The sequence below is a fragment of the Canis lupus genome, chromosome 18 (assembly GCF_011100685.1).
Source record: "Canis lupus familiaris isolate Mischka breed German Shepherd chromosome 18, alternate assembly UU_Cfam_GSD_1.0, whole genome shotgun sequence".
In the NCBI taxonomy this organism is placed as follows: Eukaryota; Metazoa; Chordata; class Mammalia; order Carnivora; family Canidae; genus Canis; species Canis lupus.
This window is the reverse complement of record NC_049239.1, coordinates 48,900,913-48,956,930: the sequence shown is the minus strand read 5'-3', so window position 1 is coordinate 48,956,930 and position 56,018 is coordinate 48,900,913. Positions and strand designations below refer to the sequence as shown.

At 54.5% G+C, this 56,018-nt stretch overlaps 2 protein-coding genes and 1 long non-coding RNA gene across 6 annotated transcripts; 1 reads left to right on the top strand and 2 right to left on the bottom strand.

Moving 5' to 3' along the window:
* Nucleotides 1–10,131: 10,131 nt before the first annotated feature.
* Nucleotides 10,132–18,595, bottom strand: LTO1 (LTO1 maturation factor of ABCE1). 2 transcript variants are annotated; one of them, XM_038563654.1, is made up of 6 exons: nt 18,446–18,595; nt 17,224–17,329; nt 15,131–15,201; nt 12,060–12,177; nt 11,680–11,792; nt 10,132–11,188 (listed from the first exon to the last, which is right to left on the bottom strand). In XM_038563654.1, the coding sequence occupies exons 1-5, from the start codon at nt 18,493–18,495 to the stop codon at nt 11,724–11,726; spliced, it is 414 nt and encodes a 137-aa protein (XP_038419582.1). In that variant the 5' UTR covers nt 18,496–18,595; the 3' UTR covers nt 10,132–11,188; nt 11,680–11,723. The 2 variants fall into 2 exon arrangements, with proteins under 2 accessions (XP_038419582.1, XP_038419583.1); XM_038563655.1 differs by lacking the exons at nt 10,132–11,188; nt 11,680–11,792 and adding an exon at nt 13,323–13,442 and having other exon boundaries at nt 12,057–12,177.
* A 236-nt stretch (nt 18,596–18,831) lies between these two features.
* Nucleotides 18,832–29,243, top strand: LOC102157232. Of its 3 annotated transcripts, XR_005373560.1 has the most exons (5): nt 18,832–19,178; nt 22,730–22,778; nt 27,199–27,326; nt 27,549–27,727; nt 28,057–29,243. It is a non-coding gene; the product is annotated as an uncharacterized LOC102157232 (long non-coding RNA). The 3 variants fall into 3 exon arrangements; XR_005373559.1 differs by lacking the exon at nt 22,730–22,778 and having other exon boundaries at nt 18,834–19,178; XR_005373561.1 differs by lacking the exons at nt 18,832–19,178; nt 22,730–22,778 and adding an exon at nt 26,626–26,900.
* A 1,641-nt stretch (nt 29,244–30,884) lies between these two features.
* Nucleotides 30,885–35,967, bottom strand: FGF19 (fibroblast growth factor 19). The gene is made up of 3 exons (XM_038564492.1): nt 35,727–35,967; nt 35,245–35,348; nt 30,885–32,339 (listed from the first exon to the last, which is right to left on the bottom strand). Exons 1-3 carry the CDS (start codon nt 35,965–35,967, stop codon nt 32,025–32,027), a joined length of 660 nt encoding a protein of 219 aa, XP_038420420.1. The 3' UTR covers nt 30,885–32,024.
* Between the last annotated feature and the right edge of the window lie 20,051 nt (nt 35,968–56,018).

Genomic DNA, 56,018 nt, shown 5'->3' with positions numbered 1-56,018 from the left:
GGAAGTAGGGGCCTTTAAAGGCTTACCTAGAGAACGCGTAGTGTAAGGGTTAGGAAGGTTTTTAAACACTAAAATATATAATTTATAGTTAAGGCTAAAAAGAATATTTATTGCAGAGGATGTTCGTAAGGCCAGTATGATTTATAAAGTAATGCAATTTCCCCTTGATTTACACCCACACACACACACACACACATACACATACACTTTTCTGCCTTTGACGTTGCAGGTTTCATACAGTTTATAAAAGTTCGGTCCTTTTTCGTAGGAGAGAGAAAAAGATCCTGAGGAAAAACACGGCATGGATTCGGGCTGATTCAGCCTGTCTGGCATTGCCCCAAGCGGGAACCCCACCTGAGAGGCCTCAGAGTTCCACAGAAAATTAGGGTACTCGAAACAAGTTCAGCCCCGACATATTCTTGTCCCCTTTTGAAAAAAAGTTTAGCGACGAATAGACAATTTGCACATCTTGGCTATGTACCTTTTTGTAATGACTACGTAGGATGAGTCGAAGGCAGGGAGAGCACAGGGCTGGTGCTTGGTGAGGGTGCGGGGGGCGTGCAGAGGGCCGACGGCGGGACCACGCGGCAGGCGGGCTGCGGCTCGGTTTCCTGATTCGCTGCTACCGATGACTTCCCAGCACAGTTTGGAAACAGATTCACATCGCTTTTCTGTATCTCTTTCACATTGTTTTGCTGCTATTGGAAGATCAGTTGTTTTGTTTTGTTTTGTTTTGTTTTGTTTTACAATGTCATATACTGCCATGTTCTAGTTTTAATTTTCTCATAGAAAAATGTATTAAGGGCGCCTTTTTTTTTTGTAGATTTTTTTTTTATGTGATCAATTTTGACTTAATGTGATTACTGCTCTATTCCAAAAAGGTTCCTGTTTCACGATACCTCATGCTTCTCTTAGCCATGTGTAGACCAGGCGGTCAGGCTCCATCTGACCCGCAGGCCCCCTGCTTCGGCAGACATGAGGACGGGATCCCGGAAACGGGCCTGGCGGGGTGGGCTCCAGGCCGCGATTGTGCGCCCAGCCCGGCGTCCCCGGGGCCGCGACCGCTTCCTTCTCCCTGCGCTTGTAACGCTGGGCTGTCCACCTGACCCGGGACGTGCTACCATCATAGTTTTTTACAGCCGTATTGTTCTTTACGTGTAGCTATGAAAGTTGCATTATTATATTATTATTATTGTAACAAGTGTGTTGTCACGTGCCACCGTGGTGCTGTGCTGCAGGACCCAGAAACTCGGGATGATCAGAATAGCTTCTGGACTTGGTTAAAGTTCCGGGTGTTGCATCTGTTATTATGTACCAGCGTTGTTTGTTCTCTTCATTACAGCGTCATGCTAATTTAAAAAAAAGACTCCAGATCTCAGCGAAGCCAGCTAACAGTGCTGTGTGCCCGAGTCGCCTAGCACGCTGCCGAACCAAAAGGATTTGCACCGCTGGCAGCCCCTGCCCCAGCAGGGTCAGCCTGGGTGCTCCCGGGCCATTGGCAGGCCCGGGCCCCGCCCCACCCCGCCCCGCCCCTGCAGGAACACTGCTTCCGCTTACCTCAACCGTTCTGGCTGCGGCATCTCTGTGTCTGAACCAAACGGGGTCCTTGAGGGACGGTCTGTCCTCATGGGGGGTGAACGTTGTGTGTGCTCAAAGGCCAAAGGCCGGTGGCAGGTCTGGGGAGCACAGCGGAGTCTGTCCTGTGACCAGCAAGTCTGTGAGGGTCTCTGGTGGGGGGGCACTTTTGGTCTGTGTGTGTTTTGGTGGCACACTGTGGCACAGACATGTAACCGGCACGTTTCCAGCAGAAAAAAAGACAAACGTGAAAAGCCTAGAAATAAAATTGGTAAAACCCCAGTGCGGTGCCTGTTTGTTTCCTGGGGTGGGCAGGGAGCCAGGGGCACGGGGCCCAAGGCCAAGGAACAGGGTCCGACCGCCCGTGCCTGGGCACTGCCGACGCTCAGGGCCACGTCCTCTATCGTGGGGCGCTGTCCTGTGCCCTGTAGGGTGTTGAGCTGCATCCCTGGCCTCTACCCGCTAGATGACAGGACTGCCTCTGGTTGTCACAGCCCAAAATGACTCCTGATGTTGCTAGAGGTCCCTGATGGTCCAGCGGGAGTATGCAATGCTCTGGGCTGGGAGAAAATTGGTAGGGGGCAGGCATGGGTGGGAGGGGCCGCTTGGACCCCCCAGGCGGGTGAGGAAACTCTGGAAAGAGGTGGGGAAACCTCTGCAGGCGCTCCTGCCACCTGAGGGGAGCTTGTGGCCCTAGGGGTGAGGCCCAGCTTCCTGGCCAGGACTAGCTCCCAAGCGCACCTCCCACCAGCAACCCCCCAACGCTATTTGCAGATAGGAAAATAAACAAGCCAGCATTCACTCACCCTCCTGTGGTGCAAACTGCTATTTGCTCTTGGTGAATCACGGTCCCGAGGCCCCCCCCAGCTCAGGGAGGAGAGCAAAGCGCGTGTTCGGGCTTCAGTCCGGTGGCCTTTCACACGGACCCGGTGCCCTGGGAGGCCTAGTGGACACCTGTGACGTCCGACTTGGCTTCAGATGCACGTGGCCGGCCTCGTTTCCAGCCCCAGGTGGAGGCAGGGATTGGACTAGGACACCCCACGGGGGCCTGGGCCTCGTCCCAGAGTCTGGGGCCCCAGCATGTCCTCACCTCCCAGGTGGTCGGGTTCAATGAATGCTTAGGAGGGAAGCTGGGTCTCATGCCAAGGGTATCACTCCTTGTCAGGGCATTTTGCCGTGGCCTTTATGAGGCTCCCGCTGTATATCAGCCCACCCCGGAGGGTGCCCCTCTCGGCGGGAAGCCTCCAGATGGGCAATGTTGGCTCCCCACATGCATCAGACCGTCTGGGAGCCAGCGGGGTGCGGCGGGATGGGGACTGCTGCTTTCCCCATGGTGGCCCCACACAGCAGGTGCACGGCTCAGAGCTCCAGCAGACTGAGGGACAGTGAGAGCCAGGGAGGCACCCACCCAACCCCAGGGACAGGCCAGGGGTGTCCTGAGGAGCAGTTTCAGGGAAGCAGGGGTAACAATCTCACTGCATCAGGTTTCAGCAGAAATTGGGCCCAGCAAGTGGGGCAGCCAGGCCTGCAGAGCCATTCTGTGGGTTCAGTAGAAAGGCCATGAGGCATGGACAGCAGGTGCAGGGGGCATCAGGGAGGCCTCTGGAGTTCCCCCTGCCCTAACTGGTCTCAGAACCCCGGGAAAGGACTCTAGGCCTTACCTGGCAAGCCACCATGGCTCCTCAGGGGACAGCAGGGCAGGCCCTGCCCCTTGCCCCCTGCCCCTTGCTGGGAGGTCTGGCTGCCCCAAGCATCTGTCCCAGGTCACAACTGGCCTTTGAGGGACTTCTGAGACTGCTGCCCCTCTCCCAAGCCCAAAGCCTGTTCTGCCGGCCCCACCACCTCACCTGGGGCTTGCCCTGTCTCACAGCCACCTGTGCCCGAACCCTCTGGGGCTTCTAGCTCCTTCCAGCTCCATCCAAGGTCCTAGGACTTGAGCCAGCTCTCCCCCCTCACCCCTGTCTACCCCCCACCCACTTCTCTCACACCCACCTCTCCCCCTCACCTCACCTCTCTTCACCCCACCTCTCCCCCTCACCTCACCTCTCCCCCTTCACCCCGTCTCTCACCTCTCTCCCTCACCTCACCTCTCCCCCCCTCACCCCCATCTCTCTCCCTCACTTATGTTCCCCCAGCCTCAGGTGCTCCAGCCCCGAGCCTCCACCCGTGGGACTACAGACACACAAGTACTTCCTGCCTCCGGTTCTGTGCCTGAAGTGCCCCCCGACCTCCCCTCCAGGTCCCCTGCAGGCGGTCGCACCCCCGGCCCTGGCAGGTGGCTCTGGGAGGCCCAGAAATGATGTTACCTGGGCGTCACCCATTCTGGGCCCTGAGCGCTTGAGGACAGGTGCCTCGCTGACCCCTCTGTCACCCTGTCCCCAGCCTGGCAAACAGCAGGTGCTCAGAATGGAAAGGGCAGAAGCCACAGCCCACGGGCCAGGCCCAGCCGGCTTTGAGTCGCAGAGGGGCGACCCTGCCTACCCTGGGGTGTGGAGGGCAGACCCCCAAGTCCTGAAAAGTGGCCCCGGGGACCCAGGATGTGGCGCTGAGCTGGAAGGCCAGCAGGTCTGCAGGGGTGGGTGCTGCGGGGCCCCAAGGGGCCACGGCCACAGCCCCCACGTCAGGCTCCAGGAACTCCTCGGAGCCCGTGCCCCTCAGGTCCCCCGGGAGCCTGCAGCCCGCACACCTGGGCTGTGTTTGGTGGGGGACGACTGTCCCGCCGCAGGCCACTCCCGGCAGCGGGCGCCGCAGCGGGGGCTCGAGAGGGCGCTTGGTGCCGGGCCCGGCCGCGGGAAGCGTGTCCCTCGCACGCTGGACGGGCCCCTGCAACACACGGGGCTTGTCAGCCCAGGAATGCCTTTGATCAGGAGTTCATGCAGAGGGGGCTGCGGCCGGCCGCTAATCCGTTCCCACAGCCCCCCGGCCGGCCGCCCCCAGCCCTGAGCCGCACAGAGCCCCGGCAGACAATAGCCGGCGGACAGTGGGCGGGCAGCGCCAGCCAGGGCCTTGGGGCCCACATCCGGGGCATTGTCACCGCCACTCTGGGGGGCGCACGGGGGGGCGCACAGAGCCCTCCTGGAGGGGCTGCAGTTGGCCTCCGGCCTCTCCGAGGAGGCTGGGGCCGCCACTCCTTTCCATTTGTGGCTGCGGGCAGTGGAGACGGTGGCTGTCTCCACCCGCCTCCCTAGGGACGTCCGGCCTGGAGGGTCACCGCACGTCCCGGCCCCTGGAGCGCGGCCCGCCTGGCGCTCCTCGCCCCCGTCCGGCACGGCAGAGTCACAGCTCCCTGTCCCCGAGCACAAACGGAGAACCAGGCATTGTCCTCAGGGCGGACACACGGTCTCTCCAGAGATCTTGAAACAACCCAGTGAGCGGGCCCGATGTCCTCGCGGCCACCATCTCCACCTTCCAGGCCAAGGGCGAGTGGCTGAGGCTCTGCTGGCCACAAGGCCTCCGCCTGCTCGACTGTGCCCCGGGCAAACCGGCCCCAGCGATGGTGGATGAATGAGCGCCCCTGCGGCCCAGTGGGGCTTGTGTCCCCACACGGCCAGTGGGTGTCCGGGGGCTGAGAGTGAGTTTTCAGCCTCCAGTTGTAGAGGAGGAAACCAGGGCCCCGAGAGGGCAGTAGCTGGGCCAGGGTCACACAGCCAGGAGCTGAGCAAGCCAGGCCAGAGGCCAGATTTGTGTCTCTGGAGCCTCTCCTATCCGTCGGCTTGGCTGCCTGGCGCACAAGGGCACAGTCTTCAAAACAGGACTTGAATAAAATGCATGCCGGGGCGTCTGGGGGGCTCAGTCGGTGAAGAGTCTGCCTTCAGCTCAGGTCATGATTTCAGGGTCCTGGGGTCGAGTTCTGCCATCAGGCGTCCACTAAGAGGGGAATTTGCTTCTCCCTCTCCCTCTGCCCCTCACCCCCCACCCTGGCTCATGCTCTTTTTCTCAAATAAATACAATCTTTAAACAAAATTTTTAAATAAATAAATATGCGCAAAACCTTCATGTGGCTACTTTCACTCAAAGGTCAGGGCATGCACATGGGGCCCAGCTTTGTTCGGAGGTCCACCAACGTCCAAGTCTTCCAGTCAGCAGTCCCTGAGGTCAGGGCAGTGTCTGGGTTGGTGGGCATGGGGAGGGACGGCCAGACCTACGGGCGGAGGGGTGTGAGGTAACCAATGGTTGTTGAGAGAGGAAGCTCACACACACATACATGCACACAGTTCACATACGTGTTTAGGAGTAAAAGACTCCGGGGTTGGACCTCAGCTCTGTAACCTTCCAGCTGTGGGGCTTTACCTCTCTGAGCCTTGATGTTCTCATCTGAAAAGTGGGGATAATTGTGTCTACAAGAATGGAGGCTCAGAGGTGCCTTGTCTGCACCTCGCTCGGACTCTCTGGTGTGCCCCAGCCCAGAAGAGAGGCTCAGGAACCTCAGTTCAATGAGTGCTGTGCGGGGTGAGGGCTGCACGGCCCAAGCGTGTACAGCACTTAGCAAAGCACCTGACGCACAGTCACTACTCAACAAAGGCCATCATCACCCCATGTGTCATCCAGGTGTGACAGGAGAGGTCCCAACACCCAACAGTGGCTCATGAAGTGGACAGTTCTCTTTCTTTGTGCCAGCACCAATCCCCCTGCCTGGTGTTGACCATTCAGCTCTGAGGCTTGGGTGAGCATGACCCCATCCCCAGTTCCAGGACAGGTGCTGATGGGCTCAAACCCAATAAGAGCACGACCCCCCAGGGGCAGCAATGTTGGAGGGTGGCAGGCTCAAGGGTGAATGTGAAATCTAACAGAGGCAAAGAGACGTGGAGAGACATTTTCTGGGGCTCCTGAAAAAGAGAGCCCTCCCCTCTCCTCCTCAGGACTCCGGGGACTGGTGTGGCTCTTCCACCACCCCAAGGGGGCTGCTGCGTGCCATGGGATGGACTGTAAGCTTGAGGCCAGTCCTGTGGGAGAGCAAAAAGAAGGTAATGGCTCTCTGGACAAGCTGCTGGATCAAGCCTCTCCTGAAGCTCATGAGATTCCTTTTATTCCAGGAGACAAATACTATACAGCCTTCTGTATAAGTCCATTGGTATGGGCTTCCTGTCATTTGGTTTTCAAAAATTCTTAACTAGGGGCAGCCCAGGTGGCTCAGCGGTTTAGCACTGCCTTCGGCCCAGGGGCTGGTCCTAGAGACCCAAGATCGAGTCCCATGTCGGGCTCCCTGCGTGGAGCCTGCTTCTCCCTCCGCCTGTGTCTCCCATGATTAAATAAAATCTTTAAAAAAAAAATTCTTAACTATCACAGTGTACATACGTTTTCTACATTTTCCAGATTTAATGATATAATCCCCAGTACAAATGATGGGGCTCAGTTCTGGAGGCTGGAAGTCTGAAATCAAGAGGTGGGCAGGGCTGCACTCTCCCAGGCTCCAGTGGCTGCATGGCTCCGATCCTGCCCCTGCCTGCACTTCTGCTGTGCATGGCATCCCCTCCCTGCATGTGTCTCCTCTCCTTGTGAGGACAGTCATGCTGCAGGAAGGGCCTCCCCGACTCAAGTGTGACCCATCTTAACTTACACCTGAGTCACATCCGCAAGGACTCTACTTCTGAACAAGGTTGCATTCACAGGTACCAGGGGCTAGCACTGCAGCACAACTCTTTTCAGGGGCCGGGGGGTGGGGAGTACAATTCAACCTGAAACAGGTAAATCTTAGCTCTCAAGCTGGGGGGCGGGTTCAGTGCACACCTCGCCATTTCAGGGGCACTCCCCCACTGCAAACAGTAGCTGCTCAGTGAATCCTTGCAGAAAGGATGGAGCCAAGCAGTCACTAAGACTTTGGGAGCATTTCCAGGGCGCCTGCTGTCTACAGCACATCACTCTTGAGCAGCAGAAACAGGGTAATACTTGGGTATCGCCCGAGACAGAACCTCTAGCCCCGCCACCCAAAGCCCAGCTGATCTGCTTCAGGCCCCAGAGAGATGTGGCCAAAGCGCTGTCACCACAGGGGCCCCCGAGGGACAGACCAGCAAGGGCTGTGATGCCAGGGGAGGTTTAAATCAACCATGAAGAAAAGAGAAGTCCCTGAAGTTAGGAGTGACTTTCTTCTCACACTATGAATCTGCAAAGCCCCTGCTGAGCCACTTAGTCACTTGGACCAGCCACCAAACCCTCTATGGCAGGGCCCTCAACTGTAGGACTCGTGTCCTGTAGGAACTGGACACCGCACCCACCTGTCTCTGGTCAACCATCCCTGCTTAGTGAATTTGGCTTCCTGAGTCAAAGACCAGCTCCCCAGTTCATTCATTCAGGACTGGGATCACTGAAGGAATTAGGATGACCTCACGGGGTAATTACAGTTTTCGATCTCTCCAAATTACATGCTATTCTCAGGTAGGGTGGGAAACTGTGGTGTTGAGGTCAAATGAAAGCTCACAAAGCAGGAGGGTGAAAGGCACCTCCTCCAGGAAGCTTTCCACTTTCCCATTCCCTTACTCTGAACACCCCCACCCCACTTACAGGCTCCCCAGTGCCTCCAAATTCTTTTCTCAGTCTGCATGGAAAAAAAGCGAGGTGAATACGAAATATAAAGTAAAATGCCCTGTCTTGGGACAGTCTGGCCTGTACACAGGCATTGCCCTTAGTTCCAATGACTCACATTCCAGAATTCAATGAAGCAGCTCCAGGTGGAAGGTCTTCTCCTCTCCCAAGTCCTAAGTCAACATTCTTCCCAGTTCTGGGTGGCGGCTACAGGCTGAATTGTGTCCCCAAATTCCAATGTTGAAACCCTGATGCCAGCACCTCAGAGTGTGGCTGAACCTGGAAATACGGTCTTTTTTTTTTTTTTTTTTTTTTTTTTTTTAGATTTTATTTATTTGAGAGAGAATGAGCAGGGGAGAGGCAGAGGGAAAGGGGGAAAGGGAGCAGTAGGCTCCCCACTGAGCAGGAAGGATCCCGGGATCATGATCTGAGTTCCGTGACTGAGCCACCCTGGCACCCCCGGAGATGCGGTCTTTAGAGATGGAGGTAACATCAGGTCACTGGGGTGGCCCTGATCCTATACAACCAGGGTCCCTACAGGAGGAGGACACCAGGACACAGACACACATGGGACAACCTAGGAGGACCCAGGGAGAGCACGGCCATCCACATACACAGAGGCCTCAGGAGGACCCCCCCCCCCACCCGGCCTGTGCCTGGACCTCGGGCTTTGTCCTCCAGGATGGGGGACAGTACTTGTCTGTGGTGAGCCTCAGTCTGTGGTGTGTAACGGTGAGCCAGGTGCATCAGCAGTGGCACAAAATATGCTGGGAGTTTCCAACAGGAAGGAGGGAGCAGGCCAAAGCCTTGGGAAATGTTTCTGTTCCATCAGAAAGGAACAACACCCAAGCCGGAGAGCTCCCAAACTCAAGGCCAATCCGGACAAAGGTCAACATCCAGGAGAACGAGATGCACAGGACAGGACCGGAGAGGATGGGGGAGAGCAAGGATACCCCACCTGGGAACAATGGACACCCACCCCAAACAGCCATGAACAGTAGGACCTTCATCAGCTCATTTAACATGAAGCCCAAAGCAAAGCAGCGCAGGGGCTGGCTGTGAGCTGCTCGATGTCCCAGGGCCAGGTTCTGTCCTGCCCTCTGCTCTATGTGACCAGGTGTGGCTTCACCCAAAGGCGGTACAGTTGCCTGTAGTAATCCAGGTGTCACTTCCATGGAACAAGGAATTCCAAAATAGATATGGTCTCTCATTAGAGTTGTAAAACCTTTCCCAGAGGCCCCCAGAACCTTCCACTACCATGTCTCCAGCCAGGAGGAGCCATGCGCATGCCTGAGCCCATCACCGCAGATGGTGTCACCTGGGACAGAGCAAAGTAAGGGTTAAGGTGGCCTGTTTGTGCCGCAATCAGGGTCTGTCAGAGGGGACTAAGTGTTCCTGGAAACTGAGACTAGGTAGGCACAGGTCAAGCCCAGCGTCCAGGGCCCCTGACAGAGATCAGTGAGGTAGCTCCACCTCATATGATGGAGAGTAAAGCGGCGGTGGCCGCCTGTGGCTCACACGAACATGCAGAACAGGAAAGGCTGAGACCATGGGGGACAGGGAAGGAGGGGGCTCTGGGCAAGAGGGGTTAGTAACAACTGCCAACAGGTGGCCAGGCAGGGTCTGCAGGAACTGACCCTCCCTGAACATCTCAGGGCACCACTCTCCGCAGGAATTATGTCCACAACACATTTTAACAAGATGCATGGACAGAAATGCAACAGGAAGCAGCACCCTGGCCCACTCAACGCAGGACTGCCCTTGGACCTATATCCCATGTACCTTGGAGTAAGGAATGAATGTGCTAGATGTCACGTTAGAAGTGGTCCCAAACAGCCTTCTGCTTTAAAATGTGCCATTTAGGGCAGCCCGGGTGACTCAGCAGTTTAGCGCTGCCTTCAATCCAGGGCCTGATCCTGGAGACCCCGGATTCAAGTCCCACGTTGGGCTCTCTGCATGGAGCCTGCTTCTCCCTCTGCCTGCCTCTCTCTGTGTGTGTCTCTCATGAATAAATAAAATCTTTAAAAAATAAAAAGATAAATAAAATAAAACGTGCCATTTATTTTTCTCCCCACTTGTAAAAGCAATACATTACCAGAACAGAGAACTTAAAAAACATAACAATCCACCAAGGAAAACAGCAATGGGAGCCCCACCCCCACCCCCACCCCATCTGTCCCACCAGGCACTGCCTGCTGGTCTCCGCGGCCACAAGATCCACCTGGGAGGCAGGTGCACAAGCTCCCGGAGAGCGTGGGGCCAGGACGAGGACCGTGCGCAGGGATGAAGCCCACATCTCGTCCTACACCAGCTGAAGCCACATCATTCCTCAGTGCACCAGCCAGGGCAACCAGATGAGAGGGAAGCAAACACCCCGCCCGGCTCCGGCGGGGCCCCCAGCCGCCTCTCAGGACCACAGGATGGCTCAGCACAGCAGCAATCGCTAAGACGTTCCACAATGATTTTCAAAACTAGAACAGTTTTGAACAGTTACCCCTTGAGTCGTCTCATGTGTGACTCTCAGAGACATGGCCTCGGACCTGCCGGCCGTGCGGGGGGGGGGGGGGGGGGGGGCGGTGGGCAGAGGGATGCCGGACAACCAGGAGAAGCCCCTGCCCCACCAATCCGCACCTCCCCATGGAGACAGGGGCCTGCTCAGTGCGGCCAGAACACAAGAGAACTCATGTTATAGGAAGAATGCGGTGTCCTCAACACAAGGCTCTGAAACTCTCTGCATGTAGAACAGCAGCCCAACATTTAGCCTTTAGCCTAAAATATTTGCTCCCTTAACCATTTTTAACGCTGCAAAGCCCCCACGCCCATCTGGAGACAGTGTGAGGAGCATGTCCTGGCTCCCTCTGAACCCCCTCTCAGCCAGATACCCACGTCCACTGGCCGCAGTGGGCTCCCCACGGCTCCGAGAGCACAGCGGGGGCCCGTGCGCTCTGAGCTGAGAGCAGTGGCAACTCCATGGCGGTGACTGCACATTTCAGAGGAGGCAGCACGAGACAGCGGTGACAGGCGGGCGCAGGAGACGAGTCCTTGCTCTGCTGCCGGTGCCCCTGGACCAGGCGGTCCCCGTGGGTTTCCTCATCTGTAAAGTGGGAACACTAGAGGGATTAAACAGAACAGGGGAAGCCCACCACCCAGCGCTGGCACGTCCTAAGGGTGAGTGAGTATCAGTCCCGGCACATCTGCCTGTCAAGTCACATCAAGTCAACCGTGGTACTCTCAGTTTTCAAAAAACCATTCCTCAAAGTGCTGAGTCCAGGCTCGGGGGCAGGGTGATCCTATCCAGAGCCACCCCCAGTCAGGAATGAGCCAGGCGGGCCCAGCTGGAGAGGGCCACCAGACCAGCGACTCTGGACCGGGAGTGAGCGGCCTCACGAGGGCTCCAGCAGGACGCACTCAGACTGCAGAGCAGAGGGCCCAACAAAGGCCAGGCCTGTGTGGAGGGACCGTTGTACAGGCAGCCCCCAGGGAGATGCAAGCCCTTTCACCGGCCACACTGGAACCCTCCCCACAGAACAATGAATACCCCATCATTGTTTTGCCTTGAATCACATTTTTAAACACTTAACATACAGACATCTGTTCCTTGATGTTTCGTCTTTGTTCATCTGTCATCCTCAAAATGAAAGTCCAGAACCTTCTGCGCTAATTTTAAAGTCCGGCTGAACATTTAGTAATGAACAAAGCTGCAAACACAAAAGAAAAAAGATGTATTTTTTTTTAACTCTTGTGTATTTCTACTCATAACGTACAACAAACCTTCTTTCTACCTGCCGCCAACCCCTGAAGAAGTTCTAACAAGTGTTCATTCTCTATACCGTCTTCCGTTTTCTCACACAGAGACACAATGATGTACTTCTGTGGACCACAAGCGACGTGAGCCCTCGGGGCTGCACGCGCTTACCTCTGAAAAAACGGCACTCCTATCAAAGAGAAACGTACAATGAACAAACCTGTTTAAATTTCCCTCTAATTTTGTCTAAGTCCTCGTGAAGTTTATCATAAGTAGGGTCATCGTAAGGGAACTTCTGAATCATTTCAATCAACGATTCTAAGGCCTTCATCTTTTTGCTGTAAAGCACAGAAATAAACACTTTTAGTCCTCAGTCGCAGTGGGCTCCTCTTACGTACAACTACGCTGATCAATAACTTGGAAGCAGTGGGCATGCTAAGCAGTCTGCGTTCAGAAGCTGGATGAGTAACTTTCTCATTTCACTCAATAATATTTATCTACCTAGCAACACGCTCTCGCCCACACCCCATGCTCAACATTCGGGTGCTATCAGGCTTACGGATATACCTGTATTCCAGCCAGAGAGCAAGCGACTGAAGCAACCCACAAGTCTGCCTAAGTCTCAGACGTGGGAACAGACCAAACCAGACAGGAGGAGAGTGCTGGGGCATGATCCAGCCTGCGCTGGGCCTGGAGTTTGCCAGAACCCAGAAACGTCACGCTCACAGCCTTGGGGAGTTCAGCGGCAGGTACACTAGCAAGCCTGTCCCTCCAAAGGGCAGGAACTGGTGTCTGGCATCTGCATCCAGTTCCCTCTCCTAGGAAGGCAAAGCTTTGCTGGGAGGCGAGGTGATTCCCAGGCACTCAGTTGTTTAACTTGTCTATAACATGCAGACTCAACAGCCACCTCGTGGCTTTTAGAAGAAGTAACCTCTGTAAAGCCCAAAACCTAGCACAGAGTAGGTGCTCAGCAAGTCTTCTGTCTCCTTGCTTCCAATGGACCCTGGAGGCTGAGGCTCATACCAGGGGGGTGGGCGAGACAGTGCAGATGTGCACATCTGGGAAATTCGTAGTGATCCCGACGCACACCCTCCCCCAGACCACACGGGATCACTGGAGTGTCAGAAGTATACTACAATTTGATTAGTGGGACTTCTACAGAACTTATCCTCAGGATGAATCAAAAGCAACCGACCTCTCCTAAGTACCTGGGCATAATTGTTTTTAGGTACACGAGCAAGTCTGCCGACGACAAGTCACTTTACAAGAACTATGACGGCTACTGCTCTGAGATAATACAAAACTATAAAAGGTCAAAAGCAAGTAAATTACAGCCACCAAGCACTCAGTTTCCAGGGCGATGGAAGGTAGATGCCAACACGTGGGAACCGGCTGTATTCCAGCAGGGTGAGAATACACTCAAGTAGCAACTTATTCTTCTCTGGTCCGTGAAGCTACTCAGAACACACCCGGCCCCACACACCGTCAAAGTCAGTGCCCGTCAGGAGGGTGTGACCTGCCCACAGCCGATCCAACAACACGGATGGCGCCAGAGCTCCAGATGCTGGCCAGACGCTGGTCCGCACGAGGCTCCACCAGGCTGCTGGGGGCAGAGGGAAGGGTGGGGGGCCACCTCAGAGTCCATCAGAAAGACACAGTCGTCAACGTAGAGCACCACCCTTTAGTCTGAGATAGTGCCTTCCGTGGTTTCTCTGGCAGTAAAAGCCCCTTATTTTACGGAATGATGGCACAGATACCAGGGCTTTTCTCTTTTAACACTTTACTTGGGAACATAAAGAAGCAGAAGATCCTCTATCAGCCTTCTACCATTATTTAAAAATTGGACTGACATAAATATTATAATGCAAAAAACTGTGCCACACAGCTCTAGGAGAAGGGCTTTCAGGGTGTGTTTCCAGGAGCCCCTCAGAGGGTGCTGAGTGGGGGCGGCAGCGAGGCGTGCTAGCAGGCTTCCACCAGCCCGGGCCAACCCGCACGGGTCCTCCTCTGGGACAGACTGGGTAACAGCTTTAGGAAATCAGGGAGCCCCTGCTCAGGGCTGGTGTGAGACCCTCCATGCACAGTACGGCTCTCCTGCAGGAGCCGGCATGTGTCGGAGTAGTGGAGAAGGGGGAGGCTGAGGGGGAGCGCCAAGAACAGCCTCTGATCGTCCTCTGCTCATCTTCTGATCATCCTCTCCTGGGAGGGGACCAGAGGGGAGAGCCAAGCTCAGCGTTGACTGCCACCCAGTGGCACCCCAAGTTGCCAAAAGCTATTCCCAAGGGTTCTCACAGTCCTCAGAGGACCATCCCCACCCCGGGCGCCCCTTGGCTCATGGACACATCTGGTCCACTGCCAGCTACTTGTGCCAATGGAGCGTCCCAGGGACTCGACGGAGGCAGGGTAGGTAATCTCAGCATCACCCACCATCAGTGATAAGCACCCTTGTGCTCACATTCAGATATGAGGTACCCAAATTCTAGAAAGTCAAAATATTTCAAATAAGACGATGAGTCACTAGAACAGGGCAGGGACACCTTCCCTGCTGTCATCCACTCTCCCCAAGCCCCTCTCAGGCCAGGCAAAGCCAAAAGACATCAAGACAAAGCAGAGCACCAACCAAAGCGGATTCTGGGCTCCCAGGAGCGGCAGGACGGCCAGGCCACATGTGCCTTTGCTTCTGGGTTCGTTTCCGGGTTAAGAATGAAGACAGATGTGCAACAGGGTCACAGGGGTTTCAGCAGGTAGCACATAGCGAGAACAGCTTAAAAACTACAAACAATCCAAAAATAGCTAGCCTTTACCCGGCACGTGCAAGTACCAGACACGTGTTAAACACGCTCACTGCCTCATATCACTAGATCTAGTCGGCTGCTGCAGTAAAAAACCAGTGACAAAAGAATCACCATTTCTGACCTTAGCCATAGCAAGACTACAATGCTGCGTTTATTAGAAGCCGTGGGGAAAGATGAATGGGAAGATATAATCCACGTCAACATTATTTTACTGGCAGGGGGTCTAAAATCCACCTGGTGCTGTGACGCCTGCAGGGAAAAGGCAGAGAGCTCCAAGATTCTCGACAAGTAGTAACAACCGTGTTCACCAAACACCAAAAATGAGCTCTGCGCTCCCTTTTCACGACTTCCTATAAACATAAAAACATTCCAGTTTGGTCTATTTTCTCCATGTAGCAGATGAGGAAACTGAGGCACAACTGCCCAAAGTCAGAATAAGCTATGGAGCCACACTTGTGCTCCACACACTAAAAAGGAAAGAAGTCTTCAACCTTACCTGTCTTTCTCAGTGGTACATGTGTGCAGGAGGCACCTCCAAGCGAAAGCAAAGCCCTGATAGCACCCAATCTGTGGATTTACAGAACAGTGAAGAGTGAAATTAAGCGAGGAGCTACTCTAATTGTCAAGCTCTCAAAACTAAAGGTGGGTACGAAGGTCAGCAGTGCTTCTCATGCTGCGGTTCTGGAAGCACTTGATGGGCATCAGACCACGGACATTAGGTGGCCGAACCACAGGTGGGGTGGCGGCCTCCCAGAAGGTCCCACTGGCCCCCACCCCTGGGTGTACACGTCCTGTGTGGTCTCCTCTAACTGTAGCAGAGTGGCCTGTGTGGCCAGTAGAACACGGAGGAAAAGGCAGCGAATGGCTTCTGAATGTAGGCCTAGCGGATGTCACTCCCACCTTGCTGTCTTAAAGCTGCTCGAGCAGCCCCAGCAGTGCCCTCATATAGTTGCGGGCCTGACTCCAGCCCAGAGCCACAAGCACGCAATCCAGCTGCTCCTGGACTCTTGCTCCTCAGGATGTGTGTGAGATAATAAGCTTGTTGTCTGAGACCCCCACAGTTTGCCGTGACGCGCTCTGCTGCAGCAGACATCTACCACAGTCATGTCTGCCACAAGCTCTGCCAGGTAAACCCAGTATCCACAGCTAGGGCCAATTGAGGGAGAAGGACAGGAGAGAAGACAACTGTGGATTTCAGAGGATTTCAACGGGAACGGAAATGCAACATTTTCATGTGACACAGGGTCAGGATTCAGGTGGCTGAAGACCCAGGGCAGCACCACGATATCCAGGGTAAGGGGAGGTGGCCGAGGATGGCTTCTGTCATTCCCTAGACTATACTTCATTCGCTTTACACAGGCACACCTCAGAGATGCGGGTTCGGTTCCAGACCACCGCACCAGATGAACTATTTGATTTCCCAGCACATGTGAAAGTTTTGTTTATACCACAGTGTACTCTATCACAGGTGCAGTATGTCTACAAAACAACGTACAGGGGCGCCTGGGTGGCTCAGTCAGTGAAGCATCTGCCTTCGGCTCAGGCTACAATCCCAGAGTCCTGGGATTGAGTCCCACGTTGGGCTCCCTGCTCAGCAGGGAGTCTGCTTCTCCCTCTCCTTCCCTCTCCCTCTGCTGGTGCACACAGGTGTGCACTTTCTCTCTCATAAAGTCTTTTAAAAAATGAACAAAATAAAAAAATAACAAGTCTAAACAAAATAATCTACATAACCTTAGATAAAAAATGCTTTATTGCTGGGATGCCTGGTGGCTCAGCGGTTGAGTGTCTCCCTTCAGTTCAGGGTGTGATCCCAGGGTCCTGGGATCGAGTCCTGCGTCGGGCTCCCTGCAGGGAGCCTGCTTCTCCCTCTGCCTGTGTCTCTACCTCTCTCTCTCTCTCCCTCATGAATAAATCAAATCCTAAAAAAATAAAAAAAACTTTATTGCTAAAAAAATGCTAGCCATCATCTGAGCTCTCAGCGAGTCTTAGTCACTAACTACAGATCACCGAAATGAATATAATAATGGAAAGGTTTGAAACAATGCAAAAATTACCAAAGTGTGACACAGAGACAAGAAATGACCAATGCTGCTAGAAAAATGATGCTGACAGGCCTGCCTGACACGGGGGTGCCACAGACCTTCTATCTGGAAAAATCATGGTATCTGTGGTGCACACTTGGCCAGGTGTGCTTGCACAGCAACATGCTCTGTTGGCCTGGACGAGGAACTCTGCTCCATCAGCATTCTTTAGTCCACTGCTGTTTACTTTTTTTATTTTTTAAATTTTATTTATCCATTCATGATAGACATAGAGAGAGAGAGAGAGGCAAAAATACAGGCAGAGGGAGAAGCAGGCTCCACGCAGGGAGCCCGATGTGGGACTCAATCCCGGGACTCCAGGATCACGCCCTGGGCCAAAGGCAGGTGCTAAAATGCTGAGCCACCCAGGGATCCCCTCCACTGCTTTTTAAAGAGGCCTGCAGTTCTGGCTCTACCATACTGATCAGCACAGCAAATCATAAACTATAAGTGAAAAGGATTCACTTTTAAAAATCGGGGTGGGGCATCTCCCCGCCCCCCCCCTTACCTCCGATCCAATTTTGGCTCCATGTAACGTGCCATACTGTCTTCCTTCAATTATACCCAAACTGTTGCCTTCTTCATACCCTTCCTGATATCCTTCCCCATGAAACCTGTGACGGAGAAGCAAACTTGATCAAAGGAACAGGACAAAGAGTGTCTATCCCGGAAAATAAAATTTTCTCTCCCCCATCACCCAGACTCAGCAAGACGAGACACAGTGCAGTAGAAGGTGTTGAATTTCAGTCCGAAAAACGCAGGTCACAATTCCAGCTCTACCGCGCCTCCGCGGGCAGGTCACCCCACCTGCTGAAGCCGAATCTGCCTCTCCTACAACCTACAGCGAAGTGTGTGTGTGTGTGTGTGGGGGGGGGGGGGGGGGTGATGGATCCCAAACCTGGTAAGAGACCAGAAACACAGAGGAAAGTTTTGGAGACCCAAATTCAAGGGCCTCGCCCCCTACTACTCAGTAAGTCTGGAGGAGGAAGGCCGCGGAGTCTGCTTTTTGAAACCTCCTGGGTGCGTCTAGTCCGCAGCGAGGAGGCTAGCGAGCCACGGTTCTATGTCAACCGCTTCACGACACTCTGCCATACACCCGGGCTTTCCACTGCTAGGGCACACTGGAAGGGAGCAGCGCCGCCGGCTGACAGCGCACCGCAGGCGGTGCTGCCTGGAATCCGGGAGGGCGCCACGGTGGAGGGGGCGCAAGTAGACCAGTTTGCTGGGGCCCCGTGGGGCGGCATATGCTTCCACCTACCGGCTGCACCACCCCGGGGGGCGACCTTGCCCCTCGTCTGTAAAACGGGGTGAACGAGAAGGTGTGAGTCGCAAAGAGGGGCTGAGACAGTTCACCGGGATCCGACACAGCGCAGCGAGGGCTTCACACCAAGCCCTACACCAGCGTCAGCGGCTGAGGGTTACGCGCTCGCTCGGTCCCGACCGACGTCGGCCGATGCCTCCGGGGGCCGGGCCCTGAGGATGGCCACGACGCAGCTGGCGGGTCCGCACCGTCACCGCCCAGGGCGCCCGGCGGCGGCGGGGGCGGGGGCTGCGGGGGCAGGCGGAGGCCCGGCCGTCCCACCGCGAGGGGCGAGGCCCGTCCCACCCAAGCCCGCGGCGTCCCCGGGGCAGGGCAGGCATGAGGCCGCGCAGAGGCCCCCACCCCACTCACCGGGCCGCGCTGCCCCCGCAGCCGAGGGGCCGGACGCCCGCCGGGCCCCGCCACCCACCTCTCGTCCGCCATCACGATGGCGTCGAACATGTCCTGACTCCCGGCCATGGCGGCTCCCGGCCCACGGGCTCCGCCGCCGCCGCCGCCCTCCCGAGCTCCGCGCTCACGCACCGCTCCTGCGGCGGCGAGGCCACTTCCGGGGGCGGCGGCGCGGGGCAGGCCGGGTAAGGACGGCTCGCGGGAGGGTCCAGCCGGCGCCGCGCCAGCCGGGACGCATGCGCGCCGGGAGGCGGGGGGCGTAGGGGGCGGGGCCGGCGACGTCCCGGCCAACCTCTGCTCACCGCCCCCGAAGAGAGGCTCGGAGTTCCAGGTGGGGCGTGCAGGTGGGCGTCCAGGTGCAGCCTCCGCACGAGAGCCATGGAGGAAATCACGAAGGCAAGACCAATGTATTTTACTACGTGAAAATGCAAACTCGTGCATATGCCCAAAGTGGTGATGATATTAAAAGCCGGGAACAGTCGGTCACAAATATTATAATTAAGGGAGTTATGTGTCCGGCTTATAAAGAACTTACTGAAATGGATAAGCAATGCGTGCATCCTAACAGAGGCGAAGAGATGGGCCAAAGGCTTGAGTGCAGAGGTCACCTATGGGGCGGGCAGTGTGCAGAACGGGGTGTCGGCCCGTGACCTTGAGCCTCACCTCCAGGACTTGCTGGTGTTGGCTGAGCATCGTCCGCACGTGCACCCCGAGCACTCCAGCAGCCGCCAAAAATCATGCTTGAGGCCAAAGTAAGGTCATGAAAAATGCTCCTGATGTTCTGGGAGGGGCGGGGGGGAGCCTACCTATTCTCGAATTCCAATTACATTAAATAATTATGCTTTTAAAAAGCATGTAAAGCACACCAAGATCTCCACAGGGACTAGATCTAGATTTTGGAATTACATTAATTTTTAAATGTCCTCTTTTATATTTCTTTCTGAGTAGTCCATGTTTGGTAGTGAACTTAAGTAACTCATAGGAGCACAGGAAAAGACTCTAAAACATTTTTTTTTCAGAAGGTGAAGTTAAATAGACTTTGTATATTTTGTTGGTTAAAGATCTTTTCGTTTTTAGGTGGTTTTTTTTTTCCCATCAGCAAATAAAATCACAAAATATTTGAGATGTAGGAAAATGGGCAAAGCAAGCAAGCAAGGAAGCAAGCAAATAAATCCACTTTCCCACTACTCCGGCCACCAATTAATTTTTGTTTAAAGATTAGGTATATTTATTTTTAAAAATATGTTTTAATGTTTTTTAAAGATTTTATTTATTTATTCACGAGAGACACAGAGAGAGGCAGAGGTATAGGCAGAGGGAGAAGCAGGCGCTCCACAGGGAGCCTGACATGGGACTCAATCCCAGGACCCTGGGATCACACCCTGAGCCAAAGGCAGCTCCTCAACTGCTGAGTCACCCAGGTATCCCTATTTTATTTTATTTTTTAAAAGATTTTATTTATTTATTCATGAGAAACACACAGAGAGAGGTAGAGACATAGGCAGAGGGAGAAGCAGACTCCCTGCGGGAAACTTGATGCAGGACTCAATCCCAGGACCCCAGGATCACAACCTGAGCCAAAGGCAGACACTCAACCACTGAGCCACCCAGGCACCCCAAAAGATTATTTATTTTCGAGAGAGAGCACAAACCCATATTTGGGGGGGGGGCAGAGGGAGAGAAAGAGAGAGTCCCAAGTAGATTTTGTGCTCAGCATGGAGCTGCATGATGGGCTCCATCCCAGGGCCCCCGACCCACAACGTGAGCTGAAACCAAGAGTTGGATGCTTAACTAATTGCATCACCCAAGCTTCCCCACCCCACCACCACAAGTTAATTTTTGCTAATTCTGTTACATTTTTCCCCTTTGAATTTTCACATTAAAATAATCATATATGTACAATTTTTTATCCTTACCCCCGCCTATTAATGAGTTAAAAAAGAACACTTCATATTATATTACAAAAATGTCCCAAATAAGGGAATGGTTTTCGCATTATTACATATATAAAATAGATTTTTTGAACATAAACCTCAGTTGAAAGAAAATGCAACAAGCTATATCTTTTGGTATGGGAAAACAGTATGTGGTGGAGAAAGGCTGATACAGGATGAAACCCATGGATAGAAAGATGTATGCAGAAAAATATGAGTCTTAATTTCAAACCTTAAATAACTGTGCAAAGCTTTGAAAGATTACATGTGCTACAGAAATCAACAGTATTGATTCAAACTATTGTTTTGAAAATAAAGCCTTGGAGAGGGCAGCCTGGGTGGCTCAGCAGTTTAGCTCCATCTCCAGCCCAGGGCGTGATCCTGGAGTCCTGGGATCGAGTCACACATCAGGTTCCCTGCATGGAGCCTGCTTCTCCCTCTGCCTGTGTCTCTGCCTCTCTCTCTCTCTCTGTCTCTCTCATGAGTAAATAAAATCTTTAAATAAAATAAATAAAATTAAAAAATAAAAAATAAAAGCTTTGGAGAGATCCTCCCCTCCATGTGTTCCATGGTTGTGTTCCTAAAATACTGCCTTGAACCCGGATTGTTTTAACAGAGTAAGAGATTGGTTGTATTATCTTGGATTATCAATACTTGTTCACAACTTGCTTCATTTTCAAATAAGAACCAGACTTTAAAAGCAGGAACTCGAAGGTAGAAAAAGGCAATTTCAACATACAAATAAAATTTATCGGGCAGCCCAAGTGGCTCAGCGGTTTAGCGCTGCCTTGGGCCCAGGGCGCGATCCTGGAGTCCCGGGATCAAGTCCCACATCAGGCTCCCTGCATGGAGCCTGCTTCTCCTTCTGCCTGTGTCTCTGCCTCTCTCTCCCCCTATGTCTATCATGAATAAATAAAATATTTAAAAAAAAATCATAGAGCAGGGATCCCTGGGTGACGCAGCGGTTTGGCGCCTGCCTTTGGCCCAGGGCGCGATCCTGGAGACCCGGGATTGAATCCCACATCGGGCTCCCGGTGCATGGAGCCTGCTTCTCCCTCTGCCTGTGTCTCTGCCTCTCTCTCTCTCTCTCTCTCTCTGTGTGACTATCATAAATAAATAAATAAATAAATAAATAAATAAATAAATTTTAAAAAATCGTAGAGCAAAAATGCCCTTCATAATCAGAAGGAAAAAAGAAGCAATTTCAAATTCTTAAAGTTGTTAGATGACAACTTACTTCCAAGAAATAAGTCTTCCTCTCATTCTATATTCATCAAAAATAAATGAAAACACAACTAGAAAAATGATATTTAGGGGGCTTTAACATTCCAGTGTGACCCTCCCCCTGGGGCAGGTGGCAGAGAACCCAAGGACTGGGTCCCCTAAGGGCTCTAGAGGTAATTCTCTGTTCCTTCCCCAAAGGGGAGCTCTGGGAACCTGTGCAGAAGGACCACTTTCTTTTTCCTCTTTTTAACCCACTGGGGTTTTTTTAAATTAAGTTTTTAATTCCCATATAGTTAACATACAGTATAATATTAGTTTTAGGTGTACCATAAAGAGATACAACACCTCCATACATCATCACACATCGTACCCGGTGCTTATCACAACAGGTGCCCTCCATCCCCATCACCTATTTCCCCATTCCCTCCACCTCCCCTTTACCATCAATGTGTTCTCTGTAGTTGAGTCTATTTCTTTGTCTCTCTTTTTCCCTTTCCTCATATGTTTTGTTTAAGTTCCACCTATGAGTGAGATCCTATGGTATTTGTCTTTCTCTGACTTATTTCACTTTGCATAATACTCTCTAGCTCTATCCATATTGTTGCAAATGGCAAGATTTCATTCTTTTTGATGGCTGAGTAACATTCCACCGCATGTCTATACCACCTCTTCTTTATCCATTCATCAATCAGTGGACACTCGGGCTGCTTCCATAACTTGGCTAGTGTAGATAAAGCTTCTATAAGCACGAGGTGCACGTATCTGTCTCTGAATTCGTGTTTTTGTATTTTGGGGAGTAGATACCCAGTAGTGTGATTACTGGATCACAGGGTAACTTTCAGAGGAACCTCCATGCTGTTGTCCACAATGGCTGCACCAGTGTGCCTTCCCAGGAGGACCATTTTTGACCTGCCTGCTCAGGAATCTCTTGCAGCAAAAAGGCAGGAGACTTGTGGTGGGACTGGAGGTCTGGTGCTGTGACCAGTGACCAAGAGGCTTGTCCAAGCACTCACACCCAACGGAAGGGCTCTGGCCAGCAGGGGTCAGCCTCCACCCCTGGGACAAGTTCTGAGATTTGGGCCAGAGCTTGTGACCCCAGCACCCTTCTCTAGCTCCTAATCACTCCATCTCCCTGCCTGTCCCAGGATCTACAGGGGACACAGCCAATGCTTCCAAATGCAAGAAGGAAGAAAGGTGAGTCTGGGCAGGTAGGCCCCACGGGAATTCCTTAAAGCTCGGCTGGTTTCAGGGGAGTCATGTGCCTGTGGCGAAGCAGAGACTATTTGGGGAAAGTAGTGAAAGATCTGGCAGTGGTACTTTCACTGAGAAGGAGCCAACTTCTGTGCACTGTGTTAGCTTAGGCTGGACTGTCCTGCAGCGACAAACACACCCCGACATCTCAGGGGTTTCTGCTGGGAAGGGCTAATTCCTCTCACACAGGGTCCAGCATGGGCCATGCAGGCATGTTTCCAAAACTGTGATTTTCTTTTTTTTTTTTTTTCCTTTTCTCAAGATTTTATTTATTTTTTTATTTGAAAGAAAGAGAGCTTATGAGCAGAGGGGAAGGGCAGAAGGAGCAGCAGACTCCCCGCTGAGAGGAAGCCTGATGAGGGGCTCAATCCCAGGACCCTGGGATCATGACCTGAGCTGAAGGCAGACGTTGAACAGACTGAGCCACCCAGGTGCCCCCTGAGACTGTGATTTCAAAGTAAATGAAGGTTTATTTTTTTTTTATTTTTTTATTTTTTTAAGAAGGCAGGCAGCCAGATTTATTATTTTTTTTATTTATTTATGATAGGCACACAGTGAGAGCAAGAGGCAGAGACACAGGCAGAGGGAGAAGCAGGCTCCATGCAGGGAGCCCGACGTGGGACTCGATCCCAGGCCTCCAGGATCACGCCCTGGGCCAAAGGCAGGCGCCAAACCGCTGTGCCACCCAGGGATCCCTAAATGAAGGTTTAAAAGAAAATATGAATGTTGGAATATTAGCAGATGCCAACCTTGCAAAGCTTACTCTGCAAAGGGCCCGTGAGAGAGTGGGTGCTCTGTAGATGATATCAAGTGCATAAGGGAAAAAACTCAGCCGGCAGGTGGCTGGGAAGCACCACCCCCCACCATCACCACCAGGCCAGGGGAGGGAGTAGGGATCAGAGGCCACCAGGACTGTGTATCCCTGGCATGTTTGACCACAGCCTGTGGGGGTCAGCCCCCTAGAGGGTAGCCAGGTAAAGGGTTTCCTTTCCTAAGCTCAAAGCCCTCTTACCAAAACAGAGCCCAGCCCTTCAGAGCTGGGTGCACGTCCCTGTGTCTCTAGTTGAGGAAATGGAACCACAGAGCAAGCAGTGACTGGTACAGGCTCTGCGCGGCCTCCCACCATGGCCACTCAGGAGTGGTCTTGTTGAGGCCACATGGGGCAGTGAAGGTGGGACCCAGCTCTGCTGCCCTGGCCTGGTGGGATATTCAAATTCCCCTCCCAACAGGATGGTGACATTGGAAGGCAAGGCTGGGGCCCCCTGTAAGGACTTTGGCTGGGGGGGGGGGGGAAGACACCCTGTATGGGGTCTGCAGCAATAAAGACTGAACCCCCTTTATCTGCTTCCTCTTCCTCTAAGTGTGTGGTGCTGCTCCAGGAAACCAGCTTTTCTGAGCATCTGAAATGCAGTGTCACCCACTGGGCATTAGTGGAATCACCTCCCTGGTGCTTTGCTCATCTGTAGAATGGGAGGCATACTGGTACCCACTTGCGGGGTTGATAAGAGGATGAGTGCCTGGGTGCAGGAGATGCAATAACTACCTTAGTAACTATTACAGGGACGCCTGGGTGGCTCAGCGGTTGGGCGTCTGCCTTTGGCTCAGAGCGTGATCCCAGTCCCCAGGATCGAACCCCACGTCCGGCTTCCTGCGGGGAGCCTGCTTCTCCCTCTGCTTATGTCTCTGCCTCTCTCTGTGTCTCTTAGGAATAAATAAATAAATAAAATCTTAAAGAAGATAACTATTACAAACACGATAACTTCCGGGTGCATCTGTCGGGTCGCAGAAGGGAAGGAGCCTTCCCGTCCGTCGTGGTCTCCTGGGGTCTAGGATTCCAGCTGCTTTTCCACCGACACAGCGGGCCGGAGGGCGGAGACCGGTCCGGGCACCGGCCACTGGGGGGCGCCGTTGCGCCGCAGGCCGCTCCTCCCCGCGACGCTCAGGGCCACCACCTGCCGCCTGGACCGGGAAATCCCTCCCAGTGGCCCTTCTATGGGGCTGGAGCTTTCTTCTCCGCAACTTCCATTTCCCTAGCCAGGCTGCAGTAACCTTGATAAGGACCCACTTATCTGTGTGTCAGACCCTCTCCTTAGGGTCCACTTAGGGTACCACGTGTAATACTTTAAAACGTGCTTTGGAGAGGGACTTTATCAGCATTACTCAGGGTGGACACTGAGGGTCCCAGCGTGTGGGGGGGGGGGGTCGGTTGGTGGGGGCTACTTGGCTTCTAAGGGATAGATGTCAAAGCCATCCCTGGGTTGGCCACCTCAGACCACATGGCTTCCCTCCGTTACCACCTGCCCCGGCCTCTATCTACTCAGCCCCCATTAGAGCAGGACCCGGCCGGCTACCAGTGTCCAGCTCTCAGCCCTCAGATCACATACGGAGGATATGCGCTCAGGCCAACTGACACTATCCAGCTCTGATGGATGAACAAGATCCTGGAGCCCTACATCCCACGTCCCCCCACTCAGCACCCGCATCAGCTTGCCTTGGTCTGGGCCCAGCTGCCCGCAGCTCTCAGACTCCTCATCCAGGGCTGGTGTTGGATCCAGGGCCTGGGCTCCCCACCTATGTGCTCCCCACTGCTACCTAGGTGGCAGGCACTCCACCTGGAGCCTGGGAGCCACAGGGCAGGGCAGCTGACAAGGAAGGAGATGACTCCCAGTCTGCCTCGGAGCTCTCCTGCGCCCACCTGCCAGGGATCTGGCAGTCCTGGACCAGTGTCAGTAGGGGGCGAATGAAATCCCAGGCCTGGGGGGCCTCACCATCCTCTCTGTCTTCCCTACGGCAACCTGGCAATCCGTTGCGGTGGTTGTGAGGACGGACTGTGCCCTAGTGTGCAGTAAAATTGCCCCTGGATAAATCAGGAGTGTAATCCACAGCCTCTGTAAACATCTGTAATGTGCATATCCTTTCCAACAAAGCAACTCCTCTTGCTTCTTTCCACCTGTCATGGGTTGTTGAATGATGTCCTCCGAAAGATATGTCCAAGCCTTAACCCCCTCCCAAGAACCAGAGAATGTGACCTTAGTTGGGAAATGTATCTTTGCAGAAGTAAGGATCTTGAGACGAGATGATTCGGGATTACCTACCTGAGCCCTAAATCCCATGGCAGGTGTCACGTGTCATGTTGTAACACAAAAAAGGAGACACAGAGAGGGGCCACATGAAGACAGAGATGGACGCTGGAGGGGCGGTGGCCACAGCCAGGGATGCCTGGGCCCCCCAGCAGGTAGAGGAAGCAGGAGGGACCCTCCCTTAGCGCCTCCGGGGGAGCGAGGCCCTGGCTACACCTTGATTTTGGACTTCTGGCCTCCAGACTGAGAGAGCAAACTTCTCTTGCTTTAAGTTTCCTAGTTCTTTGTAATGTGTGATGGCAGGTCCAGGAAAGCAACACAGGAACACTGCTGGTAGGAGGGAACAGAGCAGCATCCCAGGGCCTCCAACAAGACAGGCCGAGGGGCTGATCCCTGTCCCCTGCAGGAGGGATCCCAGGCAGGATGAGGCAGGTGAGCTTAGCTGTTGGGGCTGGGGAAGACTGGATCCAAGAGATGGGCAGGATGGATCCAGACCCCACGGTGAGCGATCGGCATGGAGAAGCCGTGATGAGGCCAGAGAGTGGAGTGGAGGCTGGAAGGTGGACGGGGAGGCGGGAGGTGAGGGCAGCGAGCAGAGGGCTGCAGAGGGGAGTGTGTGGTGCCTGGAACCACGGAGGCACCTACACATTGTGCCAACGTGCACGCAGCCCTGACAGGGGCCGGGGTGGGCTGGGGGGGCTTCATCCCTGCCCATAGCTGGCTTTTTCACAAGGAGAATAACTCATGCCTTGGCATTAGTGAGATTAAATAGGCATCTCTTTAAAAGGAACCTCGCGTGGAATCCAAGGATCACCCCATTCAACAGGCTGGAAGGTGGAGGCCCCCAGAGGGCCACGGGGTTCTGCCGCTGGTGTCAACTGGGGCCAGTAAGGACTCCTCCCGGGCTCCCGCCTGGCCCGCAGTTGTCCAGGAGCCCCGACTGCTGCAGAGGCTGCACCCCACCCACGTGGCCTGGCAGACACTGGTGACGTGTCCCCTATTCTGTTCGGCACCCCATGGCACGTGTGGCTCCCCCAGGGACCTGCATCCCAGTGCTGGGTGACCCCCCATGGCCCTTGGAATGAAGTGCACCTTCTCCACCTGGCCAAAGGAGCCCTCCTTGCCCAGGGGGGCCCTCCTGGGGACAGGATTCTAGCGAGCTCCCCGGGTCACCCCCAGCGAGGGCACTTGGGACTCCCCTTGCCAACAACCCAGGCAGGTTTCACCGTGAGCCTGGCATGGCAGCACGGGTACAAACTCTCTTATGTTGTCTTCACTAACAGACCACACGGAGACAGACGAGAGGTTGCTGAGAGCACCGTGCCCAAGCCGTGCCAGAGCCAGAATACCAGACAGGGTGGCTGTGCCAGCACTCGCTTGTCATCTCAGTCCTGGAGGCTGGCAGTGTGAGGTATGGCTGCTCCGGAGGGAGCCCTCTCTCCTTGGCTTGCAGATGGGCCTTCCCCGTGTGTCCTGCTCACCCCTCATGGTGACCTCGTGTTACCTCAATCACCTCTTGAAAGGCTCCATCTCCAAATACAGTGACATTCTGGGGCGCTGGGGGAGGGGGGAGGGAGGGAGGGAAGGAAGGGGAAGAAACTGAGGTTTCTTCGTGGTCTGTCTTCCTCTGCAGACGGGCTGGAAGGAAGGAGACATACAGCCATTCTCAGACGGAGGGATGACGAGGAAGCCAACCACACTTGTCTCTAAAGAGTGGCCAAAGGAAGTTCCCTAAGAGTAAGAAATTATGATGGAAAAGGTCTCCTGGAACCTTAGGAAGGAGCCAAGAGCATTGGCCTGGTAAAACCAGGGGTAAGTCCATCAGACGATCCTTCTCATGAGGTTTCCAAATCATACTTGATGGTTGAGGCCAAAACTGTTAACAGTATGGGATGTGGTGCTTCTAGAGTTGTCTGCCTGTCTCTCTGTCTTTCTCTCTCTGCTCCCAGTTGCAAAAGACACCCCTTCTTTTGTTTCCCCATGCCCTAATGAGACTCCCTTCTCACGACCTTGAAAGTGTCCTGAGCCCGAGGCAGGGGCCACTCTTCTGTCTCCCTATAACTCCATGACCCATTTCTGGGTCCAGGGTGGTCTTATGCCCACAGTCCCCTTATACTTCTCTGTCTTTGGATCATTTCTAGGTGGCATTTCCTAACCCGGAGGAGAAAAGCTCGCCAATTCAGCACGGCAGCTGGTGAATCAACAAATGCAGGCATTTACTGAGACTTCTGTCCCCTCTGGGGAAGCACCCTGCTCCCAATCCCTGAGCTTCCCGGGCTGATTCCTCCCAGTGTGGTGGGGGTGGCTCAGGGCTGACCAGTCATTGTGTCCTGGCCCCTGGCTGCAGAGATCTGGAGATCTGGTGGGGAATCACCAGGGGACAGGAGGGTGGGGAGAGGGTCCCAGATGCTTGTGGGAGCTGTGGGGGGTGGGGGTAAGAGAAGCTGCCGCTGCTGGGGACCATCTGTCCTTACCTTAGGAGGGGAGAAGATGCAAAAGCTGAAGGACAGAGACACTGATGTGTTGAGCCGCCCCCATCCCCAAGCACACCTGGCCTTTCAACAAGGTGAACCCCAAGGACAACAATCTAGAGGCAGCACGAGGATTCTCACTTGGCAGGTGCAGAAACAGTCCAAAGAAAGAGTTCTTTTGAGTTCTGCTTCTGGGATCTCACCACTGGACAGGCTTATTCAATCAAGCCCCTTCCTGCCCCTGGTACTTTCTCGGTAGTTGACCCCCACGTCTGTGGCATAGATCTAAAGCTAGTGCTGCCAGACAAAATACAGGATGCCCCCTTAAATTTGAATTTTGGATGAACAATGAATAATTTCTTAGCATAAGTAGGTCTCATATTGCATGGACATATGTATACTAAAAAGTATGTTGCTTATCTGAAATTCAAATTTCACTGGGCAGGTCAGGCTTTTGTTTGCTTAAACTTAATAGCACTGTCTAAGGCGCAAAGGGAGATGCAGCAAAAAGGGGAAGGCCACCTTCCTAGGAGGAGCAGAGTTAGGTCAGGGGGTTGGACGCAAGAAGCAGTCTTGAAGAATCATCCTCCTGTCTCCTGCCAGAGTGCCCACATCAGCCATAAAGGTGGTCATCACAACGTTTTGCCCGTCAGGTCAAGTGAAAACGTGACCTGGAGTGAAAATGTATTAACCATCAACAGTCTAGTGTGAATTAGTTTACAAAAATGTGCATTTAGGGCAGCCCCAGTGGCCCAGTGGTTTAGCGCCGCCTTCAGCCTGGGGTGTGATCCTGGAGACCCGGGATCGAGTCCCACATCGGGCTCCCTGCATGGAGCCTGCTTCTCCCTCTGCCTGTGTCTCTGCCTCTCTTTCTCTGTGTCTGTCATGAATAAATAAATAAAATCTTTAAAAAAAAAACAAAAACAAAGATGTGCATTTACTCATTATTGTCAGCTATGCTGTGGGGAGGACACTCCATTCCTTTTTCCCTGAAGTGTTTGTCTCCAGAGCACAAAAGATCAAATATAAAATGGTTTTCCTGTGGCCAGTCAACCTGGGCTGCGCATGTGAATCTTCGGGGAGCTTTACAAAATCGTAATATGCAGGCCACACAAATTCCAATTAAACCCAATCTCTGGGGATGTGCTCTAACCACTCTCTTTCCCAAGGTGATTCCACTGTGCAACCGAATTTAAGAATCAGTAGAAATAATTGTTCTGGGCCAGTTCGAGTCCTGGTGAGGGCTGCTGCTGTCTGGCGGCCCACTCTGTACCAGGCATCTCGCAGACAGATTCCATTTGGTTCTCCCAATAGTCCTGCAATGCACACCTTGTTCATCTCACGGTTCACATGAAGTTGCAGGCTCACAGGGGTGACTTGACGTACTCCAAGTGACACAGGTTAATAGGCCGGAGGATTTCTTGCCTGAACCCACAGTCCTTCCACCATGCTGCTTCCGGGCTCTGCAGCTTTGGATGGGTGCCTTCCCTGGGTGGTCCTGTACTCCATCACCTGTAGAACAAGGGGTAGAGGATGCTGGTCAGCAGGGGTCACCCATTCTGCAGTGTCATGGGGCAGAGGGGAGAGGCAGTCAAGAGTGAGGCGGCATCATGACAAACAAGCGGTGGAGGGTCAACTCTGGAGGTCCTGGGCACGTCCTCAGTGTGCATGACAGCTTAGAGTGGGGTGTCCTTGCAGGGGACATGGGAGACGCCTCATGAAATAGCCTCGGTAGACGTTCACAATGATCTTCAGCAGAGTAACTGACATAACTGCACAGTACCTCCCAGGTGATGGGGTGAACTGGACCATTGTCCACACCAGGCACTGCGTGGCTGCTCCCGTCATTACTGCTCTCTCCATCCTCATCCCATATTACAGATGAGGAAATCAAGGCTCAGAAAAGCCCATGATTTTCTCTAGAATGAACAGCCAGTTGGGGAATTTTGCCTAAAGACATGCAGCAACTTCTTCCGCAATTTGTGGTTGTCATAATGAGGGGATGCTACTGGCATCTAGTGGATGGAGAGGCCAGGGTCACTGTTGATCATCCTAGCTCACTCAGGAACACCTGACCCCAGCAAAGAGCTACGTGGCCCCAAGTGTCAACATGCAGAGGGTGACACTACTAGCTGGGGTTTGGTTCCTACACCTGACACACCCCTATGCTGTGGCTGAGGTAACCATGCAGAGTCCTAGCAGAGGTAGTAGAAGGAAGCCTGCACCCAGGTCCACGCAGCTTCCACCACTGGGTAAACCGAATCTACTATTCGACCCACCAGAGCCTCAGCTTAGAGGGTGGTTGCAATGACTGTGAGCTTTGGCAGAAAGTGTAGTTTTAAATGCAGCAAACACCCAAAGCCTCTCCTCTGAGCTCAGCGCCAAGGTCTGTTTCCCTTCCCTCCCCTTCCCGCTCTCCCTCGAGGGCATCCAATTGGATAATGAAATGCAACTTTTGGTACAAATTGTGCTTTAATGTAGAAAACAAAAAACTCACGTACATCATAAATACAACTTAGGAGTATAAATAAAGTAAGAAAATAGAGAGATGTACATATCAAACAAAATAAATTACTCATAAATACCACGTTGTTGAACTAAGTGCTGGGGGAAGGGGCTCTCTCCCCGCTGCTTCCGCAAGTTACTGGCAAGATTCCGGGCTTGCGAATCCAAACTTTCCTGGCTTTTGAACGAGATGTGCAGGTCTACCCAAGGTGGGAGGCTGCCAAGTTCTGCTGCATAGGAAGACGTGGTGCCCAGCGAAGGGCTAGGAAAGGGGAAGGAGCCCCAGAAGCCACATCTGCTCCACTCTTCTTGGAATCCTTGGTGCTTAAGAAAGGAGGGAACACGCCAGAGCCGCAGCGTCGCCGAGACCAGGAAGGTTCTGTCCTGAGGGGCAATCATGTGAAACCCACACGTCCAGAGATGGGATCCTGTGGAAACCTGCATTGTGATGGCAAGGGCTGCTGGGGCTGTCCTCGTGTCCTGTCCCTCTCAGTAGGTGCCCATTCATTTAGGGGAATCAGCCTGAGCCTTAGCAAATGTTGGCTATGTGCAGGGCACTGGTGGTCAAGGTGGGGGGGGCAGGCAGACTGCCAAGTAGTCCGATGAAGGTGATCTATCCCAGAACCAGCCGTAGTGGGGAGTTCTTAAAAGTTTTCCCGGGCTCTGGGTTCTCCCAGTTCCTGAAGCCTGGTGAGGTATGCCCATGCCCGGTCAGTTCTGTCCTGGTAAGTTTTCACAAAGCTGATCACCTATACGTGAGTTTAAAATGACCGCTTTTTTCCTGGCTGCCCCTGCTAGAAATGATGGGAGAGAACGTTCCCAAAGGTAGTGAGTTCCCGGCCAGTGGAGGTATTCAAGCAGAATCAGGGCACCACAGCAAACTGTCCAGCAATGGCAAAGGTGCAGGGTGGAGGGCTTATGATTTTATGATCATACAAGTCTATCTGCTAGGAACTGGCATAGCCGATGGAAAACTCTGTACATGTACAAGCTCTAGATGTCTCTTCCTAAAGCTAACTGGAACACGAGCCCAGGATCGTATTTGTAGAAGCACAGCCAGAACCCACCACACGTCTGGGGTCCTGGCCTCTAAGGGCTGGGGGCAGGGGTGGGAGGTCAGGCCACAGCCCCACTTATTTTTGGAAACTGGGACTCTTCACTAGTCCAATTTTGGTGGCGATCCCAAAAGGGTCCATGCTGTCTGTTTCCAGGGATGCAGAAAACCCGTCAGACTCCACATGGTCTTCCAGGTCCCTGGGCTCTGTTGGGCTCCCGGGCAAGATAGGTAAGAAGTGGGACAGGGGCAAAAAGCCCCTGCCCTTGTAGAGCTGCCTCTGTTTGGCACTACTCAGAGAGATGGGGAGATGGTGCTTCTTGGACCAGTACACATTGTAGCCATCGGGACGGATCTCCTCCTCGAAAGTACAGTCTCCGGCGGAGTACTGAGGCTGTGGAGAAAACAGGCAACCATGAGCACCAGTGGGAGCCCCCTGGTGCTCCAGAAGCAGCAGAGAAAACGGGCACTGGTGAGCATTTGTGCTACATGTTGCCACTTGGGTCCACATGATGAGCCGTGTTTATCTGTGTGTGTAGTTATACATAGCATAACGTACGTGTTTATATATGTAAATGTGTACTTCTATAAAGTAGGCATTACATTATATTAATAAACACATTGTGCATATGCTAATATAAAAATGTAATAAATTGGGCAGCCGGGGTGGCTCAGCGGTTTAGCGCCGCCTGCAGCCCAAGGTGTGATCCTGAAGACCAGGGATCGAGTCCCATGTCTGGCTCCCTGCATGGAGCCTTCTTCTCCCTCTGCCTGTGTCTCTGTCTCTCTCTCTCTCTCTCTCTCTCTGTCTCTCATGAATAAATAAATAAAATCTTTTTTAAAAAAAGAAATGTAATAAATTATAACATTAAAGTTACATACCGCATTATATATACTTTGTAAGTATAAATTTATACATATTAATAGGTGTTTTATATGCCTTCATATACACACATACTTCAGGTGCGTATTTCATGTGTGTACTCAGTATCTGTATATACTTTTCATGGATCTTTTATATCTCTCACTAAATCATGTCACTTCTTAAACTTAGCCTTGTTCTGAGCAATATGCATCAAATCAGAGGTGCAACATGGGTGCCTCTGTCCCTCACCCTTTACAGCAAACATAGAACTATTGACATGAAAATGTCCCTGGGGTCCACTGACACTTTGGGAGACACCGCTACACTGGGTATGCTCTCCTAATCTGATCTAGGGCCCAGACTAGCGCATTGATTCCCCATCTAGACCTAAGTAACAGTGGGCCATTCTGAGGCCTTTCTGTCTGATGTCCTTGCAGGAAACCTCAGCCCCCTTGTGAGGGGTGAGGGCTCCTTCCTTCCAAGGCCCAGAGCCTTCCAGGCAGCCGGCCAGGATTATCAAGATAAAGGCAGCCCCCTCCCCCCAGACCCAGAACAGAGTCTGCACCCAGCGGGGTGGCGGGAAATGCAAGCCTACGGGATGAAAGCAGCTCCTGGGGTCCCAGAATACTGGTAGCAAAGAAGTACCAGTGGGCCAAGTCCTGTACCAAACTGGAGAAGGTCATTACCCTGGGGAAGGTGGGGACACAGAGGGCAGCCTAAGGCAGAGAGCCAGGAGGGCTGGGCGGTAAACAACCCCGTGAGGCACCCAGTCCCGTTTGTGCCCGAGCCTACAAAGGTCGCTGAACTGCAGGTGGGTGAGCGCTGTGCTGATAAGGCACTGATAAGGCTCAAGTCTAATGAAGCAACAACATACCCAGCTCCCGCACTGCGATAGAGCCACCAGACAGCGACGGGAAATGCAAATTGATAAATAAACAAGAGAATTAAAAGCAAATGGTGGTACCCTTTTACTCTGCTGGTCCTTTGGGAGAAACTAGCACCCATGCTCTTCTCTAAACAGAAAAGGAAAGGATTTCGAATTGCTTGGAGAAAGTGGAATTTGTTTAAAAACAACAACAACAACAACAACAACAAAACAACCTCCGTTTTGGTTAAGCCATGCCCACGGGATCAAGGGACAGAACAGGATTTCGGGGGAAGCAACCTTCCCCCCCTCCAAGTTTGGACTAGATTGGTGGGTTAGACCCCTCTGCGCCAGCACGACCTCCAGCATTTCCCCTGCCCATCCTCACCCCGCGCCCCCCCCCCCCCCCCATCCCAAGTAAATGTCCCGATAACAAAAGTTGCCACTGCGGGTTTGGAGAGTGGCTTTGGGTGTCAGCTTTCAGCGAGCTGACCACCTCCTTTCTTTCCCTCCGTTCTGGTCCTTTCACGCAGGACTCTGCCATAAAACCTCAAACAGTCACTCTGGATAAATGGAATAAACCGGCCCCAGAGCCACAGAACAACTGGGACACACACACACAAAAAGACTGGCGCTGCCGGGAGGCCCGGCGTCTGCATCTTTCCTGGGGGCGGGGCCACCCCCGGAGGCGCGGTCTCCCGCCCCCTCGCCCCGCTCCGGCAGCCGCGCCCTCCGCCCAGCGGGGCTGCATTGAGGCCCTGCGCCCGGCCGGGACCTCACACAGGCTCCTCTGTGCGCCCGGGGGCGCGGGAGGGGCGCGGGCTCCCTTTGAACTCCCAGCCTTTGTTCCCGGAGACCGAGACCCAGCTTCCGCACACTTCCTGCCCCGAGACCTCGAGGGTCACCTGGGCCTTCCCGTCCCGTTTCCCCGCAGCACCCTCCCCCAAAAGCATCTGCGGCACAGGTGAGCGCTCCACGAGGGCAAACAAGCCCCTGGAATATTCTTGCAACGCGTCAGCAAGCACCACACTGCTTTTCTAGTAGGTAAAAATTAATGGAGAGGAAAAAAAAAAAAAAATCACACACACAACCCCTCCCCCCGCCCCAAATGTAATTTTTTCTGACTTATTGGAAGGTCGGTTTAAAAAAAAAAAAAAAAAGTCCAAGTGACTATACTTTCTCATGCTTTCCTTTTCTACCGCGGGGAGGGAACCGGCGGCGAGGACCACACACGCGCAGGCCCAGATTGAAATGGCCCGAGGTGGGTTTCACTGTTTCTTGTCAAAGAAAGCCGAGGACAGCGTCTCCTCTGTCCCCCTGGGCCGGCCCTCGGCTCAATAGGAAATGCAAAGGCAGCTCTCACCCCTTCTCTGGCCACCAGCCGTAAACTTGCGTAGAAACCCCCCCACACTTCAGCTTCATCTGTCCCCTCGCGGTCTTCCCTCCCGAGCTCCCCCGCCGGACCCCACGCAGAAAGCGAGGAGAGCCTGGGCTCGATCCAGCGCGCCCCCCTCCCCTGCGGGGCCCCGCCCGGGGGCAGGCGGAGGTCCCCCCGGCGGAGACACCTACCAGCCCTTGCATCCTGCCGTCGGCGCCCATGCAGAGGTACCGGCCGCTGTGCACGCCCTTGATGGCCACGGTCCGCAGAGCGACCGCCCTCATCTCCATCAGACCTGGGGTCGAGGGAAGCAGAAAGAAGGCTGCAGCCGGGACCCGCGGGGCCCACAGCACGTGGATGCGGTGCGTGCACAGGCCCGTGCCCTCCCCCACCCCACCCCACCCCACCCCTCCCCTCATGCATTCTGGGACCCTGGGGAGGGAATGGGACGCCCAGGTGCCAAGATCTGGGGTTCCCGGGAAGCGGGGGTCCGCGGGAACCGAAGGGGACAAGCGAACACTAACGCGTGGGTGCGGTGGGTCCACGTGCGGGCGCCCCCCCCCCAGCTCCCCGCGCTGTCAGGGGCCCGGGGCAGGGAGCAGACGCGGAGGTGCCAACGTGGGGTTCCCGAAGGAGGTGAAGGGAAGGGGCACCGGGGCGAGTGGGCACTCACTGTGCGCGCTCTGGCCCCGCGCGCAGTCCACCCCGCCGTCGGCGCGGATGCGCAGGAAGCAGCTGGAGAGGCCGTGGGGGCCGGCGGTGTACAGGTGCCGCAGGCGGATGGGCTCCCCCCAGCCGTAGTGCACGTGCGGCCCCGCGTCGGAGAAGGCTAGGGGGCGCCCGGCTGCGGCCAGCCAGAGGCCGGCTAGGACCAGGGCGCGGGCCACCGCGCACCGGCTCTGCGCGCGCCGCATGGCACCTCCGGGCTCGGGGCTCGGGGCTCGGGACGCGGTTCTGGCGGCGAGGGCGAGGGCGCGGGCGGCTGGGCTGCAGCAGGGCCGTGCGTGCCGGGGCGGGGTGCGTCCCTCGGGCCGGCGGTGCGCTCCGGGCGCCCGGGCGCTCAGCGCTCCTGCTCCGACGGCGCGGAGGCTCGAAGCCAGCGGCCTTATATAGCGCGTCTTACCCGCCCGGCGGGTGGGTGCCCGCGACACCCGAGCATTTCTTATCAGGATTGCATCAGCCCTCCGCCCCCCGCACACACCCACTCACACCCCGCCTCCTGCCCCAGCCCCTCCCCGGACCCCGCCCGGGTGACCCCGCCCAGGCCTCCCGGATCTGGGGGAGGAGGAGGCCCCGTTTCACCGGAGGGTTCGGGGGGCCCCTCCCCGCCGCGCAGTGGTGGGGCCGGGGGCCAGGTCGCTCTCAGCTGGGAGAGTTTGATTTTATAAAGCAATAAAGGAGACAACGCGTCCCCGCCCCCTCGCCTCCGGCTCCCCCAGGGAATGCGCTCCCCGCGGGGCGCTAGCAGGAGCGGGGAGCAGGCACCCCGTGACCAGAGACTGAGGCACCGACCTTTGCATCCCTCGCCCCCTGTCCGGAGAAGCGTCGCCTCGGCTTCGGGGCGCTCTCCCCTTAAAAGCCCGCATCCACTCCCTCCCACGACGGTCCCAACCGTCATATCTCCAGATGTAAAGCCGTCCATTAGAATTTCCCCCTGCCGCTCGGACTAGCTCACGTCGTCCTGGTCTTATGGTCTCGCGATCCCGGCCCCCCTCCCGCCCCTTTACCCCAGTAAATTGCCCCCCGACGGGGGGCCGGGCTCCAGTCCCGGGACGAACAATGGGGAAGTGGCGCGCGGCGAGCGCTAGATGGCGCTTCGGCCCCGGCTTCGGCCTCTGCCCGCAGGGCCCGCGGCCCCGGAGCTGCAGCCTGGCGGGGCGGGGGTCCTAAGGCGCCGCTCGCGGGCGCAGGGACGGCTCGGCCGCGGCGGACGGGGACTCTCGGACTTCCCAGCTCGGACCAGGCGCGGCGCGGCGCGGGGAGGCTTATGTTTGGGGTGCCTTTTGTCGTTGGTCTGGTCCTCGGGTCTCTGAGTCCTCCCGGGGCCAGGACGCCCCCTCCCCCGCCCCGCCCCGTGTCTTGGGGGGATTGGGGGAGGAGAGGTCGGGGAGGGACAGAGCAGCAGTGAGAGGCGATGCTGAGCTGGGGGTAGGCACCAGGCCGGAGATTGGGGCTGCTTGGTCTAGTGGCACCTGCAAACCAGACTTTCTCCAAGGATGCTCAGAAAAGGGAAAAAGCATCCAGAGAATGCCCTGGCTGGCCGGAGAGGGTCCTCCTGGGGACCTTGGGCTCCACACTGATTCTTTCTCATTTCTTCTCCAGACCTCACCCCCGACCCCCAAATCCTGGGTGTGGAGCCCCAGCAGGCCAGTTTTGGGGGAAAGCCATGCTGTCTCAGCGCAAAGGCAATGGGCGGGCAAGCAGTGGAGAGCGGGGAGAGAAATCAGGGCCAGACCTAATGAATTTCAATGAGTAAAGGCCATGTTCATACCCAGTCAGTGACTGGCGTTAATGACGGAGCGTGCAGAAAATGTCACCAGGAAAGGCTTTACAAAAAGACATCATCTCAAAGGCTTTATAGACCAGGACCCCCACGCTGCGTGTCTTGGTTCAGAAAGCCACGGCTTCTGTTAAATCTAATTACTTCCCCCCTGTGGCTTTAAATCGACAGCGGCTCCTATTAAACTTAATTACCCTCCCCTGCAGCTTTCGTTTTAAAGATCCTGGATAAATGTGGGGCACTGAGGAGGATGGCAGAGGCTGCAATGGGGGCCGCACCCAGGATCGGTCTGGGGGCAGGGAACACCAGCCTCTGGCCCCACCCGTGCTCTTTTGCTGCCCTTCCCATGGACACAGTGGAAGGACAGTGGCCACTGTGATCTCGGAGCTCAGGAAGGTGGTAAAGGCAGCAGCTTCCTATGCCCAGGCCCTGTTCTAAACACATTATGGGTGTCCTCGGCTTTAACCCCTATAAGAACCTCCATAGTATTCTATCCCCACTTCTTTGAATAGCTAGGAGAGGAGGGCCCCAGAAAAGTGGCACCCAGCCTTCAAGTAGTGGACCTGGAATTGGAACCCAGGCCATCAAGCTTGTAAATCCAGGCCATGCCTCCTCTCTGAGAGGTGCTGTGGCCTCCAAGCAGGGGCTCGGGCTTTAGGATCGGATTCTCTCCACCACAAATCCTCGCCTGGGCTCTCCGTGGGCAGGTCATGGACCTGCTGGGCCTGTTGTCTCCTCATGCTTGCTTTGAGCCTTGTCCTGGGGTCACATGGGAGAGTGGACCTAAGGTACCAGATATGGTTCATGAAGAGTGACGGCCATCCACTAAGAGTTGATGGGGTACTAGCATTACATAATCACAGGGTGCTCTGAAAGTTTGGGTGATTAATTCATACTATCAGGAAACGAAGGTGTGCAGAGTTGTCCAGACAGGCAGCAAGTGTTTGCTCCCAGCCAGGCTGAGCTAGGGGCCCTGGGCAGGTCTGCTGGTCCCCCTGGTGTGCTCCTTGGAGGAAGACAGGAGGAGCAGGGGAAAGGCGGTCCTGGCCAGCAGGGGGCGCTGCGGTTAGCACTCTAGGTGAGAGCTGCTCAGGACGGCGAGGAACCCAATAAAGGCTCCCAGCCCTGCAGCCACCAGTATGCTGGGATGGGATGATCTGGATTTTTCTGGTGGTGACTGAACCCGGTGACCCGCCCCGGTGAGATTTCATTCACTGAGTGGAGGGCAATTGGAGCAAGAGTCCAGGTCACCCTCGCTGCCCCACTCAGCCCACCCAGGGCCCAAGGGCTCTCAGGCAATGGTGACCAGAAGTGCCTTGCTTGGCAGCTTCCTTCTGGGTTCGATGTTAGCTGGGATCTTTTGTGTTTTGTATTGTTTTTTTTTTTAAGATTTTATTTTTTCATTTGAGGGAGAGAGTACAAGGAGGGGAAGAAGCAGACTCCTCGCTGAGCAGGGAGCCAGACATGGGGCTCAATCCCAGGACCCCAGGATCATGACCTGAGGCAGACGCATAACCGCATAAGCATAACCGACTGAGCCACCCAGGTGCCCCCAGCTGGGATCTTTTGAACTGCCCTAAACCCTTATCCTGGGGCCACCCTCTCTCAACCCAAGCTTGTCTGAATTGTTCTTGATGGTGGCAAATGAAAGATTTTCATTGTTTCTAAACGCACATCCCAACAGCTAAGAAAATCTTGTTCCGGTTCGCTTCCAGTCTTTGCATTATGAAAATAGTTGTTTTTCTTTTCACTTTATGGCTAGAAATTTACGTTACAATGTCAAACATGCCTTCTTAAGTACATAAGCACCTCCTCAAGCCCATCCCAAATCCCCTGCCCCCGCCCCACAGTTGAGCAGTTCCTTGTAATTACAGAAACTTCTCGGTGGTGGTAAAAATCTTCATCAAAAAGTAAGAAGTGGCAAAACAGGCCTGTGACAGAAAGGACTATGAATACTTGGGTTAAGGGAAGCCACTGGTTCCTGGCAGAACCAAGAATGGAACTCAGGGACACTGAATCAGTCCAATATGTTTGCTAGAATCTGCTAGAACATGCATCATTTCCCCCAAAGCATTCGGTGTCATCAAAACCCATTTTTCCCCTACTAGGATCATTATTCTAAAAATAAAAGACACGGCACCCCACTAGCCCAGAAATGGGCAGAAGCCATATCAGAGGGGAAAAAGGAAGACTTCTCTGAGCCTCTTTATTTGTAAAATAGCAAAAGGATTGCTTTTAACCTCCAAATGAGTTAATGTGAGAATTAGCAAAGATACCTCCATCAATGGAGAGATAAATACTCATATAGAGACCGCCTGGCATACGTGGGTGCATAACAGAAGGGGTAGCTATTGTTATTTATTTAAAGGCTACTCTCGTTATCTTTGCATTTTAAAATAACGGCAACCCTAGAAAAAGACAAATCTGGTCTATAGTGACAAAAAGCTCATCAGTAGTTGCCTGAGGCAGGAGATAGGCGTGGGGATTACCAGAAAGGAGCCAGAGGAAGCTTTCTGGGATGATGGGGATGTCCTTTTTCTCAATTGAGGTGATGAGTAATAGGCAATGACATTTGTCAAAACTCATTGAATGGTGCCCTTAAAATTAGGGTGCATTTTAAGTTGTGACTCAATGAAGTGGAGTTTGAACATTTTCTTTCTTTCTTTCTTTCTTTCTTTCTTTCTTTCTTTCTTTCTTTCTTTCTTTCTTTCTTTCTTTCTTTCTTTCTAAGATTTTATTTATTTATTCACAAGACACACAGAGAGAGAGGCAGAGACATAGGCAGAGGGAGAAGCAGGCTCCCTATGGGGAACCCTATGTGGGACTCCATCCCAGGGTCCCGGGATCATGAGCCTAAGGCAGACACTCAATCACTGAGCTACCCAGGCACCTTGAGTTTGAACGTTTTCATTGCAAAAGTGGTACTTGTTTGTGGTTGAAAATTTGGAAACTACAGAAAATCGCAATGGGGGCAAGTTTAAAACCTGGAATATTATGACTGCATTATGAGCTACTGTTTCTATTTGGGTAAATTTCTTCCTCAGACTTTTAAAAAATACATATGTATCTTTAAAAAAAAACAAAACACCCACAGCATTTGAATTATATTTTCCTTTCTCTCACTTACCGTCTCCCAGGACATTAAACCCCTTTTACAGCCCTCTTGGATCCCAGCAGATCTGAGTGGGCTACTGTGAGGGTCTGGTCTGTTCCCCAGGGCTGGACATTTAGGTTGTTTCCCGTCTCCTCTCCCACATCACGTAGGGGAGGAAATCCTGGAGACACATCTCACACCTATCCACTTTCAGAAGGGGGATTACCAGGCTCTGTGGTCTCTCTTCCCAGGTAGGTCCCAGTCCAGGTACAAACGCTGGATTAAGGTGAGATGTAGCCGTTTGCTACTGGAATTTGGGAAACGACCCTTCTCTATCCACACTAAGGGAGGTACAACTTCCTCCAGGCTTCTTCAGGTGAGTCCGACACTATGTTTAAGTCACAGCCAACCAAGGGGCACAGGAGCTGGGATTGGAAGCTTCTTTGGCTGCCAGTTCAGACTCCCACCCCACCCCAGGACCTGAGGCCCACTCACTGGCCCAGCCCCTCACCCCTGTCCACCTCCCCACCCCACCCCCATTGGGCAGGGTGTAGGTGAGGTTGTGCCTTACTTTATCATATGTGATACAGGAGCTGGCAGTCATTCCTGGGACAGAGGAACTCCTCACAACATGGCTGTAAAGCTGATTTCTGCCCATGAATTCTGCTCATCAAAGCAGCCACGTGTTTCCAATGGAAAATAGTTGGACCTGTCAGTGTATCAATATCTAAGAATGCAAGAACATGGCAAATGTCACCCCGTTAAAGAAAAAAAAGGTAGCTTAATGAGAAAACATGAACTGTGCTAACAGTGATGTCTCTAAAAGCCATCACATTAAAATATTGATCCTGGAAGGTCCTGGAGTCACTGAGCGGAAGCACTCCTGACGTGGTGGCCCCTGGCCAGCAGGACAGCCAGATAGCAACCCGTTGGGGTGCTGCTGGGGCTCCGTGGGCTCTGCTCCTCACACAGCTGGCAGGTGTTTCTCCATACGGTTATTGCCCTGCCATCTGCCTCCTCCCCAAACGTGTTTCCGTGGAGGTGGCGAATGTGTCTGCTCAGTTTGCAGCCGTGTCCTCAGTGCCTTGAGCAGAACCTGACACGTAGCTGATGGTCAAGAAAAAGTGCACCAATCATTTAAAGGAAACCAGGAGGCGTTGACGTGGCTGTGAATGTGCTGGATTCTTCCGTTTGTCTATCCTTCCCTTGCACGTTCTGTCCATCCTTCCTTCCACCCTGCCCTGGCTTCCCTGGCCGTATTCATCATTCACGGATCTGCCAACACTTTCTGAGCACTTCTGATGGGTCAGGTCTCATGCATCAGACCTTCTCTTGGCCTGTGATAGCCCAGAGGCAGGGCTCCCAACCCAACCGGAGGGGTGTACTTGGGGCACCCGGTGGTGCACGCAGGGAAGGTTAAGGTTGGCATTGCTGTTGCAGGATCTGCAGGATCGCCGGGGCCAACGGGAGTGGCACAAACAAGAACTCTCTCTAGAAGTCCTTCTCCCCGAGGACTGGCCCCGGGCACCATAAGCATATTTCAGGAACACTTCCGGACGAAGCCATATCCACTCGCGTTTTCCTCTTGGAGAGGAGTCCGTGGGAGAGAGCACCCCGCCAGTGCTGGCAGAGGGAGGGCAGCGACTTTCACCCTGGACCAGGGCCAGTCCTCCTGCGTCACTCACATCTAAGACCTCACCTCTGGAGAAGGGTCTGCCCAACAAAGTCATGTCCCATAGACTTCCTGCAGCAGCACCAGGCGCCAGCCATTGACCCATTTGGTAGACGAGACACCAAGGCACACGAAGCCAGGCTGGCAGTAAGGAGCTGACAGGTAAGGAGCTGAGTGAGACTCCCCACCCCATGCCGGGGACAGCACACCTCCCACTTGCCCCGCTGCCCTCCAGGCCTGGGCAGAGACGGGCAGGCAGGACCGATACTCCCGGAGGCAAATCACAGGGGCAGTGAACTAGGGACTCCAGGTCATTTTACTGATTCTGGGGTTGCGCAGGACCTGGAAGGTGATTTCTTAGAAACCCCAAATTAGCAAATGAACAAAAATAAGAATCAGAGAGGGGGAATGACATTCAGCCTTGTGGGCAGCAGAAAAGGGACCAGAACACATTCTATTACAGCAATATCCCCTTCCCGCCCAGAACATCACAGAGTCCAGCACAACGTTTGATTTGTTATAAAGTCTTTAAAAAAAAAAAAAAAAAAAAGAGAAAAAACCTACATGCTGATGGTTCCTTATTTAAAACACCTGCTGGGACACCTGGGTGGCTCTGTGGTTGAGCATCTGCCTGACTCAGGGTGTGATCCTGGAGTCCCGGGGTTGAGTCCCACATCGGGCTCCCTGCATGGAGCTTGCTTCTCCCTCTGCCTGTGTCTCTGCCTCTCTCTGTGTCTCTCATGAATAAATAAATAAAATATTTAAAAATAAATAAAAATAAAAACACTGGCTTGAGCAGACTGGCCATTCCAGGGGGCTGGGGAGGGATGCCTGGGGACTGACCAATGGGTTCACAGGTAAGAACTGTCTTTTTAGGGTGGCAATGAAGGTATTAAATGCCACGTTGAATTTTATGCTTTACAATGGCTAACACTGGGGGCACATGACTGGTTCAATGCGTGGAGTGCGATTTTTGATCTCAGGGTTGGGTTGTGAGTTCAAACCCCACACTGGGTGTAGAGATTATTTAAAAACAAAAAAAGGGGGTGTCCCTGGGTGGCTTTTGATTTTGGCTCAGATCATGAGATCAAGCCTGTGTTGGACTCCACACTCAGTGCAGAGTCTGCTTGAGATTCTTTCTCTCCCTCTTCCTCTGCCCCTCACTGCCCCCATGTGCTCGCACGCTCTCTCTCTCTCTCTCTCTCAGATAAATAAATCCTTTTTAAAAATAAAAAATAAAATTTAAAAAATCTTTAATAGATTAAAAATAGTTAACACTAGGTTATGTGAATTTCATCTCAATTTTTAAAACAATAACAAGGAAGTAAATTGCTACAAAGGCCATCACTGAGACCCTTGGGGATATTGAATATGAGCTGTTATTGGCCAGTTAACACCTGTGTGGTTAATTTTCCTGGGCTGGATGCCCAAATCATGGTTACATAGGTGTCCTTGCGTTGTGGAGTCACACGTCCGAGTATTGACAACTGCCTGGTACCGATTTGTGGCTTATGGCTAGTGGCAGGCATTGTGGTTTGCAGTCCACAGTCGGGGTCCCCAGCCTCCGTCCTGGGGAAGCTCCACAAGAGTGCCGTGAATGCATGTGGTCACTGTCATCCATCCCATTTTCCAGAGCAGGAAACCAAGGCTTGGGAGGCTGCGCGGCCCACCCACAGCGGCAGCACCAAGTAGGGTGTGGAGAAGAAGTCTGGCTATTTTGGGTCTTTTGGGGCGTGTCTCTTAGATAAATGGGAGTCATGTTGCATCCTTGATGTCACAGGCAGAGGACATATTTTCCAAGGCAGTTATTCCCCTGGAGAATGACCCCAAAGTCTTGTCATTCCCGCGGGAACACTCCCCGCCCCCCCCATCCTACTCTGTGTGAGTAGATAGTGACTCAGTCTTTTGTCAGTTGGTAGTTTCCTTTGGGTTATAAGTAATGCCTGCTTTTTCTTAATGGGAAATGATCTGTATAAAGTCAGTAGTTGATCTCATTCTGCGTTGGGAACTCAGCACCGTATTTGAAGTGGCTGCCCTTGTATAGGACCTAACGGAACAGCCCTGCGCCTGGTTCACAGGGAACAGCCCTTTTGGAAACAAAGAGAGTAGTCCAGCTCCAGCCCAATGTGCTAGAACATTCTGCAGTTTTGTTACCGATGATGGTCACCACTTGGCTGAATGTGCCTGCTCTAGGCCAGACCTTGTGTGTGTGCATGTGTGTGCACCCATGAGTGTGCATGCGTGCATGTGCATGCCAGTGGACCCTCATAAGCATGTGCGCATGTGCGTGAGTTTGAGCACGTGCCCAAGTGTGTGTGTGGATGAGTGCGTGTGTGCCTATGATGTGTGTGCGTGTGTGACCTGTGGGTCTCCCAGAGGCCTTTCTGAGGGTCCTGTCCCCATTGCACAGACGAGTAAATGAAAGCTCAGAAAGGACCCTGTCCCCTGGCAGCACTTACTATGATTGTCATAGAGCGACGTTCACAGGCCGTTCAGGGTTTCCCTCTGCCCGGGGTCGGTAAGCTCCGCGGTGGGGGGTGTGGAGGTCCTGGTCATTGCCCTTGCCCCTCGGGCCCCGCACAGGCTGGGCAGGTAACTAATTGCACGATTCACATGGGTTAAGGAAGGAGGACAGGAAAGTGTTGGCTTCAGCCTTTGGCGCTTCCAGCCCTGCCTTTCCAGCAGGTCAGCAGAGACCAGAGGTATTTCTGTTTTGAGGCGTTTAGACAGATGCTCGGGGCTCAGTTCCGGCTAGGGTTTCTGGCCGCACATACCACAGACTGAGGGGGTTGGAGATTCCTTCTAAAGGCTCCTGCTGTGTGCCTTGGGACCAGCACCCGACCCGGCTTCCCAATCTAGGAAATGGGACGAGACTCTGCGGAGGGCCGCCTGCCTGAGAAGGGAGAGGCTGGGAAAGTGCCCAAGGCCCCCCAAGGCCCAAGGTGGGCCTGGCCAGCAGGGGCTGGACACAGCGCAGGGCACCTCTGTAGGGCGGGGTCCTTAGCCCCAGCCCAGACCTCTCATGCTTAAGCTGTGATGAGGGACCTTTTCCCAAAGCCCTGTTCAGGGCTGGTCAGGACAGCAGCTCGCAGGGTGGCCTCCATTCTCTTTCTCTCACCTTACCTCTAGGTCTCCACTGGGTTGTTACAGCCCTGCCTTCCATCCCGGGGTGACCCATCAGCTCTCAGGTGATACTCCTCCCCCCGACCCCCTGTGTTTCCCCACTGTCTATAGGAGGGAGCACGTGTACAGAGGCCTGACCTAGGCTGTATGCTGCATCTCCCCAGCCCCATCCTATAGACACGGACACTGAGGTCTGGGGACAGGCAGCCAGCTGGTCCTCACCAGTAGAGCTCCAGGAATCAGACCTGGGCTCCTCTGAAGCCAAACCTGGCCTGGAAGGTGGTCAGGCATCGTGTCCACCATGCACAGGCCTCTCTTCACTGCATGCAGCTCAGTGCCAGCCTCACCATGTGCTCAGTGGCCCTTTGACAGGAATTCTAGCAACTGACCCTAGCAGTAGCCACTCCATGGCTCAGGAAGGTAGCTTCAGCTTGATCTGCAGGCAAAGCCGTGGGCTCACTCTCAGAGGTCAATGGCTAGGGCAGAAACGAACTCGATTTCTGTTCTACCCTCAGATGATTGCAGTCAGCTAGCCAGGCCGGCCTGCTTCCCTGAGGATGTTGGTAACGGGAGGTCGGGGGGGAGGTGTGCCCTTCAGACATGCTGGCCCGGCAATGATGGGGACATGTCACCAGTGTGGAAAACCTGGCCTCTTGTGGGTGGAGATTCCTCTCCCATTATCAGTCTCTGATTCCCATAATTTTGTTTGCTTTAAGGGTTTCTTCTAGAAGCTTCCACACAAGACAGTCGGAGTCACGGTATCCATCTTTCTTATACTCAGGACCAATGACCTGGAATGTGTTTATGTGACGTCCTTGGTGAAATGTGGCCAGCTCCGGCTTCCTTGCCCCTCTCTGGTGTGGAGGGCCACAGCTGGGGCACCTCAGGCAGTCCCTGAACAGCCCAGAGACCACCTGTGCCCCTTGCCTCCCACCAGGTGACACAGGACTTGTTCAAGGGGTGGGGACCGGGCATTGTGTGCTCTGTGGCTTGAAATGACCCCAGCCCACCAACTGTCAGCATCTGCGAGGACAGCAGTGGCCATTTCCCAGGCACCTACTATGTGCCAGGCTTTATGTGACCCCGAGTCTTCACACCTACCGTGAGAGGGCATGGCTATTCCTGCCCAAAACCACACAGCCTGCAAGCATCGAGGCTGGGATTCGAAGTCAGGACCCTTGGACACTGGTTAGTGTCCTGGGGCTGCCCTAACAGAGGGCTGCTCACTGGCAGCTCAAACAGAAGCCAGTTCTGTCTTAGCTCTGGAGGCCAGATGTCACACGAGGATGTGCACAGGGCTGGTTCCCTCCAGATACTCTCAGGGGCGATCCTTCCTGCCTCTCCAGCTGCTGGGGGCTCCCGGCCTTGCCCCTGCAGCCTCTGCTCGGCCTCCACGCCGTCTCTCCTCTTGCCGTCTCTGTGTCAGGTCTCCCTCTCCTGGCTCTTACAAGGACACTCACCCCTGGATTTAGGGGCCCCCTGGATAATCCAGGATGATCTCATCTTGAGACCTTTCACTTAACTACACGTGCAAAGACCCCTTTTCCAAATAAAGTCACAGCCACGGGATCCAGGTGGACACACCTACCAGGGGGGACACATCGCGGCCTCCATCACTCAACACCCAACAGAGACAGCTCTTTCTTTGCCCAGAGATGGGGTGGTGGCGGCTGGCCCTAGGGAGTCCTCCCACAGAGACAGGGGAACACACTTTTGCGTAGTGGGTGCTGGTGGGAGTCCTCCGGGCAGAAGCAGCCTGGGGAGAACCAGCTGACCCAGATGCCCTTGACCTGGCCTCAGATGGTCATCCCAGCAGAGCGGCCCAGGATGCTTCCCAACTGTTGGTTCTCCAAGGCACCCCCTCCAGGCACCATAGGGCCTGGTTTCCCAGCAGCCTGGCAGGGTTGCAGAGTGCCCTCCCCAAACCCCTCCAACCTCGACCTTGGAACGCGTCATTAGCACATTCCCATCAAGAAAAACCCCGTGTTTGGATTCTGGGCCTTGGCTTCCCATTACAGGAAAAGCCTAGGGAGAGAATCCATGAGTCTAAAACCGACTGAAAAAGGCAAATGTTCAATGACAAGGAACGGGTCAAATGAGGGAGGGTCACCCGAGCACTTGTGCCGCCACCTCAAATTGTCACTGCATAAGGCTAAGTGAAAAAAACAGGGCACCAAACAAATATACAGTAAAATTTGATTGTGTAAAAACAAGAAAAGAAAAAAGAAAAGAAAGAAAATGCAAAAACATGCCCCAGAAGTACTTTATTAAAAAGTGAGAGAGGTTGAGCCTGGGTGGTTCAGTGGTTGAGCATCTGACTTCAGCTCAGGGTGTGATCCTGGGGTCCTGGGATCGAGTCCTGCACCAGGCTCCCCACAGGGAGCCTGCTTCTCCCTCTGTCTCTGCCTCTCTGTGTATCTCTTATGAACAAATAAATAAAATCTTAAAAAAAAAAGAAAAGTGAGAGAATTCACCTATTTTATTTCTTATTTTTGCGTTTCCCTGCTTTTCCATACATTTTTTACACTGGAAATGAATCCCTCTTGTCCTCACAACACAGAAGTTATTAAATCAGTCAACGATATTGTTTAGACCTCCACCCGGGGCCAGCAGACAAAGGATGCCTGAGGCATGGTTGGGTGACTCCAATCTGTCACTGAAATGCCACATCAACGATGAGTGACCACATACGGGGACGTCCGTGCGGCTCCAGTGGTCAAAGGTACGAAGACAGCACTGCCTTACAGGTCCCCAAGTGTCACCTTCCTCCCAAACAAATCCCCGGAGTCCTGCACAATGACCTTCCACTCCGGCTTCTCCACCCAGAACCTTCGCCGAGTTCCCGGAGCGGGACAGAGGAGCTGCCCTTTGGTGCGGAGTCGGCGCCCACCCACCCGCCCGGCCGCCCAAGGCTCTGACCCCCTCACAGAGCCGGGCTCGCCGGGCCACTTTGTGCTAGCCCAGAAGGCTTTTAACTTTTTCAAATGCTTTCACAGCTCACAATGGTGCCTTCTCCAAAGGACTCCATGAAATTCTCAGAGACCCGTCAAACCCAGCGAGTCTGTGAGCGCTTTGATTTACAGGACAGATGTTTGCCAGCTGACACTTGGAGGGACAGAGGGAGGCAGGGTGGAATTAAATAAGACTAGGGGTGTCAGCTCCCAAAAGGTGGCATATCTCTGCTCTAATTCCTTGACGCCCAGTATGGTTCAGAGGTCGGGGTTGTTAATGGGCAGGGAACAAATTGGGGGCTGCCACCTGTGGTCCTTGCAAGAGGAGGAGGGGGAGCCCTTTGCGGTTCAGGGGCAGGCTGACTCTGTGTGCTCCTGGGTCTGACATTGACCTGCTTTGTGATGCTCTCTGGACTCCGAGCCTCGGTTTCCTCTACTGCAAAACAGGGCTGCTCCAAAGAGCAATTGAAGTGGTTGCCAGGAACACCCCGGCCTGTGCTTGGCACACAGTAGGTGCACATTCTTTCCCAACCCGGAGCACTGGAAGTGAGTCATTTCCCTCCCTAAGGGCTTCGTGACATCCTTGGTGACACAGACGATTCCAGGAAGGGTGGGCTGGAAAGACACAGAGGCCCTAGGAGGTTTTGTTCATCACCTTTGGGTCTCTGGGGGTCAGAGACCCCGGCACGAGGCTGCTGTGCGCAGGAAGGTGGTGCAAGATAATCCTGCCTCCATTACTCGGGGTTCAAGCAGCGGGGTGGGGTAGGGGAGAGAACCGACACCAGAATACCTCATTTCTGGCCCCAACACAAGGCGACTTATTTGTGTGTTTATTTGTTTAGCGTGCTACCCCTCTGCATGTGACCCAGGGGACAGGGACTTGGCCCACCCCGAATACCACTGTATTCTCCAGTACCTAACACCACGCTCGGCTCATCATAGCTTCTCAGTAAATATTTTCTGCATAAATCAAGTCAGGGGCGGGGTGGGGAATGAAGCCAAGAAAGAGAAACTTTGCTAAGGTCCAGGTGGTTCCTGAGGACGAGCGGTGGGGAGACCACCTTTGCTGTGTGTGCCCCCGCCCCAGCTCTCCCACCTGTGGTGGAGAAGGGCAAGCAGGTGCGGGGGAGAAGCAAGGGGTCATCAGCACGGCTCGGGCACGCCGTTGGAGATGATGCACCCCTGGCCTGTCTAATGGGGAGGAAGGTGGTAAGATGATCGCCCTGTTTTCCAGAACCCCTCTGTGCCTAGATTCTGAAAAGTCAAGGGAAGACCATGAGACCCAAAATGTGGAGCCTCAATGCAGAAGTGGGGAGGGGGAGCGGGGGGGTTTCCAGTTCAGTGCAAGCATGGACCCGGCATGCAGGGGAAGGCACTGGGGGGCTGGAGGGTGGTCCCCAAGCTGCAGAGACGGGGCTCGCTTGCCTTTTTTTCCTCCTTCCCAAACTCCAAGGACCTTGCACTAGCTTTATAACTTTTTTTTTTTAAACCTGGCTGGAAGTGAGGGAATGATCACATAAGCATGAAAATATGTACACACGACCGACTTTGTCATTCTCCTGCTTATCATAGTGAAAAATTGAAACCCACCTTGGGATTCCCAGGTGGCTCAGTGGTTGAGCATATGCCTTCGGCTCAGGTCCCAATCCTGGGGTCCTGGGATCGAGTCCTGCATCGGGTTGCCTGCAGGGAGACTTGCTTCTCCCTCTGCCTGTATCTCTGCCTCTGTCTGTGTGTATCTCATGAATGAATAAATTAAGTCTTAAAAAAAATTGAAACCCAACTCAACGTTCAAACTGTCCCTCAGGATAGTTTGGCTCCCAAACCATGGGCAGCTGTGCCAGGGAGCAGCAAGGCTGTTTGCAGACATTCACTCAGTAAAACCAGGCTTCAGAACAACACCTGGGCATGAGCCTATTCTGATTGCATGACAAACACCCCTGGTGCCGTGACCAAATGAGAGAGGGGTGGGGGGACGGTATGAGATGCAAAAGTGTCCCTCATTCTCAAGGGGTGGGGGTCCCCTTGCTGGCAGATCGAGGAGTATCCTCTTGTCTCCTTTCTGCAATGTCCTCTGTGCACGTAAGCATTTACAGGGAGGCCTTTTGGTTTTACTCTGTGGGCACAGACTGACCCTACTCTTCTTGCTTTTCAGAGAGCTACGTCAGAAAAGTCAAGGACGAGGGAGCCCAGGCTGGAGTCGGAGGGCAGGAGGGGGGGACTCTGGGCACCAAGCGGTCTGCCTCTTGCCTGGCTGTTGGTTCTGTGTGTCTTGGCTTTGAAACCGCCCATGAAGCTGAGCTGTGTCTCTCACCCACTCTTCAGCATGTATGGAGTTTTCCAGGATGGAAGGAGGCAAAGACCAGCGTCAGGGACTCCAGAGAGCCCAGCGCTCACCTCTGCAAGGTGACACGGCGGGTAATTCCCGCTTTCGTGCTTGATGCTCTCATGACCACTCATCCAGTGCTTGACATTTGTCAACTAATTTAATCCTCACAACGATTTCGAGGGGTGGCTTTTATTACCACCTCTCCACACCTAAGAAGCCTGAAGCACAGAGAAGTCAAGTGCGCTACCTGGAGGGTGTGGGCTTCACGCTCCTGTCCTTCTGGAGAGCTGTAAGCGTGGGTGGTTTTCCTCCAAGAATGGCTATAGGTGACTTCTGTCAATGCTACCAGAAAAGCAATGTGGACAGCCTGGGGGTCCTGGTGACGGGACCTGGCCTTCCCTGCCTGTCCTCGAACCCGGGAGCCAAATGGCAGGAATACTGGGGCTTTGGGCTGTCCTGGGGGGCTGCTCCCTTCCTCGGCACTCCAAGCGGGTTGTAAAGCACTTTGGGAGCCCGTTTACACCAGGGCAGTGAAATTGCACCCTCGAGGTGGTCCATGACCCCATAAATTGCCCCGAGGTGGGAGGCAGCTGGGAGGCCCAGGGACAATGCAGGCAGGCTGCTGGGGGGTGGGGGGTGGAGAGGCGGGGGGCTGTTACCCTTCAGAGGTGCAGCATTCCACAGGGCTCTGGCCCTGGAGCTTCCCTGAGGGAGGACTGGACCCAGGGGATCCAGCAGGTGGGCGGGTGGGGGTGCCCCCAGGGCTGTGGGACACTGCAGGGTGCAGGCACTGGGAGCTGGGTGTGGGATAGGGCCCCTTCCTGGGCGCTCGAGCTGACACCCCTCGGGCCCCGCAGTGGAGGGGATTTGGCTTTCAGAGCACACACATCAGACAGGCCACATCAAGCGCCTACACCTTCCAGGTGTCCATAAGCCAACAAGGAGCGCTGGCGCTGGGCGCGGGGCTGGCGAATGTTTGAGAGGCTGAGGTAAGCAGGCAGGTACCGGTTAACACCTGCTCGGCCTGCCTCTAGAGTGAACGGATTATCCAGCAGCGTCCTGATGCTGCGGCGGCCACAGCACCCAAGCTCGTGCTACGGGGCACCTACTGTGTGCCGCGTCCTGGCTGTCCTGCCATTTAAGACATGGAGGAAACTTCGAGATGCAAGCCTGGTTCCCCGGTGGCCGAGCTGGGACCCAAGGCCCCTCCTCTCAGCACTGCTAGCTGGCCCCCCAGCCTAGAAGGCATCTTTGTGCAACTGAGAAGTCCCCATTGCCCTGGGCAGATGCAGCCCTGCCCCCTGGCACACAGCTTGGCGGCCAGGCTAGACTTCAGCCAGAACCAGCCCTTGTGCAGGACACAACCTACACAGCTGTACAAAGCAGACCTGTCTGGACCCATGCACAAGATGAGCCTTCACACATGTGTGCACACACGGATGCACTTCTCCGGGCAGCCTGTTATCACTGTCATCAGATTCTCAAAGGGGTCTGTGACTTCCTCAAGGGAGAAGGAAGCCCAGGGCAGGGTCCCCGGCAGCTTCCAGTTAAGGCTTCTCCAGCTCCGTGTGTGGGCCGGCCTGGGGGCTGAGGAGACACCGCAGTGCAGACTCCCGGAGCAGGATTCTCTCTTTCCCACCTGTAGAAACAACAGCACAGTACTGTGTCCCATAACCCTCAGGGCGGCACGTCAGAATCACACATACTGGGGTCTCCCCCAGTTTGGGGACCAAGACACAGGCTTGCAGGGTTTGCACACTTGCCAGGGCCAACAGCCAGTGAGAGACAGGTGGAGTCCAGCAAGGGTACCTTGAGGCTGCTGTGACCCTGGCTGGAGAGGGTCTACACGGGCTTCTGTACCCCAGGAGCCAACAAGGAACCGTGCCCAGCAGAACGTGGCCCGCCGCAGGAAGTTCTGGAAGCTCCAGACACATGAGGGCCCACTCTCTGCATGCTGCTGGGGGGCCACTGAGGGCCTCGGCTCCGAATCGCCAGGGTCAGGTTTAAGAGCCGAAGGTCAGAGGCTGCCCAGGCACCCATGCCAGGACAGAGGGCTGACCTTTATGTGACCAAGTCAAAGGATCCAGGGACCCCAAGGAGGGGCTTCAGACCTCTGGCCGCCATCTGAAATGCTGCTTGGGGGCTGATCCTAATCGCCCCTAATTTAGGGGCCAAATGGCCAATTAAGAGGCCGTTTGAGAGTCAGAGAAGCAGAAGATGAACAGAGGAGACAGTTGAGACCGTGGGGCCGGTCACGGGGCTCAGTGAGGGAGGGCGGGACCTCCTCTCCTGGCATTGGGGAGCCCCGAGGCCTGTTTCACCCCTACCTGTGGCTGTAGAGGGCCCCCGGGGCTCCCAGGGCAGCATTCTCTGGGGCTCACCGCACCTCGAGCGCCTGCAGGGGCTTTCCTCCATCCCTGCCCGTTAGCGCCATCTGAAGGGTCCCAAGGGCTCTCGGCGAGCTCCAGGTGGCCTGGGGCTCCGCTTGTGGGGAACAAGGTAGCATCTGGCCTCGTGTGGCTTCACCTCTAGCATGTGCCCGTGTGCGACCGCGCGTGGGAGTGGGTGCATGGCTGTGAGTACACGTCTGCGCCCGCGTGCCAGCGTGAGTGTGCATGTGTAAGAGACAGAGTGTAATGTGTATGAGTGTGAGGATGGCTGTGGGCAAGTGTGTCTGAGTGTGAACTGCACACACACAAACGTGTGTGGTGGATCCAGCAGGAACAGTTCACAAATAAGGGAAACACATGGATGGTGCCACCCTCCCCCAAACTTAGTGGCTTCAAACAACCGTATTGCTGCTGGAAATCCTGGGCACGGGACTCTGTAGCATCGCCCCTGGGGCCCTCGGCAGCCGTGGTCTCCCACCTGGGCTGGAGGTCCTCACCTCCCAAGGGTACCATGTGGGCATCTGGGACATAATCCGCCCCAGGGAAGTGTTCTATCTATAGCGGGATCCTCAGGCGCCCCCAGCAAGGAAAGGTTGGGCAGAGCTGGATAAAAGGAGAGGTGTGCCCTGGGGCCCTCACAGGGTGGGTTCTGGGGAAGTCTGGGGTGGGAAGAGCCAGTAGGAGAGGAGGTGGGGGAGGAAGGCTGGTGGTGGGCAGGGGGCAGATCTCATGGGGCCTTGGAGGCCTGAGAGAGAGAGTAGAAAATGTTGGCTTCTGCTCTGAGGTAGGGGGTCCCCAGGGGGTTATGACCAGGAGGCAGCCTGGGGGAGAGGGGTCCTCAGGGGGGAGGCACAGGTCCATGGACAAAGGGGCACCGGGGCTCTGTTGCTGCTCGGACAGGGAGGGTCTATCAGGCCAAAGGCTGGGCTGAGGTCCTGGGGAGGCACTGGCCTGGGCTGGGCAGGCCCACAGAGATGGGGGAGGAGGGGTGCAGACCCCACAAAAGTGCTGCTGGGGAGCCAGGTCAGGGGCTGGTGGGTTAGACCACGTCTGCTGCTCCCTGGATAGAGCAGGAGAAGGAGCAGGACCCGAGCACGTCCTGCGGCCCAAGGCAATGGAGGACGCGCTAGAGAGGTGGGGCTGTCACCACAGAGCACACAGACAGGTTCAGGGCCAAGGGCCTGGGGCACATGGTGGGTGAGCACGAGGTGCCTCCTTATCGGATGAACGGGAGAGGGAGGTAGGCCAGGGACAGAGGAGGAAGGATGAGTCCCAGCTGAGGAGTCCCCGGGGACAAGGGACTTCCATGCTGAGACCAGGATGAGCCAGTCAGCCTATCAGCGCCCTAACCAGTGAGCCGGAGCTCTCCTGCTGTATAGTGGGGATCGAGGCACCTGCTGTGCAGGGCTGTGTGTGTGAACCTCCCCAAAACACTGTGCCTGCAGAGAGAGGCCCCCAGTCCATCTCCACACACAGGAGGATGCCCCAGGCAATGCCTACAAGACGGCCAGCCTGTGGACACCACCTGTACCCCCTACTCACGCACATGCACATGCACACACCCCTGAGCCCCAGAGGAAGGCTTCATTGGAGTATGACAGGGTCCCCCCAACCCACCTTGCTGAGGGGGAGGGGATCTCAAGGCAAATGCAGCCTGGCCCCTGGGTAGGGGATGGGGGCCACCCGGCCTCTGCCTGGGATCAGCCCATACCCCAAAGACATGGGGACCAGCCAGGGTCCCCCCATCCCAGCCTCTTCCCAGAGCCTTTACTGGTTTCTAGCCTTGGAGTCTTATCAGGTGCTCCGTGATTGAAAGTGAATTGTTTGCCTGGTTAATTTGATTATATCCTGGGGGGTGGGGGGCTTCCTACCTGCCCCTTTTCCCCTCCCCACTCTGGGACACTTACCCATTATCACAATTACCATAAAGACTCTTCAAAGGGCAGGACCCTCCCCCCAGACTGGCCATTAGGGCAGAGCCGAGCCCCTGGGGCTGCAAGAAACTTTCTGATGTTAAGTGGTGGCTGAAGCGTCAGACACCTGTGATGGGGACCGGGGGTGGCCTCCTTGGCTTATGGGGCAAGACGTCTACAAATTGAGAACCGCAGGTCTCTGCGGGGTTTTCCGCCCAGCTGCCGCCACCAGACCCTGGAGGCAGCACCCAGGTTTGGCAGATGGCTGTCCACTGCTCCCCAGCATTAGGCCCCCAAAGTGGGCAGGCCCTTTGAAACAGGCTCCTGAATTTTCTCAACAACACACCAGATAGAGGTAAGCTGTGCCCACTTGACAGATAAGGAAGCTGAGGCTCAGGGAAGTGGGAGGACCTGCCCAGGGCATCCAGAGAGGAAGTGCAAGACAACAGGCCTGGGAACTGTGCCCAGGAACTGCCCCACCAGCCCGTCATGTCCACTGGAGCATGTGCTGGCGGTTTAGGGCTGGGTGGGGAATCAGGCCCCCGGCTCCCTGGCCAGATCTCACAGTCTGGGCTCCAGGGGTACAGGGGGCCGAGGGTGAGAAGAGTGTCTGAAGCAGCTGGGCCTCGGTTAACCAACATCTCAGGAGCAGCAGGGGCCCCAGCAGGACGGCCACACCAGGTACAGCCAGAGCCAGCATCACAGCACTGGGACAAACCGTGACTCTGCTATAGAACAGCTGGTGTCCAGGCTGCACCAGCCAGTCCCCACCCTCTCCACGGCTCAGAGTCCCGGGGTGATGACGTCCCTGTGACAGCTCCCGCTCCTCTGGGGGTGGGGGGCGGTGGTGGCCGCGGATCTACTGAGACGTCCTGCAGAAGTTTGCAGCTCCGGCCTCGGGTGCCCGCTTAACTGTACAAACATCGAAATTCCATTAGGAAGAGGGGAGGGAGGGCACAGAGGACCCCTTCCTCCGCCCGCACCCGGAGTCCA

Excerpts from the sequence above, each read along its gene's own strand:
- FGF19 (XM_038564492.1), bottom strand. The coding sequence starts at position 35,967 with ATGCGGCGCGCGCAGAGCCGGTGCGCGGTGGCCCGCGCCCTGGTCCTA. Across the intron at positions 35,349-35,726 it reads GCGGGGCCAGAGCGCGCACA|GTCTGATGGAGATGAGGGCG; the intron begins GTGAGTGCCCAC and ends CCTCGACCCCAG. Across the intron at positions 32,340-35,244 it reads ACGGCAGGATGCAAGGGCTG|CCTCAGTACTCCGCCGGAGA; the intron begins GTAGGTGTCTCC and ends TTTTCTCCACAG.
- LTO1 (XM_038563654.1), bottom strand. The coding sequence starts at position 18,495 with ATGGCCGGGAGTCAGGACATGTTCGACGCCATCGTGATGGCGGACGAG. Across the intron at positions 15,202-17,223 it reads GAGCCAAAATTGGATCGGAG|ATTGGGTGCTATCAGGGCTT; the intron begins GTAAGGGGGGGG and ends GTAAATCCACAG. Across the intron at positions 12,178-15,130 it reads TGTACCACTGAGAAAGACAG|CAAAAAGATGAAGGCCTTAG; the intron begins GTAAGGTTGAAG and ends TGTGCTTTACAG.